The sequence below is a fragment of the Poecilia reticulata genome, chromosome 2 (genome assembly GCF_904066995.2).
Source record: "Poecilia reticulata chromosome 2, P_reticulata-male-v2, whole genome shotgun sequence".
In the NCBI taxonomy this organism is placed as follows: Eukaryota; Metazoa; Chordata; class Actinopteri; order Cyprinodontiformes; family Poeciliidae; genus Poecilia; species Poecilia reticulata.
The window spans coordinates 2,153,226-2,225,314 of record NC_088831.1 but is presented as its reverse complement, the minus strand read 5'-3'; the positions used below and the strand labels follow the sequence as shown (position 1 = coordinate 2,225,314).

The window sequence follows — 72,089 nt, the reverse complement described above, 5'->3', positions numbered from 1 at the left end:
TACTTAGATCTTGATAGGCAACTTGTTACTTTAAATAGCCGCCTTAATCTCTTTTTTTTTAGGAGTTCCACAACTGTGTAGCTACACCCACTAATTCCATCACTTTCAAAACTTTAAATAATGTCCATGACCCATACATTAGACTCCAAAACTTTGTTCATTTCAGCACTGAAATCTGGATAGCTGTCATAATAGATTGACAGCTCAAATACACAGCTACATGTGTGAGCCACAGGTCTTCTGAGAAACCCTTGAATCTTTGTGAAATCGATAAGAATTTTCTTATCCAGGAACAGGTCTGAGCCTGTGCAGAACCGTAGAAACAAGGACAGATGCTGCAAATCTGCATTCCTGATATACGTGCTAACGTACTTTTGAATATCCTTCTGATCGATATTCATTTCCTGAGGAAAGACAATGGACTTCAAAATTTTTCTTGCATTTGGTTGCAAGTTTTCATACAATGAAGAAAGGTCCTGGAAGCTGTTCCCGGTAATACTGAGTGTTTTGGCCCACTGTTCAATAACGTAAGCAGGCTCTTGGACAAGTGTTTTGTGTGCAAGCTCCTGAAGGATTTCATTTACATTGCTGGCAGTGGGCATTCGTCTGCAACTGTAGTTATCAAGAATCTCTATCAATTCTTCTTTGTCAACACTGCTGAAGTCTGACTGCCATGACTGAAACACAAAACGCTCAGATTCAGGCATGCACTTAAGGAAATTCTCAACCACCTCACTTTTTACCTGTCCAAAAGCTGCTTGCTCTAGTATGACAGGTGCAATCTTCATAGGAAGATATTTCTCTCTTGTCCATCCAAAGACAATTATTCGGCCTACACTCTCCCACTGCTGCTGTCCATAATCATGTCTCAGAAAAGGCACTTTGTAAGTGTTTCCTGTAGTACACTGGTCATAGAATTCTTTCCAGAATTCAGAAAGACAGTCTCTAACGACTCCCCCGTCATCATAACCCATCTCAGGTGTTCCATCTGGCAGGACAAGTTGGATTTTGAAGTCCCTATCTAGAAGTCCATCATCACAGAAGTGTGCTATGAGCTCAGGAAGTACCTGACCTCTGTGAACTACCAGTATCTTCTTCACTGCGTTGACAGATGATGTGGATTGAGGGGATAGTGGCAAAGTGTTACCCAAAATCTGTGGCTCACTGTCAGAAAACGGTCCTAGAAACACTATGTTACTGCTATCCAAATCCGCCTCCCTGAGCTCTGCAGAATGAAGTGAAAAGTTTATATTGTCATGATTTGTTATGTTTCCAACAAATAGGAAGTCAGAAGTTACTGTGGATATTGCAGATTGGCTGGTTGTTGCAACATTTACAGCAGATGAAGATGAAGGCTGACTCAGAGAACTGTCTTGATCCTGAAAAAATGGTGAAGACAAAATTTCATCTTGACTGACTGACTGGTTAGCCTTCTTTTTACGTGTGGTCAGGTAAAACCTGAGAATAGTCAGTTTTGTAACATGAAACATTTGTCCAACAGAGATTTTGTCATCAATTGGCACTTCCTGATAATTTTTCAGATCTATTTCAAAATCTGTTATGGACCCTTCTCTATTTCTCCCATTTGGAAAGAAAAGGCCAAGAGCCATCTGGATTAGCTCACATTTTTTAGCATCCTTTGATACATCCACCTTCCTTGTTCCACCACCTCTTCTTGCTCTTACTTGTTTAAAAGCCTGTTGTTCTTCATCATAAAGCAGCCAGCCTATTTCTATTTTTCTCTTTGACTTTACAATTGTTTCAGATTGCTCTTCTTTTTCCATACCACAGCCATCTTCATGAGCAGTTCTTCTTTTTCCCAGCTTTGATTTCAAGCGCTCAAACAGTTTTGATTTGTGACTGTTTGGGGGGCCATTTTCCTTTCTTTTACAGTATCCCAATAGGACTATGCGGTCTCCATATGATGGCAAATAATTCTTTAACTCTTCATCTGTCATGAGCTGGATGATGTTGGTATCAATCTAAATAAGGACAATAAAAAATTATTTCTTTAAAACTACAAAAATGGAACTAGAATTGTATGCACATTATTTTAATTAAATTAGATGACACTGTTAGACGCATGCTTTAAAAAAAACTGTAGTTTTTGAAATGCTGACTTTTTTCAGCTAGTACCTTCTCTCTCTGCATGGTCTCGATAGTTTCCTAAGGAATATTCCTTTGTTTCAGGAAATCAATCAGGTCATCCATTCTGTGATCTTACAAAGGAAGAGAAGATACACAAGACCATCATCAGATGTTTCAAATAAAATGTAAAGCAAGTCATACTACAAATTATAATTTTATCTGGAAAACTAATAATAATATAGTCGTTCATAATGCCATCCATCAATGCATTTTCTAACACCCTTATCCCTAGTAGGGTATGGAGGGGTCTGGTGTCTATCTACATAAAACGAGAGGTGGGTTCACCCTGAACAGGTCGCCAGTCTGTCGCAGGGCAGAAGAAAAGGAAATACACTGAAAATTAAGCCATCTGAGGAGAATAGAGGTCTTTCAATAGAAAACGGGAGAAACACGCTATAGCAGAGAAGTCACTTACCTGTTGTGTGATCAGAAAAGGCTAGTGAAAATCCAGCTGTTCCACTCTGTCCAGCCTTTTGTCTTTCTGAAACAATACACACTGTACAAAAGCAAGCACATGACATAAAATGCCATGACATATTTAGTTTAACTTTTAAAAAATACATACGCTAAGAGGTATCGTTTCGGTGTCGCAGTAGTTTGGGAGCGAGATCCAGCATCTACGAACTACTCACCAGTTTTTACACCACAACTTTGTAGTAAACTGAACATGTGTCATTACAGCAAATAAAAGTACCACACATCCTCGGCCGGAAAGCTAGGACTGACGAAGACACAGAAAACGTTAGCTTCAAATATATTCATCTTCTTAAGCTATATTCAAGATTAGCTAACGTCGTCAGTATGCCAAATTGATTACTTTATACTAGTTTATGCTAGTTTATATTACAGATTTAAATGAACAAAACCACATTTCTTACCGTTGTAAAGAGCTATATTTAGCTGGATGCTTGCTGGCGCCAGGCGCGACCGATGATAAAGTCAAACGGTACAGGTGGACTGAACTAATTCGAAAGGGGGGTTCAACCTCCACAGTCCCTAAACCTCCTGAGCCGATATAGACTATCTCGTTATTTTGAGATACTATCTCATGAGATAGTATCTCATTATAATGAGATAGTATCTCGTTATTTTGAGATACTATCTCAATATAATGAGATAATTCTTATTTTTTTTAACAGAATGGCGGAAATGGGCTTCCATACAGCTCTGACTTATTTCTTAATCCAAAGAATGCACAAAGTGTGTACTGGTGGAACAATGTCTTATCCTTGGTCAATTGAATGCAGTTCAGTTTGTCTGTCAATGTCTTTATTAAAAAGAAATAAGTAAAATAAAATTTCAGTACTTGTCAAAGTGATCTTTTAATGCGGTATTCAGGTATGATTTTGTTTAATGACATGATATTTATACAAAAATCATAAAGGCATGATTTTATAAACAAAACAGCATCTAATTTAGTCGATTCTTCAGGACATGTTCTATATCCATCAGCTGATGACAAGTCAGTAATGAAGCATATTAAAATGTTGGACAAACAAGAAGTGGTTTCAAGGAATTGTCAGGAGAAATAAGTTGTTCAGCTTTTAGGTACTCTTTAAGGACATATGAAAATTATAATTGCCTACATAGACCTAGCGTGATTAAGCATGTCTATGTTCAACAGTTGACAATTGAAAAAAGAAGCCAACTAAGGTTTGGTAGAACAACTTGCTGTTGGTGTCATTTAGTTGAAATGCTTCAGATTTGGACATGACTTCTTTTTTAAAACAGAGGGTTCCAACTTAGTGAAATAATCTTAATGAAAAGTACAACAATAACTTGGTATTTGGATGCATTTACAAACCAAAAGAACCTCTATTTCAACTACAATAATTAGATGGACACAACTTAACTTAGATTCTCTTTAGGCATTTTCTCTGCAAGCTTAAGAAATGATTTAATAAACCACAGAGGCCTGAGACACCATCAGGCAAATCAATCTTTTCCCACCAGAGCAGATTTAGTCGGGCTACAGAGCTCAATTCTAGAGAAAATGCATCTTTAAAACAGTACTTCCATAAAGCATTTGAAGATGAAGCCATCTCTACTACTCAATTTGATATTAGTGATGGAGTTCAGGTTAACCCTAACCCCAATCTAACCCTAGATTGTTTTACACAGTTTAACATAGTGCTTTTCTCCTAGAGAAACACGATGTCAATCGAACATAATTAGGGGCATGCCATCGCAATGCATAGGGAGAGCAGTGATTGACTTGCTTTGCCTCCATGCATTGCATGACAGGCACCTATTTTTCTACACCCAATAGAATGTCTGTTTATTATTATCAGTGAGAATGCATTCCATGCATTCTCACTTATTGAGATCCTGCTCAGATTTTTCGATCGTTAACTACTTCTACTAACTTCAACTAATTGTGCTAATTCATATATCAAAATGATCTGCTTCTTCTGGAGATTTGTGCTATGTCTTTTGCTGAAATGACATCCCAGAAGTCATTGAGGCCATCAAAGGTCAACATGGAGAGCAGGTAAGTTTTTCTGAGCTTGACTGGAATGCAAAGTGTGACATTTTTAGGAGCAACCCTGTCACCGTCATGCGTAGGCCTGTCACGATAACAAATTTTACTGGATTATTAATTGTCTAAAGAAATTATTGCGATAAACGATAATATTATTTCAAGACCTTTTGACACTGATTTAATGGAAATGACTAATAATACATGCGATTTCCTGATATTCATTTTCAAAATAACACGTAACACTTGAACTGATAAACTAAATAAACAAAACAACCAAAAACAAAAATAAAATGGATTCTCAGTCTCCATTAACAAAAAACGTACTTGAATAAAAACTAAACAACATAAAGCCAAAGTGGAAATACATTCTGCATTCAACCAAAAGAGTGCAGATTATGAAGTCTGTATTGCCCTTCAGTAATCTCTAGATTTAAATGGAGAAAACTGGCACATCCGTCTGCCTAATGCAGTAGTTCACACTACACCATTTGTTGCCCCTATTTTCCCCTTATGACAAACTTAGATCGTTGGCCGATCTAACCGATCATCCTGCGGTGGGTTACGGTAGATTGTCGTGGCCGCTCCGATCTAAGTCAGGGGTTTTCCCCGACTGGGAGCTTAATGCTGAATGTGACAGGTAGCCAATCAGAACGCGCGGATTCTCCTGCTTTCTGAGGGGAAATTACGGAGGGGAATCCCAAACAGCTGACACGGCGCAACCCGAAGTCCAGCGGACATCGGAGATGATATGTGGAAACAACATTAATGTTTATTTAACGTTTCGTGCAAAGAATATAGAAATGACAAGGGGATTACATTCCATCTTGAAACTGCCCAAGAGTTTAAAACCACCGTACAAGGGACTTGGAAATTCATTGGATGAAGTGCGGGCAGTTCTTTCCAATGTGGAAATCTTAATCATTGACAAAATCTCCATGGTTTCCAAAGACCTACTTGCATATGTTCACTGGAGATTTCAACAAATCAAGGGAAACACAAGGTTTATGGGGAGGGTCTCGATTCTGGCCGTGGGAGACTTCTTCCAGTTGAGGATGGCGTGCTTGATATCTGGAATAAGAATTTCCAGATGATCAGCCTAACAGAAATCATGCGGCAGAAAGACGACAGGGCATTTGCAGAGCTCCTGAACCGGATTAGAGTTAAAGGTAAAGGGGATTTGCTCAGTGAGGATGATGGGGCTCTTTTGATCCAAGCTGTTACTGACCCCAAAGAGTGTTGTTAACACGCATTGTTGTGTTTTTGTCCACGTTGACGCGTGGCCACGCGAGAGAACCCGGGATCAAAAGGAAGTATCAGAGCCAGAGTTTTGCTAAATTTACCAGTAATATAAAAATTCTTCCTTAACAGTGTCCAATGGATATCCTACACATTTTTGCTACAAACAAACAGGTGGACACCCATCACGCAGCAGTCGTGGCCTCTTTAGGTGCAGTAACAGTTGACGTTCCGGCAGAGGACTACAAAAGGGTTACAAAGACGGGAAACATGATTAACTTGGGCTGTTGCATAGCGGGTAACAAACAAGACTTGTCTAACAGCATACAGGCTGGTTTTGGTTTTAGGGTAATGATTATAAGAAATTTGGATGTAGAGGATGGTCTTTTAAATGGAACATTTGGTACAATTGCTGATATTGTTACCAGTACCAAATATGGAGCTACTAGTGTAAAGTTAATTGGACTCAATTAACTTTACTAGTTAATTACTAGTGTAATTAACTTTACTAGCTGGACACACAGCTGTGGGACACACAGCTGGACACACAAAAAAGATTCAAGGTAAACCAGACGGCATTGTTTACATTTAAAGATTTTAGGAACAGACTAGCGTAAGGGGAGTGGTACGACGGCAATTTCCAATAAAGTTGGCCTTTGGATGTACAGCACACAAAGTGCAAGGGATGACTATGAAGTCTGTGGTAATTTCCTTGAAGCGGATTTTTGAACCCGGAATGGCATATGTGGCCCTCAGTCGCACAACTTCTCTTGAGGGACTTAAAATCATTGATTTCGATGAAGGCAAGATCTACGCTGATGAAAACATCAGAGCAGCTATGGAATCGATGAGACCAGCATCGTTCTTGCACACTACACCACTCTTGGATTTTTAGTCGGGTTATCAATTGTCCACCACAATGTCGAAGGTCTTGTCTGTCACTCTGAGGACATGAAACAACATCTTCAACTTATGTTGGCAGATATCTTATGCCTAACCAAGACTCATTTATTTGGATCTTATGTTCCAGCTTCTTGCCAAATGGAGAGTTATTGTTTCTTTTCACGGAACAGACATGTCTCCTACTCAGAGTCGACATTGCTACCAAAAAGGGTGGGGGAGTAGCGACTTACTGCCGGAGTCTTCTCCAACCGCAGGAACGGGGATTTTTTAATGAGGTTACAGATCTTGAATTCAACGTTGTCAAAGTGGACTCCCCCATCACAGCCCTCATCGCGACCGTTTACAGGCCACCAAGTTATGATCTTGGAACATTCTTAAGAAATCTTCAAAACCTCTTGGATAGCTTGAATTCAATGGATATTAAGCCCACTGTTATATTAGGAGACTTCAATGAAGACCTTATTCCTCCTGGGAAAAAAAGCCATCAATGAGTTGTTCAGTGATTCAACTTATCACTGATCCAACCACAGGAAAAACGCACTCTTCTTTATCACATTTACATCTCCCATGCAGAATGCTGTGTCCAGTCGGGTGTCTTGCAGACTTACTACAGTTACCACAATCTTATATATTGTGTGTTGACTTTAGTATAAGCTGCATCTACAGTGGCTTGCAAAAGTAGTCATGTCCCTTGAAGTTTTTCATATTTCGTCTTTGGATTTTGGATTTAAAATTTTGTTTTATTTATGGGCTTTTGTTAGGGTGGGTCATTTTTGGCCCACACTAACAGCTCAATGTCACCGTTGTAACTTTTTGCCCCGGCCCCCAGCCTGGCCTCAAGCCCAGGTCTCTCGGGTGGAAGACTGGTGACTTACCTATTGAGCTATACAGTCAGCTCTATATATATATATATATATATATATATATATATATATATATATATATATATATATATATATATATATATATATATATATATATATATATATATATATATATATATTTTGTTTGTGTGGTTTTTTTATTAGAAATGTTGTCACAGTCATGAAGTCCATTAACATACCTTTATAAGTGACCATATTCACTGATATATATATTTAAAAATATTTTATTGATTTCAAACAGGAATTAAATAATATTGTTTCATATTATTGAACTAATATATTAATAAAATATTAATTCACATAATTTTATATGTTACATATATAATTGTATATTAATATTTAATATACCATTCAAACGGTTTTCAGATCATTCTTGCAGATTCTGAACGGGAAGCAGTTGTTCTGACTGCTTTTTTCAGAAAAAGTGACTGGTTTAAAGGACTTGCATGACAGATGCAGTGTTCTACCTTGGTAGAACACTCAATTATTACAGAGGAGGGCTGAGCTGGCATTTAGAACTACTTTCTGAATGGAGTAAGTCAAAGAAAGACAACATGTGAGTGATGCGCCACATGCTACTGATAGTCTTCAGGCTAATATTAGCATTTTGGCTAATTTTAGCTTATGCATAAATTTTAACATGATGAATGGTAAAGTACAGCTTAGTCAACATGCTTCTGACTCTCCACAGGTTATTGAATACATTGCAGCTTTCTTTAGCATTAATGCAAATTTTTAGCATAACGCTGGGTCTAAGCCGACAGGCACACTTTGGCATGACCCTTTAAAATTTCTGCAGGAATTTTCTAGTTTAGATTACTGTGCTAACGTAGTTCAAATTACAGTAGACTCAAACTGATTCAATATTAATTTACTAAACTGTAATGTTGAAGGACATTAATCTGGGTTTCCTGGGCATACACAACATAAGCTGCAAACTTTAACTTAAATAATTAACCTTAGACAGGTAAGCATGCTATTCAAAGTACTTCTCCATAAAACTTTTTTTATGTGTAAATCCTGATTACATTGAATAAAACACATAACAAATAGCTTCACACAGTTCTGCAAGTGTATAGGAAACGAATCTGTTTCACAGTTTAATCTTGCGTCATGCCTTAAAGACAACACACAGGGCAAACTTGACCAGCCTACAATGACGACCAGCTTGTCCGGCAAAAAGTCCTTATAAATCCCATTATGACTATTTCTGTATCAAACGAACAGTTTCACTACATTTTGAAGTAACATTTCTGAGTGTATCGTTGACCTTGATCTTGTATGGCAACAGACAAATACGGTTGTCATCTTATTGAAAACCTTATAACCTTAACCTTACCCCACCTCCCACAACGTGCTGATAGTGTTCCTTTCTTATCTTAATCAGTCTGCCGTAGGATGGCTGCGTTCCATTTCAGATTCCCGCCGATCAGCTGTACAAGAATTTCTAGAACTAACTATGCAGAGCTGGGATGCTTATAAAAATATTCTGTGTGGTTTATAATACATTATGGAAGATCAAGTCTGAAACATGACCTTAAATATATATATGGTCATGTTTCAGACTTGATCTTCCATAATATATTCCAGCTTATCTATGTATAGATATCTATCTATCTATCTATCTATCTATATCTATATATATGCAAATTTATATTCTTCAGAATTCTGTATGGCATTTGTGACATAGGTTTATTAAAATGTGTTCTAATGCAGTCAGTTTATCTGGACATTACAATGTAGTTTTATCATGCTCTTCATCAATAACTTCACTTAAAGTTGCTGTGTTTAAAAATAAATGTACTGCATTTGAAAGCAATTTTATTATAGCATTTTGCAAATACAGTCTTGATTGACAAAATCCATGACCCAAAGAAGATAATATTAAAATTATAGCTTTTTGAGATAAAAAAACAACTTCCAATTAGTTATATTGAAATAAAGTTGTGCTTATTTTGTTATGCATTTTTATAGACTTTACTTTGTACATCAACATTAAAAACACTCAAAAATGAAATGTGTACAATACCATGTTTAAAGTTTTTAAGACTTTAGGTAATATTTACTGAACAAAATCTACAAACAATTCTGTTCTAAATTTCAAGACTTAATACAGGCACAATACCTGACTGATGCAGTGACTCAATCAGCCTCACTTAGTCTTTTACAGAACTTGACAAAAATGTGTCAGTAAACAGTCCAACATAAGCTTACATAACTACTATATTACAACCATAACATTCATTTCAGTGAATGGCCGAAAACAATATTATACAGAAAACTTCGTAATATGGTCCAACTGCAGTAAAAAAAAAGAAGAAAAGAAATTAATACTTTGTAATACAAAAAAGAAAAAGTAACATCATGGAAGGACTTGGTCGCTGTCTGAATGAAGTAAGTGGCACTTTGGGGACAGCAACATGAGAGGATTTATTTGCAGGTTCCCAGGTATCATCCTAGATTTTTTCCACAGAAAAGAACAATAAAATCAGGATGTGGATTTTTTGTGCTGTAAGGTTCACAAATCTCTCTTTCTAAGATGTATACCTGACTTTAAAAGGAGGTAATGTAGCCAAAGTATTTTCTCTGCCTACATCCACCCAAATGCAAGCTAGTACTTACATCTTGTTTTGTCCCAAAGATACAATATTATCTGGACTTATTAAGTGTTAAATGATAAACTGACTGCAGTCATTTTTACCACTACAAGATGAAAATATCTTGTAATACTTCAGTTTCTTAGAAAAGTCTAAAAATCAAAACAGAAAAAAGTGACAGTTTCAGATTAAATGTCCATCTTATGTGAATTATAAAAGGCACAGTTTTAAATAAAAAATGTTAAATCACCTTTAAAAAGTCCAAATATCTAAATCATCATTCCTTTGCTGATAAACGGCCTAATTACAATATTTGGAGTTCTATCTCTATATTTCTGTTTCTGTGCACATGCTGACTTTTTTGTGTAAATTTGTTTAACCCAAAGATGTTGTTACTTATGTGGTATAAGTACTACTTATTCCTGTTGTAATGCCCGTTTTTGTCCTCATAAAAAATAAAGACGAATATAAAGAAAGAAAAGGAGTCTGGTAGGTCAGTAATTAAAGCCACAAAGTTTATAAGTAAACAACTGTGCTTATTTTTACAGACCACTGCGTCCTTTATTACTCCTCCCCCCTTTACTCATCTTCACACATGGCAATGTCTCTCAGTGTACCTTGGCATATTTGACTGGGGTAGGGATATACTGTCACAGGGTGGATTAGTTAAACTTTTAGACTTACCGCATTAGTTCTACGCGCAGGGATTGATTTTGTGTACTACATTTCCACCAACCTAAATAACAAGAAAAGGAAAAAAGCTATTTTAAAACAAATTAAGAAATGAAGTCAAAGCATGTACACTTGAAAACTGAAAACTAGTGTGGTGACTGTCATATTTTATAATCCTTCTAAACTTTACTCTTCTTTACATGGATTTACACATTTTCTCAAATTAGTTTAACATTGATTTTAACCACTTTACATTGGCCACATGAATGGAAACTAAGCCCAAAACAAGTTGTCTTTGCTTATAAAGGGTCTCTATAGGTTTTCTGTTTCTGTGAGAATTTTGACATTTTAGGGCTGGACTCCTTAAGTCGTGAGATCAGTTTTCTTATGGGTTCGATTCCCGGCCCGAAGTCTTTCTGCATGGAGTTTGCATGGTGGGTTTTTCCGGGTTCTCCGGCTTCCTCCCACAGTCCAAAAACATGACTATCATATTAATTGGTTTCTCTAAGTTCTCCCTGTGTGTGTGTGTGTGTGCATGGTTGTGTGCATGGTTGTGTGTCCTGTCTGTTTCTGTGTTTCCCTATGACAGACTGGCAATCTGTCCTGTGTGTACCCCAGCAACCCTCCCACACTAGGGAAAAGGATGTAAGAAAATGGATGAATGTAAAGAAAACAAAACATATGCTACCATGACTTAAGGAGATGGCATGGTCAGCAGGTGACATGAATGCAAACGACGGAGTGGGAGGAGAGGCCGCTGTAGAGGTGCTTCTAGGTCTTTTCTTTTTCTGAAAAGACTGAGAGGATGGGACAACAGGATAAACAGGAACAAGATACAGCACTGTATCTTCCTAGTTCTCTGGTATCATCATTGGATGTTCCTCAGTAAGCATCCCCGGTTGCTCCTGGTCTCTGTGTGTTCAATGATCAGGGTCTCAGCTCTTCTCTTCATCTGGCTTGCAACAGCAATAAATAACATAAACAGGAGGAAAGAAATTTGCCTGTACTGATGCAAGTTCATTTTTAATTCTAGTAAATGACCTAGCTGCAATCAGTGTATTCAGACAGGGTTCATAAAAAAAAACTTTATAGATCACAGCCTAAGGGCACTGATGGTTTTAGCAACCCTCCAATTTTACAAAGTGGCAACAACAAGCACGACTGTAAACGCTATTATGTGACTTTATCATGGCTAATTAAACGTATTAAGCAAAGATACTCTGTACAGGTACAATTAGCCTCATAGAGGCTAATTTAGCTAGCCTCCACCGTATATTTTCTGCCAAAAAAGAAATGTTACAAACGTGTCTTCAATCATTCACATCACAGTCCTACTGCCATTAAGTCCTAAAACTACCATGAGTAACTTTATAACATAACATTTTGAAGTTATTTTTGGTTTTAGAGTACAAAAACATTTTGACAGGTGCAAAGTTTTACTCACCGCAGTGTAAGTGTCGCATAGGATGATGTCAGCTTATTCTTCTTCTTGGGTTTTTGTGGGATACGTCCTTATTTTTATTATTTTAATCAAAAATATTAAACGTTTACAGAACAGTTTGCATGCAATGACAAAAGAAAATGCATCTTAATTTTTCTTAAATTTATTTGGTGTAAATCATTGATATCATACACAAAAATAGTTGGTAAATAAAAAAAAAAGCTTTTAAATCAAGCTAACAAAAACCCTCCAGTTTTATATTTTTCCGAGTTATTTTTAAATACCAAATTAAAGTCTTATGACTGATACGTCTGACATGTATTTGTAGTAAATAATATAATGTTCAAACTAGCACATACATTGTAAATAAAGGCTTTAAAAAAATAGAATAGACTCATCATCTTAATCGTTCCTAGATCGTCAGTTTCGGACGGTTAAGCATTCAATGAGAGAACCCTTCTTGTCACATATTGACGCGAAGGGGGTACCCTCGGCGTCAACATGTGACGATTCGGTACAAATGTGTTGATTCTGTTCATTACCTTCGTGGACAGAATTTCTAGGCGCAGTCGAGGTGTTGAGGGGATCCGTTTTGGTAGCCTTGGGATCGCATCTCTGCTTTTTGCGGATGATGTGGTCCTATTGGCTTCATCAGAACTTGATTTGCAGCTCTCGCTGGAGTAGTTCGCAGCCGAGTGGGAAGCGGCCGGGATGAGGCTCAGTGCCTCCAAATCTGAGGCCATGGTCTTGAGCCGGAAAAGGGTAGAGTGCCTTCTCCGGGTCAGGGGGGTTGTCCTGCCTCAAGCGGAGGAGTTTAAGTATCTGGGGATCTTGTTCACGAATGAGGGAAGAAGGGAGCGGGAGATCGACAGGCGGGTTGGGGCAGCGTCTGCTGTGAAGCTGGCACTGTACCGGTCCATCGTGGTGAAAAGAAAGCTGAGTCAAAAAGGGAAGCTCTCGATTTACCAGTCGATCTACGTTCCCACCCTCATCTATGGTCATGAGCTTTGGGTCATGACCGAAAGAACGAGATCACGGATACATGCGGCCGAAATGGGTTTCCTCCGCAGGGTGGCTGGGCTTTCCCTTAGAGATAGGGTGAGATGCTCGGTCATCCGGGAGGGACTCAGAGTAGAGCCGCTACTCCTCCATGTCGAGAGGAGCCAGTTGAGGTGGGTCGGGCATCTGCTCAGGATACCTCCTGGACGCCTCCCTGGTGAGGTGTTCCGGGCACGTCCCACCGGGAGGAGGCCTCGGGGAAGACCCAGAACACGCTGGAGGGACTATGTCTCTCGGCTGGCCTGGGAACGCCTTGGGCTTCCCCCGGAGGAGCTGGAAGAAGTGGCTGGGGAGAGGGAAGTCTGGGCCTCCCTTCTGAAGCTGCTGCCCCCACAACCCGACCCTGGATGGATGGATGGATGGATGTTTTGTTTATGGAATCAAAGAGGAATGAAAAAATACAGTTACTTTTCTCAAAATAACTTGTCATTATTTCTTAAAAAGTCAAATGGTACAAATGCAGTGGATGGAATGAGAAGTTAAAACACTCATCATCTAAACATTATTTTCTTTCTTATCTCAAAGACAAGGGAGCTAATTATGTCACTATAATTAATGTTAGTGAAACAAAGCATTTTTTAAAAACTCTGATTAACTTTGTGCTCACAAAAAACACCCACACTCACCTCGAGGTCCGGTTGTTGATTTTGATTGTGGCATAAACTTCATAATCTTGAGGTTTTAGTTCAGCATAATATTTAATCTAAGATTGTTTTATTAATATAACAGACAAAATAAAGTGATGTCTTGGCATAAGAGAAACAGGAGACACTTCAAGGCTTCTGAATATTTACTCCATTTCACTAAAGTTGGACAAAGACCCAGGAAACCACATTGGTCCTACAGTTTGCAGGACAAGATTTGCTTTATTTTCTCTTTAATGTAGTTCAGTAGGTAGTGGCAGATTGGGACTTTTTCCTTGTACAGTGTGACATCATTATCTATTGCTCGACTTGTCTCAAAATCTGCTCCAAGAGACGTTCCTGACTGCTATAAATCCATAGTCCTCACAGTCCCAATAATTATGCTCTCTCTAAAACCAATAAATTACATCCAGCAAACAGATTTTATATTATTACTAAGAACAGCAGGCAATCCTAAGCTCGAGACACTCAAAGATATTTTTTAATTCACTAAGTTGTCCAAGTGGATGTAAGACCAAATCCTTCTTTGTTTCATTTGGGTTTTACTTTGTGTTATTAAAATCTGTAGCCCAAAGGCAGAAGGGAAAGCCTGTAAGTGATATTTTCTTCTTCAAGCACTCCAGCAAACACTGTCAAAGTGCGAACTGCTGTGCTAACAGAGATTTGGAAAAACAACACCAGCAGTTGAAAAGAAAAAAGGAAGGAAAGGGATGGAAGGTGAGGGAATGAGCACACTTCCCAGAGGACAGGAAAACAAACAAATGGACTTAATCCTGTGGAAAGAGGAGAGGAGGAAGGGGGGAAAAATCATTGTTTGATTACTGTTTGTCTTAAACACTGATGGTAAAAGATCGTCCCTAAAGAGCATATACACCCAAACCCCTGGGTAAGTATGTGATAATGACCCATAGGCAGAGAAAGATCATGGTGGGGTGGTGTTGGGTAAACCAATACAAGTGACAGGAAGACCGAATGAGAGCAGGAGCTCTTGGCTTGTGGAAAGTGTCTTGGAGATTCTCAGGGTTAAGGACTCTTTGGAAGTGGCCACAAGGGAAATATAGTGGAGGACTGTCTGAGTGAATGAAGTGACAAGTCTTCTTTCTTCAAGAAATTTGCCAAATTGACTCTTTAGGACATCAATCCATTTATCTGATACGGACGTAATCTTTTTTTGTTGTATTTTAACATTCAGGTGTTCAAACGCTTTGTGCTTCAGACCTTGTCCTTCTCTCCAACAGAAAGGGGAGGGGGAAGATCTCTCAGCAAGCTGGCATCTTGCAGTCTCCCACTGCAAGATGCTCCTCCAGTTGGAGACTGTGCCTCCTCTTGACTTCATTTTTTATGCCTTTGTCAAAGAACAGACCCCTGCAGCATATAGGAGGAGAAAGATCAGTGAGAGAAAGACGAAGAGCATGGAGGGATAATAGACCGATTAAAGACGTTTTTCTGTTTCCTGCTGTGAATGAGAGAGTATTATATCACCTGCAAATAGACACGTCAAATTCAACACCTTCTTCACTCTAAAATACACCCACACCATGCCTTGTCTTTGACACAGTCCAAAGTATTACAACACATCTCAGCCTGCCCCACCAGTAAGTTGCCACACAGTTCACTCTTCTGGCATTGTCCTTGCCCCATCACCTGCTACTTTCTTCTCATCCGCCTCCCTTTCAACCAGTCACTCTGTCTTTTGCTTTAAACGCCACTACAACACATCTCAGCCTGCCCCACCAGTAAGTTGCCACACAGTTCACTCTTCTGGCATTGTCCTTGCCCCATCACCTGCTACTTTCTTCTCATCCGCCTCCCTTTCAACCAGTCACTCTGTCTTTTGCTTTAAACGCCACTGTCATCCGTCATCACTTTGTCTCTTCTCCCTTCTATTTGTCTCAGTTATTCGTCTCTCAGGGTGTTCATTCACATCTTTTGACAAGGGCATGAACCTAGGTCACTTTCTACTACACTGCTGTCAATTGATAGGCTGAGTTCAGGATTTTGGAATAAATAGTGCATTTTTTCACAATGTTTGATCTAAATTTCCCTAAAAGGATTTGTGACAAAGTTTTTTGTTAGGATTGTCTTTTTCCTATGTGATGTTCAAATACTGCTGAAGTGAGTTCTTGTCTGTCCTGGCCAGGATATAGATTTTATGTGCCATGTTGAGGGAGCCAACAAAGAAAATCCACTGTTTGAATTGGTCCTAATTTGAAATTCCTTTCTAACCTTGATTTTGTGAGTTTGGATTTAGATGGCTTTCTTCTACTAAAAAGAGTGATACCAGAAGATAACCTCTTCTGTTAGACCAACTTGTGATTGAGGTTAGAGTAAGCTAACTTTATCACTACCTTAAGAACCCTAAAAACAGATTAAATCAGTTAACATGCAGGACTTTTACTTAGAGTTCAAGGATTTTTTATTATCATAACACTTTTACTTGTTTGTGGTACGACATTTTGATTCAGGTCTAAAGTGTTGATCTGTTTGGATATATTGTTGTTGCGCAACACCCCCCACCCCCTCCTCTCTCTCTTACTCTCTCTCCCTGTCTCTCTCTACTTCCCCTTCTCAGAGGAGGGAGATGTGCTACCAGCTCTCCATCTAATGGGTGAATTGAATTTTCTAAATCTGCTGGGATTTTACCCTGTCCAGAACTGAAGTAAACTCTGTTTAAGCTGGCATCGAGAAAGACTAGCCTGGTTTCTGATGACCTCCATCCAGATGTCCCTCCCTTTTTCACCCTGTGAATTAGCCAGATTGAGAAGCCTGCAACCAACTAGTATCACAGAGCACACCTGTTAACTGTCGCTCTTTCTCTTCATTACAACTTGCACTTAGTACCAGGTTGGTTTTAGTGACTCAGGCGAGTCCCAAGGGTGTTGTTTTAGTTTTGGCTAAAAGCAACCTATAAAACATTTTCCACTTTTTCCTCCCAGAATCAAACTTCATAGCTATTTTACAACCATCAAATAACTTGAAGGTGACTCATTAATTGAATGTCCACAACATCTTTTAGATTTTCTTAATGCTAATTATTTTATTAGTAAGGCAATTTTGCAAGGGTCAATACAGCTTAAATCAGTAGCAGAAATAATCAAATAAGCAAAATCAATAATCTAGCCTATCTTTCCCTAATGCTGACACTGTGAACTAAAAAAGGGAAACTTTGAGAGAGACGGACGGAGTTTGGCATTTTGAACCCCAGAACTGGTCTGATGATGAAGAAGGTGTTGCAGCAGCAGGAGGCTCCCAGTACAGGAAGAGTACTGACTTAGAGCGGCAGGTCTCGGGCCTCAGGGTGACTTCCTCATGTGTGTAGCTGTCCTCAGCTTCTTGTCTTGCAGCTCTGTTGCTCCCTTCTCCTCGTCCCACAATCTTCCTGGTCCATGGAGATGTAGACGTGCTGGTCTCATGGAAGGAACACACCAGTTCTTCCTCTTTGCCTTTGTTCTTTGCCTTTGTCTTTATCTTTGTCTTTATCTTCATCTTTGCCTTGGTCTTTGTCTTTGGGGTCTGAACCCAGCTGATGAGAGAAGTGCAATTTGAAGCCACATGTTGCGGGGCTAACGGGTTGGTCCCCATGTGCAAAAAAGTCTTCAGCTCTGTGGCCTCGGCTCTTCTTCAGCTGCGGAGTTCTTTGTCCATCTCGGTCTTGGTTCGAAGTTGCCTGAAGGATCCAACCAAAGATTCCTCTTTTGCACCCACCTTATAAAGGGTTTATCCGCCCTTTTGGTGTGTTTGCATTGGCTACCTTTGTTGCTGTGCCTGTTTTATTGGCTGACTGCTTGGATAGATGATCTCATATCCATCACCGTCTTGGAGACATTATGTCCTGATGTCTGTGCTAATGTCCCAGGGTTGCTCAACAGTCCTCCTACGTCTGTTGCCTGTCCAACCTTTTCTTTGGAAAGTTAAAGTTTACCAATAAGGCCTTGGTCACCTCTGCTCTCCTATCAGTTCCTCTTTCCCCCTAACCTTTCACCTACCATTTACCTCCAACACAACATCAGTGACCTTTAATTACAGTTACACATTTTACACCATTTCAAGTTCAATGCCAAAATCACATTTATAACCTTTTAGTTTCTCTGATTTAGCATTCATTTATAATATTATAACCATTACTTATTAGTCTTATTATAATCATAATGCGAGTTATTACAGACATTTCTGAAAGGAAACCAAGAATAATCCATTATTCTAATTATTTGATACCAAGTTACAGTTACTTGTTTCACCTGTAAGTACTTCCACAAGTGTAAGAGGAAGTACACGTATTCTTATAATCAAACCAATATCAACCACTGGTTAAACCAATATTAATTATTGGCTTAATTATAAGTTATTACTATTAATTTAAGTATTTTACTCTGGGTTTTATCCAATTATTGAAATTGTTTAGATTTTATTCTTTAAACCTTTGATGCTTGAAATAAGGAGTACTCTGAACTATTTTTATACACATGCAGGCTGGAAGCTTTCTTCCTCTTTCTTCAGGAAACCTGCTCTTCCTGTTTCATGACTCTCTTTCTGCCTGACTTTGATTTTTTATGATTAAGTAGAAAAAAGCAGAATTAATGCAAAGTTTGCAGGACACAATAACAACAAACACAACCAGATTAATTTTATTACCGTCTGACTGTTGGGTCTTGATGTCACCTGTGTACTCAATTTTAAAGGTAACTTTACTCATTGTTATTATTAAACTAAAATCTCCAGCATGGGGAAGTGGGATGAGCTCGACTTTTCTCGACAATATACATTCATTTGGTGTGAATGATCCCCCAAAACAAACTAGAATTACAAAATGTATTTCATGATAAACTTTATCAGCAACAAAACTCATTCAAAGTGCAAAGACAGAGAGCGAAGAAGTTTAAGTAATTGCTGTCCTTCTCTCAAGAGCTCTTTCTCTGTTCCTCCTTCATGACACTTCTGCAGGGTCTCCCTCTTGTCAACGCTTCTCTCCTGAACCTCTCCTTCCCTCCCATCATCTACCTCACCCATCACCTTCTTAATCTCCTCCATCTCTGTCTCCTCTCATTTCCTCCATCACCCTTTGGCACTGGTAGTTCTCTGAAGATGCTCCACTAAAACACATGCTGGCAGCCATCACATTCATTTGCAAATAGGAACTATTTAAATGGAGACAAGTGCAAGTAGAAGAAAAAAAATAAGAAAACACAAATACATGCAGAAGAAAACTCACAATTCTCGACAAGCAGAGAGATGTGTGCAAATACAGTAATAAAGGATGATTAGGGGCAAAAAGTGGGTGGCAGCTAAGACATGACCTCCTGACTCAAGTAACCACTCAGAGTGCACCGTTCATCCGAACTGCTCCAACCTCTCCACAAGGACTTGATTGCTTCCTGGAGAAGCAGCGTGTATATGTATGCGTTTGTTTGTGTGGGGGCGGGGGGGGGGGGGTCGTGGGGGGTGAGCAAAGGTGAGGAAGAAAGTGAGAAAGATAAGGAGAGACAAGAGGCAGAGAGTGAAGCTGTCTTCTACCACCCTCCCCATCTCACCAGAGTGCTGTACTTAGCAAAAATCCTTGATGGAAGTGATTGTCCAATTCAGATTTACCCAAAGAGACCACTTGATGAAGAATGCTGAAACTGATTGGAAACTGTAACACAGTGTGTCATCTTTTAGCACTGTTTAAAGCAGATCAGGGACAAGGTGGGAAGAGATCGGCTGTGTGTTACATACAGTTCAATTGCTAATTCCTTGACTCAGATATTCAGAGAGAGTTCCCCTATGCTGTCTCAAAGCATTGGGGGTTGCTTTACGTAGAGGGTTATCATCAACAAGTGGAAAAAAAAGGAATTAAGAAGTGAACAAAAGCTCTGCAGCTCCAACTCAAGGTTTTAGAGAAACACTTAATTATGAAAAGATCCAGAAACTGTTGAAATCTTCAAGGTAACTTTTATACATGACATGCATTGCTGCATTCTTGAGTGAAAAAAAGTAAATTTCAGTCTGAGCATGAGAATGGAGAAACCTGGAGAGTACCTGGAAGAATATCAATTCATTTTTCCCTTGCTCTCAATACAAAAAAACTAAATTTTTAAAGTTCAGGTAAGATCATGGTGATATCCTAATTTAGGCTAGAAAATAATTTCTCCTTGCTTAACATGAAGGCATCTTGAGAGATCTTCACAAGTCATTTTTCCAAGTCCAACACCTTTTGTAATAACCTTCATTCATACAGATTTTGCTAATTCTACTGATACAGGATAACTGTTTTGATTTGGATTAAGTATGTGAGAGGCTTTAGTAGTATTCCTGAGATGACATAGCCAAGAGCGAACCAGAGACCCAGGAGTAAAAGGTTAATCAAAAAAGGAAAACACGAAGATTCCTAACAGAATACTTAGAAATATCATGCGAGTTGACTAGAAAATTCTCCGTTTTTAGGAACAAACTTGTCTGGAGCAAATATGAGGATTTCAGCTTTATTTTTAATTTAATTGTAGAAAGTTTTATACCATCCAATGTTGGAAAGAGTCTAAACCCATAAACAGCCATAACAACCAATATGACTGAATATCATCTGCATATTGGTGGTAGGATATTGACTATGATCAGCTCAGAATGTGCTGAGGAGGGAGCAGACCCCGACACAGGTCCTTGTGGCACCCATATCCTCATTCCTCTCCATTCTCATGCTCAGACTGAAGTTAAATTTTCTTCAAAACTGTTGTAAGCTGGATGTATTGTTACAACCATACTGATAAGTGTTGAGAAAAATAACCATTGAAACATAAATGGGCCGCAGAAAATAATCATGCATAAAGGAAGAGGCAGTCAGAAGGGAAGGATGTCAGGCAAGAAGTTTGGATTCGAAGGAGAAGCAAGGTGAGAAACCAGGCGACATGGGGGGAAGGATGGTAAGAGAAATAGAGGAGAGATGAGAGGAGTGATAACACAATGGACGCCTGAAGGACGCGTGTACTTCGATAACAGATGCCATCAGAGAAGATGCTATCGCTTCTCCTATCGCTCAGCACCATACACTGTTAATGGACAGCAAATGGAGTAAAAACCATATATGTGTGCAGTGTTTCCTACAGGCCTGCATATACACGGCTGCTTTAACTATAGCGCCACACACCAGCTTGAATGTCTTGACTCCGGAGCCTCTTCTGCCTCACCATTTCACTTTTAACACACACTACATCTGTCTTTTCCCTGCCGAACCCACTTTCAAGCCATTATGTGGCTATTATATCACAAATGACTCATTATGGAGAACAAGGGAGCGAGCGAGAGAGGAAGAGGGGGGAGAATTATCTAATTGAATGAAATCATTTCTCCAAGTTGGCAAACTGGTTCAAGTGTTATTAAGTTGTTCACGGGTACGCATTAGCTCTCTGCGTCTCTTGGAAAATGTCAGCGGTGGCGGATAACAAAAGAAAATTGTCACTGGCAAGATGTGTTTGGGGGCTCGTCAGAACCTTTTCACGGAAAACACACGCACGCGCGCACACACACACACATCCATCAGCCAATCACACAGACAGATGGGTCATCAGCTCTCTAATTGTCTGATTGGCTGAAATCAGCAGCCGAGGATGCACCAGACGGTTAGATGACATATTAGGATTCTTTGAAGGTAAACAGGGAATAGCTGTTTTCAATATATGATAAAATGTGTATGGTATAACTGTCAAAAAAAGTGGAAAAGAACCCTTAAAGTAAAACATAACATAGGAAAACACCTCATCTTTCTGTTTAATAGAAAGTCATACACACCAGGACTGTTGGTGTGTGTAGGTGTGTGCGTGCATGTGTGCTTATGTTGTCCATACAGAGAACAGGGCCAAAACACATTAGGGCACATCTGTCCACTCCATACCCACTCCTCACACCCCTCATTCCTATTCTGAAGAGCTCCCTCTCTTTGTCTCTCAATCCATCCACATTTTGTCTTCAATGAATTCATCTGTGTCGAGTGTCTTTGTATTCTATAGAGGACGGCTGCCACTTAAATTTCTAATGTTGGTTAACGGACTAACTGAAGACCAGGAGTATTTGTTTGGAAAATATAATCACTTATGTGCTTAAACTTTACATTTTTATTTCTCCTAATCCTATTCTGAGTTGAATAAGTTGTTGGATGCAAAAGAGGGTTGGGTTTTGGGGGGTGGAAAATATTTTTACCCTGAAAACTCCCCAAAACAAAGAAAAGATGCAAACAAAAATGTGGTTTCTAGCAAAATAAATTGTTTGGACACCTTTACTTGTCCTCTGATAACAAGTGTTTGTCCCATTCCTCACTTTTAAAGGATTTGTGTATAACCCATTTTGGTGACCTGAGATGCTCATCAGACATAGATATTGTTCAGAAGAAGGTCCTGTAGAAAGTGCACTTCCTGTGGCAACTCAAGAACAACCTACCACAGGAGCTGCTGGTCATCTGCTGTCTGTCTTGTTTCATCTGTTTTCTGTGCGGTTTGTCTCATCCTCAAAAAAATGACAGACCAACCTTCAACGAACAATCGGACAGAGCTGACCTTCAATCAATGCAGATTTGCCTACTAAATTTTTTTCATATTGCTTGTCTTAAAGTGTTTGGAAGAAAATGCAGCTTGGGAATTAAATTTTTACAAGTGTCTAAACTGAACTCTTCCAGTCATACTGACCACTCAAAGTGCTTTACACTACAGTCACCCACTCTGTGAGTACAAAGCGATACACAGATCAATAGAAAACTTTGAGTTAAGTGTTTTGTCCAGGGACACATCAACATATGACAATAGCTGGAATCGCACGTACAACCTTTGAATTATACGAGAACCACTTGTTGTTGCGCAACACCTCCCCCCCCCCCTTCTCTCTCTTTCTACTGCCCCTTCTCAGAGGAGGGAGATGTGCAGCCAGCCCTCCGTCTAACAGGTAAATTGAGTTTCCTAAATCTGATGGGATTTTACCCTGTCCAGAACTGAAGTAAACTCTGTTTAAACTGGCATCGAGAAAGTATAGCCTGGTTTCTAACGACCTCCCCCTCCAGATGTCCCACCCCTTTTCACCCTGTAAATTAACCAGATTGAGCAGCCTGCAATCAGCTAGCTTCACAGAGCACACCTGTTAATGGTCGCTCTTTCTCTTTATTCCAACTTGCACTGAACCAAGTTGGTTTTAGTGACTCGTGCGAGTCCCAAGGGTGTTGTTTTGGCTAAAAGCAACCTATAAAACATTTTCCACTTTTTCATCCCAGAATCAAACTTTATAGCTATTTTATGACCATCAAAGAACTTTAAGGTGACTCATAAATTGAATGTCCACAACATCTTTTAGATTTTCTTAATGCTAATTATTTTATTAGTAAGGCAGTTTTCCAATGGTCACTACAGCTTAAATCAGTAGCAGAAATAATCAAATAAGTAAAATCAATAATCTAGCCTATCCTTCCCTAATGCTGACACTGTGAACTTAAAAAGGGAAACTTTGAGAGAGACGGACGGAGTTTGGCATTTTGAACCCCAGAGCTGGCCTGATGATGAAGAAGGTGTTGTTGCAGCAGCAGAAGGCTCCCAGTACAGGAAGAGTACTGACTTAGAGCGGCAGGTCTCGGGTCTCAGGGTGACTTCCTCATGCGAGTAGCAGTCCTCAGCTTCTTGTCTTGCAGCTGTGTAGCTCCCTTCTCCTCGTCTCATGATCTTTCTGGTCCCACGGAAGGAACACACCAGTTCTTCCTCTTTGCCTTTGTTCTTTGTCTTTATCTTTGTCTTTATCTTCATCTTTGCCTTGGACTTTGTCTTTGGGGTCTGAACCCAGCTGATGAGAGAAGTGCAATTTGAAGCCGCATGTAACGGGTTGGTCCCCATGTGCAGAACAGTCTTTGGCTCTGTGGCCCCGGCTCTTCTTCAGCTGCAGAGTTCTTTGTCCATCTCCATCTTGGCTCAAAGCTGCCTGAATGATCCAACCAAAGATTCCTCTTTTGCACCCACCTTATAAAGGGTTTATCCACCCTTTTGGTGTATTTGCATTGGCTAGCTTTGCTGCTGTGCCTGTTTCATTGGCTGACTGCTTGGCCAGATGATCTCATATCCATCACCTTGGAGACCTCATGACCTGATCTCTGTTCCAATGATCCCCGAGTTGCTCAATAGTCCTCCTACGTCTGTTGCTTGCCCAACCTTTTCTTAGGAAAGTTAAAGTTTAGCAATAAGGCCTTGGTTACCTCTGCTCTCCCATCAGTTCCTCTTTCCCCCTAACCTTTCACCTACTATCTACCTTCAATACAACATCAGTGACCTTTAATTACAGTTACAACATTTTACACCATTTCAAGTTCAATGTCAAAATCACATTTATAACCTTTTAGTGTCTGATTTAACATTCATTTATAATGTTATAATAACCATAACTTATTAGTTATTCTTATTATAATCATAATGTGAGTTATTACAGACACTTCTGACAAGAAACCAAGAATAATACATTATTCTAATTATCTGATACCATGTTACAGTTACTTGTTTCACCTTTAAGTACTTCCACAAGTGTAAGAGTAAATTTAAATATTCTTATAATCAAACCAACATCAACCATTGGTTCAACCAATATTAATTATTGGCCCAATTATAAGTTATTATTATTAATGTATGTATTTTACTCTGGGTTTTATCCAATTACTCAACATGTTTAGATTTTATTCTTTAAACCTTTAATGTTTTAAAATAAGAAATGGTCTGAACTATTTTTATACTGATGCAAGCTGGAAACTTAAGCTTTATTCAGGAAACCTGCTCTTCCTGTTCCATGACTCTTTCTGCCTGACTATGATTTTTTATGATTAAATAGAAAAAAGTAGAATTAAAGCAAAGTTTGCAGGACACAATAACAATACACACAACCAGATTAATTTTATTACCGTCTGACTACTGTTGGGTCTTGATGTCACCTGTGTAATTAATTTTAAAGGTAACTTTATTTATTGTTACTATTAAACTAAAATCTCCAGCATGGGGAAGTGGGATGAGCTCGACTTTTCTCGACACACTGAACTAGAGTTGTCTACAGCGCAAAGTGAGGGAAAGCTGGCATAACTTACTGAACTCAATCCAGGAGTGGATTGACTTTAATTGAGGTTTCTGCAGTTTGGAGAACCAAGCATATTATTTCCTCTAAGTTTCGCAAACACTTCTGTGCAGAAACGCCTTCACATTCTGAAAAAGCTCAGCCTTGAATCTATTCATTTTTCTTTTACTCAAGATTTTAATCTCTTACAAAGGCCATTTACCGAGGAACGACTTTGTTACGCAGTTAATGACAATTGCAAAGATATACACTTGAGAGATTGTGCGTGCACGCAAGCACGTGTTTTTGTTTGCACATAATCTGTTGTTCTTCTTTTCTTTTCCCTCAGCTCGCCAAGTCCGATCCGACGCTTCAGCTGCCACATTTTGTCTTTGTTTCAAATATTTCACTTGTACGACTTAATTCGATGCATCTGCCCATTGTTTTATCTTCTTCTTACTTGCTCTCTGCGTAGTGTCATATTTAAAGAGCAGTGATATATAATTACCGTGCATATTTACCTCAAGTCCTGTCCCAGTGAATGTGACCCCCCTCCTCTGCTCTCACCTCTTTTGTGGCTCAAATGTTATTATTTGCATCCTGTTCGGCTTCTCAGCTGTCCACTTATTAGGTCCTCAGCTTTGAGAAAATTAATGATCCCATATGCAAATTAGAAAAAAAAATGCAAAAAAAGAAGAAGAAATAATCAAACCATACACTATGCAGAATTTATGTAAAGAGTATGAATAGGAGTCTTATTTTGTCACATATAAAGGTCCTGTATGAACATTATGCATCTCCACCAATGGAAGTATTCAAGGAAACTTCAAGTTCACTTGAAACTTACAATAGTCAGTGGTGAATAGCCCTTAAAAATGTAGTGCTAGACAAACAGAAAGGTGCTGACCTTGGTTCAGTCCTAAACACACAAAGCTGCGCCTTTATGCAAATTGTTGCTGTCTTGTAAAGGGTCACCAATAGCAGAAAAGAAACTAATTAACCTTTTTTTCATCATTCCTTCTCTTTCAATTAAAGGAAGACATCCAACTTTCAATAGTGCGCTCCATATTTTTTTTTTGTTTCTTTACAAATTCCTTAATTGCCCTTCGATCATGGAGGTCTTCTTTTATGGAACTCGTGCCTGATGTTATAAGAGAAGGAAAAATTATTCTCTTCAAAACAGTATGCCTTCAAAGTTAAAGATACCAAAGCCTTTTTTCCTCAAATTTTTATTTATTCACATCTGATTCTTTTCAAGTTTTGTACTGTATTTTATTCTTAAGGGAAAACATTCCCTCAGATGCATCTTTCAAGCATTGTAACCTTCTCTATTTAATTATTTCATACTACTCATATTTTCTCTCTTGACATTTCATAACTCCCAGCTCTTTGAAATGAAAAATCTCCCAAAAAAATGTCACTATGGTTGAAATTCCTGTTTGAAAATGCAGAAATTTATTTATTTGCTCCTGAATAGGTCGCTTTTGCATTTTTTTTTCACTCCAAAGCAAAACTAAGTTGGCCGTGAAGTTTGGGCCCTTTTTCCTTCTATACTTTAGGATCGGTTTCAGAAGAAATGAACTTGACTGTGGTTCAAATGAGGCTTTAGAAATGTTTCCCAAACGTTTCAGCTTCACTGGAAATAATTTGTGACCCCGACTATTCATCTATTCATTAGATATGGAAATATTTACTCACAAACCCCAAAAACTCGAACAAAATAACATCAATCTATCTGCCAATGTGGTTCATCTCCAGCTTTGTAACTCTGAGCATTAATGTTAGATGAAAAACATCTGTTCAAGTCTTTTGGCAAAGTCTACTTAGGATTTATGTCTGAACTTTGACTGGGCCATTCTAGCACATGAATATGGTATTTAGTGTTGGCTGGATTTTGAACAGGTTACCTCGCTCCACTCTTCCCACAAACAGCGACTAGCTTCCCCTGTCTCCGCTAAGCAAAAATCCCACAGCATATGCTGCCACCACTGTGCAGACAGAGCATTCAGGGTGACGCATTTTCTTTCTGAAACACATAAAGGCCAAAAACACACAATAGCACATTCCTGTTTGCTGTCTCTACAACAGTTGCTCTTCTTTCTTGCCCTTGGTGATGGCGGACACTTTTTTCCTCTGCTCCCTTCCTGTCCTGGCCTGCCCTGCTTGCTCTATTTTTGTGCTGTCTTTTTCTCTATTTTTGGAGCCTTTCTTTGCACATCCTCCAAATCTACAAACCATACATCTGGTCAACTGGTCTCTCAAATCAATTGATAAAATTTTCTCGACGAGAAGACTGATCACAGGAGAGACCTCTTGTCCTGCAGGTACACACCCAGAGGGATTCACCCTGGATTTATTCATAATAACAGGATTTCTGCTGTTTGGAGCTTGCGGATCCCTGGATTACTGACAAATTTGTGATAGACTTGGCTGAACTAGCCAGCACTCAGACTGTTAGTGTGGACAGAGATGCAAGTTGGATGTGAGTCTTGCTGTTACCCCCAGCCCAGTTGAGGACTCCAAAACTCACTAACGGAATGGAATTGGTCTTAGCTCTGTAACTTTAGAGCATACTTAGAAAGTCCGGAGAATACTTATACATACTTACACTTATTTAGCAACCCAGAACTGGGATTAGAACAAACTTAGAATCCAGAAAAACTACCTTAGCAACTACTTTTTAGACTCCTATTCTTCCAACACCGAAAAGTAACTAGACCAGAGGATTCTTACTTATGCTTTTCTACGAACCCTGAATAGGAGCATCTAGTTTATATATGTTGGATCAACATTATTAGATTATTTTCTTCTTTGCTTTCCTTTGGTTTGTTATTTTGTTTGTATTTCTTTTTAATTCATGTAAAGCACTTTGAATTACCTTGTTGCTGAAAATGTGCTATATAAATAAAATTACTATTACCATTACATCCAAAAGAAAAAAATGTGAATCCAGCGTGTGTTTATCTTCTGATCTAAAGCAACTTGACCAGGCTATGCAAGACCTAAAGAGTTAACGTCATGCATGGAACATAGGTTTTCAGCAATGTTCTTGCATTGGGCAACTTGGAATTGCTCTGTCATGTTTACTAGCATTGACGTTGTTACATGCTGTCCAGAAACATAGAGAAAGAATCCTATGCCCAGTCTTCACTGTATCTGCCTTCCTGTCTTACATTCAACGCAAATGTTATCAGGTTATCAAAAAAGATGATTTTTTAAATTATTTTGGAGGCAGTAGGCGAATGACTATTTAATGCAGCCTGCATTAAATAAATAGTAGAAACACGATGGGAAAGGAAAGGACAATATTAGAACAATTTTAAGGACAATTGTACGCCCACATAAAAAGATCAATTAAAGCATTAGGATCTCCTTAAGCTCTGTTCAAGGAAACCTGTTGGCCTTGATTGAATAAAAGAGGCCTGATAGAGACATGTGCACCATGATTCCCTTCCACTCCACCGCATGCCCTGCCTCTTACCATCAACCATTATGTAGACTGATCGCATATTAAGAAGACATGGCTCTCAGTTTTGAATAATTTGCCTAATGTTCTGTCTGATACAAACTTTCAGTGCCACAATGCTGGAGTTTGAGGATCTGCATGAAAAGGAGCTGCAAAGCCAAACCATTGAACATCAAGTAGGTAGAGTGTAGGTGCCGCTGTCTGGAAGCCGATTTGTAGACGCACTGCCCTCGTCCCTGCACCGCAGCAGACTCAGTAAGTATGGAAGAAAAAAATTCAGCCTCTTTACCTTGTGGATCTACATATTCCACCATCCAAATACATAAAGAATCACTCTGAGCCTACTGTATGCTGAAGAAAACTATGGCTTTGTCTGACTCTTTTGTGCATGCCTGTCACTTTCCAAGTGAAATGAGGTTATTATAATGAAATCTGGAAACCTAAGAACAAAATCAGGGCAGAAAGTGATTGAAAAAAAGAGAAACACTGCAGAGTGGTGGGTTACAAAAATGCAATATAGCAGAAGACCTAAAGAAAATTAAAAGCCCCTCAGATGAATACATACTCCAAGGAAACAGAAATACAGTGAGTGTTTAGAGGAGCGTGGCGGACAGCATACATCTCCATACTGATTATGCACCGTCTATTGTCCAGTGGCTTGCTAATTATTGCAATGCGTGCCTCTCCTCTTTTCAAGACTATTATGAAGCTTAGATAAGAAGTCTGACCTCCTTCTGTCCGAGACTTGTTGGTTCTTTCATTGAAAACGGGGCAGAGAGTAGAAAAAAAGACAGAGAGGGGAGAAATGGAAAAGAGGGTGGTCTGTCTTACGTAGCCTTGAAGAAACAGAGAAAGGACGGTTAAAGCATAAAGAGAGAGATGAAGCGAGGTTGAACCTTTTAGTAAAATTGCGTTTTATCATGAAGGAAAGAGAGGGCAGATGAAACCTTGGGTAAAAAAATATTTTATAAAAATCTGTCTAGTTGTGTGAGGATTTGGTTCCCTCTGTAATGTTGACATTATAGTTTTATTCACAGGGAAATCCATAGAAATTGTTTCACCAGAAGCGAGAAGACAAATATTTTATTTAATTTTTTTAACCTTTATTTCACAACAAATACAATTATTTTTTTTTATTTTGAGATGAAAATATTTTTATGCAAGAGAGTCCTGGCCAAGACTGGCAGCAGTTCAGAGATTACAGAACATTCACAGCAAGAACAGAAAAAGCTAACAATGTCACAAATAAAAAAAATACAACATTTCCCATTTATAAAACATTTACAGACAGTAAGAAAAGTTTTAAAAATATTTAGAGACAACACCTTCATTTTCATGTTTTTCTGTAACTGGTTCGAAGAAGACGGAACAAAAAAACTTAAAAGATTTCTGTCCAAATTCAGTTAGGATTTTAGAAAGTAAGTAAGTAAAAATAAATTCTCACAATGAAGAGAGTATCCACCGGAGAACTTTCTGTTAATATAGAGCAACAAATACGATAGAAGTCCTAATAAAGTCCTTATGAATAAAAATATGCCAACGACGGAGTGACAAAGGCTGTTCATCGAACCTGGTTTCATAATGTGCAGTGAGTGATGTGTAAAACCTGTTAGACATGTCATAAATACGAACAGCTTCTGATATATAGTATCCAGCTAACATGTGAGCTAGCATTAGCTTGTAGTGCAGCTAGTACTGACAGGAAGTTAGAAAAGTAATTGTTTAAACCTGCTTTTTTGCCATTGACTCAAAAGTCACTGGAGTGTTTTATGATCTATTTAGATGAATAAATATTGTAGCTTATTTTGTGATTTTCAGTAAGAACTATTAAATTATTTGTTGTATTATAGTAATGGGAATAATAAAATATGGTTTAATGAATAACAAAACACTGAAAAACTCAACAAAATAAAAATAATCTATAGGTATTTTATGAAGCAGAGACCTTCTGTCAGGGCTGCACAGTGGCACAGTCGGTAGAGCTGTTGCCTTGCAGCAAGTCTTTCCGCATGGAGTTTGCATGTTCTCCCTGTGCATGCGTGGGTTTTCTCCGGGTACTCCGGCTTCCTCCCACAGTCCAAAAACATGACTGTTAGGTTAATTGGTCTGTCTAAATTGTCCCTAGGTGTGAGTGTGTGTGTGTGTGCATGGTTGTTTGTCCTGTGTGTCTCTGTGTTGCCCTGTGACAGACTGGCGACCTGTCCAGGGTGTACCCCGCCTCGCGCCTGGAACGTTAGCTGGAGATAGGCACCAGCAACCCTCCCAATTCCACTAAGGGACAAGGCTGTTAGAAAATGGATGGATGGATGGATGGATGTATGGAGACCTTCTGTCTAGACTGGGAGAATGGATGTCTAGAGTAGATGCAGCGTTTTTGCAGCGTTATTGCATTTTTATGAGAAAAGCCTTAATAATAACAATATACATGAAACTATTGAAAGGTTTGTGTTTTCTTGCCTGAAATTCCAGCTATGTTGTTCTGATAAAATAAACTAATTCATTCCCAATGGAGGGGTACTATTGCTGGTTATGCTAACCACTGACATTTGGATAAACTGAACCTTTTGATTAATAAACCTGCTGTAAAACTATATTTTTTTAGGAAGATAATTATATATTTTAGAGAAACAAAAGACGAGGAATGCCAGTGATGCGTTTCTGTAGGATGTAAAAGGATCAAGGATTAAAAACAAAGGGCGACAATATGTCGACAAAAAAAGTTAGAAGAGAAAAAAACAGAAAAAAAGTAGAAGCTGGAAAAATAAAGTGAGCACAGAGGAGAAAGTGACAGAAGTAGGAGGAGAATCAAAGTTTTGTTAAAAAGATTGGATTAAACTGCAAGGCGCACACACTCGTTTTAACACCTCTTCAGATCAGGACACGGTCACTCCTTTCGAATAAATGAATAGTAATTGATTGGAGCAAGAGCAGCAGATAATGGCCAGTGTGGCTCCTTCACCACCCACTAATCTACTGAGGAGAGGATACGTAGGTGTGGGCTTTTTTGTGTCTTTAAGTATCAGTCTCCAGTCTGTTAGAGGAGTGAATGGAAGTTGTTTGACAGGCAGATATTAGGCCGTCATGGCCAACGTGAATAAAAGAGACTCGGATAGTAAGAACCCGTAAAACAGTCATTAATGTACGCACCTCTCTCTCCTCTGGAGGAGACAAAGACGGGAGCATGTTCACGGCGGCACACTTAGAGCATCAGATGCAGCCACGGGGGCCAGAGGTGAGCGCAGCATCTCTCCCAGCTCTGAGGGGAACGCAAATTATAGGACTGACAGCAGAAACTCATAAAAAGATGTTTGTTTTATTTATGTCTGCCTTTATGTTCAAAAGAGAGGGAGTTATATGAATGTGTAGACAGGAACAGGGAGGTTGCAATCATCAGCATTTAAGTCATATTTAAGGCTTTTAATGATTTATTTGAACCATTTTACTCCCAGGTGAAATGGTCATTATCAAAATTATACACGAAGACTCAAATGTACACAAAAACCTCCTTTGATATTTGACTCAATGCCCCTTTGCAAAGTGTGCATTGACTGCATGCTTTTTGTAGTCATTAACAGGCGAAACTCTAGCTGGATATTAGATGACTCTTCTCAGCAAAATCTGTTAATATCAGGTGCTTTCACATTAGCCATTTTTAAAACATCCATTTTCTTTGGGAAGTATGGTTCAAGTGGACTGAAGACCATTTAAGTAGCAGGAAGTGAACTACAGCGCAGGGCATTCTGGGTAAATACAACCAAGACAAACATGCATGTCTAGTACTAGCAAGAGAAATGGCTCCTGGTCTTTTACCAAAGAAACATTTACAATTTGTGAAGAGGAAAGTTGCGTTCAGTGTCTTCTTCAGAGGTTTTTGAGTGGTTCGTGTTGCAGCGAACCACTCATAAGGAGAGGGGTAAATGGGTTGCTCAAAGGGTCTGGATTGTTTGACACGGATCAGCTAGAAATGTAACAAACGTAGATTTGGACCTCATTCAAACAGAGTCTACCAGACTATCAGGTGTGAAAGTATTCTTGGTTTCCTGAGGTGGACTCAGCAGTTAACCATAGCCCAAATATTTTCTATAAAGCAGACACTGTTGCCTTGGAAAGCACATTTAGCAAGCTTACTGTTTCCTTCTTTATTCTTTCCAGAACATTTTCAAATGTGTAGTTGGGGCAATGAATTTACTGAAACATCCAGTAGTTTTCAGATCTCGGTGTTATACAGTTGGAGATTTGCAATATTTCAGCACCACTGAAGGCAAAATGGCAGTAACTGTAGATAAAAGTTTGCATAGTGTTGTTAATGTCTTCTGATCATAAAACCTTTCTCCGGTTCTCTCCGTTTGAGCAGATGCAAATTTCTAAGTTTGAGCAGATGCTACAATATGATTCAGATAAAACTGGACGATGCAGACAATCACACTGTTGTTCCGTTTTTTATAGGGTTGGGTGTTGGTGGTTGCTGGTTTGATATTGTACATCTTCATCAGCATTTGTGAAAACATGGACATTTCTGATGTAAATTAATTTTGTCAAAGAAAAAAACATTCTAACCTTGCAAATATTTTGCCATTAAAAAATTGTTGAAAACTGCAGCGCTTGAGATTGTGATAACTCTGTGATGAAAAAAAACAAAAAACAAAAATAATAAGCTACAACATGTTTTTCTGACCAGAGGACGTGACCAAAGTCTACAGTCGCTTTGTTGGTCCTGGACTCATTTAATTTCCATTGAGCTCATGGTGATATGACATATTTCTGTTAACCAATAGATAGTAACTTCACTTCAAAGTTTGAATGCTATGACTTGACTTGTCCAAACATACTGTACCTGTTGACATTGCAGCCAAACCTCAACCTGAGCCTCATTCAGCCGCAAAGTATTTCTGCTAAAGGAATTTGGTGTGTCATTGTGGATGATATTGAAACAGGAGGTCCACTCTAAAATTGACTCCATGCTGGATAGTGACATTAGTGATTCCAGTGGAGTTACGTTAAAACACGTTAAGATATTTCCTTTCAGTTTGAGGGTTTTGGTTGTAATTTTCTTCCAGAACTTTTCAAATAGTGACACATGCAAATCATTTGTACATGTGTACCGTTTTTTATCTGATGGATACTTTAGGAATCGATCCAGATGTAGTCATGGATACAATTCTCATCCTTAGGTCTTCACTAAGTTTCTTGGGCTTTCCTGATAGTCCAAGTTTTGACCAATCTATTTCATTGGAGAAAACAGTCTACACATTAGAGGGTTTGATCATGGTGTCAAACCACAAGTTTAAAAAAAACTATTAGAATTGATGAGAAGAAAACAAAATGGTATTTGTTGATGGGTTTTTTCTGCCTGTAAGTGGCCTTCCTTCCATGCTTGGAGTCACTGATCTGGTCATTGATCCAAGCAGCCTTTCTAAGCCTTTTCAAAAATAATAACCTAGCTCTTTATTTCATAGCTGTATGAAGGAAACCGAATCTGCATTTCATGGTAAATTTTGCTTCTCTTGGTTGTTAATCTTTAATATGACTTCAGGCAGTCACCTGTCACTACTCAGTTATAGCAGCGTCCTGCTGAATGATGCATGCTGGGAACAGTGACCAGCAACGTGCAGGGGACAACAGTTTTGTCTTTGCCTCCAGAGAGTTCAACGTTGTGAGAGATTCTGAATAAAACAGGGAGCTGATTCTTCATGTTAAGGACTTTATGTATTCATATGCATTTTAAAAAATATTTTTTTTTCCTTCAGCTTGAATGCAGAATGCATCATGAATTATGCATCATGGCACATACGTCAGTAGTATGAAGATTGTATTTAGTCTCATGCATTTAAGCCGTACACCGATCTCATCTCCGCCTTATGTAGTCAGTATAACATATTTATGAATGAGGAGGGAAGAAAAATATTACAGGAGTTTACGAATAAAGCAGCCAAGGCATCAGTCACTGACACTGAAGGATAACTGCCTGTCCAGCAGCTCTCCAGGTATGACTATGTATTGCTAAGGAGGTTGCCAGTGCCTTGAAAACAGACACTGTTGATCAAACATTTTTGTTCACTGCTCTTCTACCCGAGGTGTTGGCTTGACCTGTTCAAGCATTGCTACTGGTTGACTTTGTTTTAAAGCAATCTAAAATATTTATGGTCAATTTAAAAAAAAAATCAGTTAAAATTGCAACATAAAAGATAACTTGAATAAATACAAAGTAAATGCAGTTTTTAGATGAAGAAAAAACTCTGAGCTAATCATTGTGTGAAAAAGTAATTGCCTCTGTTAAATCTTGAATTAACTTTAACCATATTTTTGTTCCAGTTTTACAAAGACCAATCTTACTGGCCAAAATAATGTAGTCAAGAAATCCCTTATATAGAACCAGTCTAACAGGACGAAGCAGGCTAAAAGCAACACATCACATCCTGGTCGACAGTAGTTTAAAAAGAGATACAGTCCTGGAAAGGGTTACAAAGTCAATTCTAAGGCTTTAAAATGTCCACAAACCACAATGACAAATGTTATCCACTAATGGAGAAAAGTTGGAACAGTGGTAAACTTTGTCTGGAGTGGACGACTTCCGAAAACTCCAAAAGATTGCATCATTGTCTCACCAAAAATTTCACAATATCTAAAGCACGTTCATCGCCTCGGTTAAGGTACTGTAAGGTCACTGAGCAATCACAGCCTCCAAGGTCAAAACCACTGGTGAGCTGAACAAAAACAGATTGAACTTTTTGGAAGGTGTGTCCTGTGTAAAACCAACACAGCGATTCAAAAAACGGATGTCACGCTTACAGGGAAATAAACCTGCTGCTGGTGGTGTGAGGTTCTGTTGCTGCTCTAGGACCCAGTAGACGATTAACCAAAAACTGTGTTTTCCAGATTATAGAGTGCACCTCCCTACAACACCACAAAGTTAAAAAAATAAAATAAAATAAAAACTGGAAACATACATATATAAGTTGCACCGGGTGTTACAACCCCACCCTAAAGTAAATGGTGACACTGGGCTTAACATAAAAGTTAGTCAATACGAACATTTGATGTCAGTAACAAAACATAATTTATTTTACAATTCTGATAAAACAACAACTTCAGGAGACAGAAAAAAAACAGGGAAGCTTTATGCTTCAGGGTCTCCAAGGCCAAAATAAAAAAAAACACCCCCGTATAACTATAAAATAAAACAACCACTTTCTAAAGATCTAAAAGAAAATACAAAACCTAAACTCCCTTGCCAACCACAAAACAGGAGAAAACAGTTAACTAAAATGACAGAGAACCCCTACCAGCTTCCACTGTGAACAGAAACACTTCTTAGACAATTATTCACAAAAATGCATGCAAGATTAGTTCAGTCCCCACACACAGTCAGCTCTCAAACAGGATCACATCAGGTCAAGGGCCGGGACAAAAGAAAAGGGATCTGGCATCTCCAGCATGCAGCTCTTTAGAGGGTGGCTGACGAGCTCCAATACACTTCACCTGCGGCAGCCAGGTAGAACTGAAACGGAGAGACACAGACCACTCTCAGAAAGAGAGCCCCTAGAGGTCAGTGATCGTAACACCGGGCCACTGATATCTCAGCCGCTCGGTTTTCCACAAGGACGCAGCAGAGGGCTGTTGATCTGTCCTATTAAGGAAGCAGCCCTTGGTCTCCAACGTCGAACCATGGATTCGTTCATGCTGAGCTTACATGCAGCGGCTATCGATCTGTACTGCCAGATCGATAGCCTTCAACTTAAAAGCTGCACCATATTAACTTCTTCGTTATGAGTTTGAGAACATTTCTCCGTTGTGCCTGCTGCTAGCATGTGCTTGTTCTAAATGAAAATCAGCAATTTCTTATTTGACTTCCTGCTAAAGAGATGGTTGAAGAAAAATCCACAGAAAAGCTGGTGCTGCTTATAGCCCGGTGCACAAAAACAGTAGCAACTTATAGTCCAAAAAATATGGTAATTCTGCTTTCTGCAAAAAAACAAGACTGGAGTGATCTGGAAAGTTGATACGATAAGTCTGACAACACAATCGCTTCCAAGTTTTCAATATTTGCACTGACAGATTTAATTTAGAACTGTATTTAAAACAAAAACCTCATGTTAGCCTCACTATGAATCTTATCATAGGTGTGAAGGTTCCATCTGGGAAAAAGAAGGATAGCATCTGTGGCCTGCATTTGGAGATGTTGAGTTTGAACAGACTTCGTCTTCATTGCTGGGACATAGTCAAAGGATGGGAAACGCTCTGTCTTGTGGTATGGGGATCACTGTGTCACAGAAAATCCTACATGGGAAAAGCAGCAATGTCTCTATTTAACAGGATATTCTCTTGATGAAGAAGAATTGGTTGATATATAATCGCATATTGTCACCTTCCTAAAATAATGACCAAACTAAATTTTTACCAAAACCGTTTTTGTTTTTTTTGCCTAAAAACATATTTTGCATAAAAAGAAGTGATTTTTGTTTTTCTTTTTGTCAAAATTACTTTTGCAGTTTCCAGACTCTGATAAACTCTGGACATTTATGCAGAGAATACAAAAAGGCTTTTTTATTTCCGTTTTGGTGAATAATAATTTTGTTTAAGGCCAAAGATTTGTCATTTTCTTCGTTAAAACCTATAAACAAATAGAAATTAAACTGTAAATCTTTATGAGAAATAACTTGCATGTTGAGAAAATGATTGTTTTAAATATATTTTTAAAGTGTAGTGCTGTGACCGCCCATTCACCCTCTCACTCAAAACTCTTTATTAAGGCCTCCAAAACTGCATCCCACCCACTTACTGTATATCTGTCCATCATGGAATAAGGGCCTATCTGCAGTGGACCGCAGGGTACTTAAGGCTATCTGCAGTTAATTCAAGATACGTGGAATTGAAGAGAGATATGACATGAGTGGAGAGAAGAAGAGGAAAAACGGAAGCAAAGGGTAAAAGTCAAGAGAAAACAGCAGGAAAAAAAATGAGGCAGACAGATGGAGATTGAAAGAGAGAGAGAAAGACATCTTAGAAAAGCTTTCAGATAAATGTAGAAATGATAAATAGAACCACAGAAGGACAGAAATGTATATAGTGAGGGCAGGGATGTGTGTGACTCAAGTGTGTGTGCTTGTTTGTACCAATTTTGCGTGCGTGTGTGACTTTCAGGTGCAGTCCTTGGCACATGGATGCCCCTCTATTATCTGCCTGTCTTCGTCTGCTCAACCTACTGTGCCTCGGGCAATTCTCTACTTTAAAGACCTGTCCAAAGAATACACACACACGCACATAAGCTTTTCCTCTCTCCATGTTCCAGAGGGGCAGTGTGGTTTGGCATGGAAGTGGCTAGCTAACAGCTTGCAGGAGTAAGGTGACATTTCTCTGTATTCACAACCATGTGTGTGCGCGCGTGGCTTTGTATGTGTGTTTTGTGTGTATAGAACCAGCAGGTCCATCTCCGGAAGTTTCTATGTTTGGGTTGCTCTGTCCAAGTTTGGAGGTTCATCTTGGATTTTTCACTTTGGGTGTGCTTGAAGCAACAGAAGAAGAGGATTTTTTCCAAAGGTGGTGGCAACAGTGACATCATAAAAGCTAGCTAGACTGGCGCCAAATGTCATATAAGCCAAAAAACTCTTATTGTGGAGGTAGAAAAAAAAACTACAAAAATAAACTCATTACAGTAATTATTTCCACACATTTTTGTAACAATAAACATGCATCATAAAACGTTTAAAATTGATTAAAATTGAATTTTTAATCAATGGTTTCTAGCTGCAAACAAGTCCTGCAACTTTTCTATCTTGTTTCTGTGCGGCAGTGTTAACACTAGCTTGTACAGAAGCTTGAAAATTGAATCGGAGCTTTTAATTTAACTTTTATTTGAATCTTATATTGACGCTTTAAATACCTTTGTGTCCAAGGAGTTTATAGCTTAAGCGCAGAAAAAAATATTCCTACTTTTCTATTTGCTGCAGTACTAGTATAAAGTAGCGTTGTCAAGGATCACTAAGGTGAACAAAAAACAGCCTCAGCCACTGGTTCCAGATTCTTCTTATGACTTTTATTTGTTACTTTTGACTCTGACAACCCTCCTGAGCTTCCAAGAACTCACTGTTTTTATAGTCAATTGGCAACACATCTGCCACAATTAAACAGATCAAAAAAACAAAATCTAATCAAAGAAACAAGAATAAAAGGTAACACATAATTTGAAGGGGTGTGAATAAGACTGTCATGACGCTGTCATAAACATGACATAACACCTGTCATGAACATCAAGTAAGTCTTCATGAAAATTTATGACTGTTGTCATAAAGTGTCATTCGGTAAATCATGACACTTTTAATACAAAGTTGACATTATTCAAAATTGTCTTCATTATGACAACTTGTCATTAACCTAGAAAAAATTGTCTTCATTATGACAACTTGTCATTTACCAAGAAATCATGATCTGACATAAATTTGTCATAATGATTTAATTATTACACTAGCAAAAGCTTTAACAAAACAATAATTAATATTTAAACTCCCTGAAATAAAGCAACACAAGTAGGACAAGCAATAAAGATTTAATTAAGCTTCATTACACTGTCAAACTTTTACCTCAAGTAAAGTGAAACAAGTAGCAACAGTTATAAAGATGTACTTTAGTGTTATTACAGTGTCAAATGCTATGCTAACAGCAGTGGTGGAGAAAGTACTCAAAAAATTTACTTAAGTAAAAGTACAAATACACAGACAAAAATGTACTCAAGTAAAAGTAAAACTACCACATTAACATTTGTACTTAAGTAAAAGTAAAAAAGTCCTGGATTTTAAAGATACTTAAGTATTAAAAGTAAAAGTACTTGCTGAATGCTTTTACCTAATCGCTAATACATTATCATTAAGTGAACCGATCATATTTAATTTTAATAAATTAGAAATGCGCCATTTTGATGAACAATGCCACAGATAAAGCATGTTTTTATTGTGTTTACTCTGTAACATAGTTTAGACTTATATATGTGATTCTATGCATCATAATTTCAGGGATGGAAACATCTTATCTCCTGTCTTAACATAGCATGAACTTCACTTTTTTGCCACTAGTGGCATTTATTTTTAAAGAAATCCAACAGAAAGGGGATGGAAAGAAGGTGGGTGGGGGAGGACATGCAACCGAGGAGCCACGTAGCAGAGTTGTAGTTAAGACCAGCACCCCGCGCAACGTGACACAAAAAAATTAAGTTTTACCTATCAAAATTGCTTCTCAAATTGATATGAAAGATCCACATTCCCATAAAACACCTAGATATTAAATACTTAGAGCTGAAGTAAATTTAATCAGTAAAGATCCGTCCAGAAGAATCGTATCGTTTCTGAATGTCATATCACTGTATTGCAGACTTTGGTCACAGCGTTGTCCCATATGCGACACCTCATCAACACCTCCACACAATAATTCAGCGAATGAGTGACAACATTTTTTTCATCGCAGTTGCAATATGTGTGTCTCAGTCAGTACAGCTAGCTTTGCTAGCATCACGTCCATGGAGCTTACCTTTCTTTAAGCTTTTCTTCGAAGTGACGCTAAAAGGTGGACGAAGTCCCCGCCGTCTGTGAAAGCTGCTGATTTTACATGTCGCCATATCTATGATTTATGCAACGCTATTATATAACTGACGATTAGACAGACATCTTCTGCCGCTCAGAGGAAACCACTGCGCATGTCTTGAAGCTCTGCGTGCGAGTAAAGGGGGAGGCGATGGGTGACAACAGACACGTAAGTCACATTATTGCTCGGATTTTATGGCGCCACTTTAAGTCCCTGAACTTCACATTTTAACAGAAAAAAGAGCAATGCGACTTGGATGTAACGAGTAACCCGACAGTTTTATAGAAATGTAGTGAAGCAGAAAGTACAGATACTTACTGTAAAATGTAGTGGAGTAAAAGTAGAAAGTATCCATTATTAAATTTACTTAAGTAAAGTACAGATACACGAAAAATGTACTTAAGTACAGTAACGAAGTAGCTGGCTAACAGAGTCATTGATATTAAGTCTTACCTCAAGTGAAATGAAACACACTGGACTACTTATAACTACCATCATAGCTGTAGAACAAACCCTTTGTAGATTTGAATAAAACAAAAGATAACTTGTTCTAAGATAACAGAGGGTTTAATGTTTGGTCAGTATATTGTTACTCTGAAATACTGATTGAAAAACTAAAACAGAATTACTTTTTATTTAACTTAAGAAAATGGGTTCTTTCAACAGTAACATTTTTTGCTGTGATTATGTCAGCCATCTCCTTCGTAATAGCCTTCCTGTAATGCTCTGAAAACAGGAGATCTTCTTCTTGTTTTCATTACCCAGAAGCAGCTCTTTGAAATGCTTACAGGTGTTCTTGCAATAGTTAATCATGGTGAAAGCCTTTTCATGAATTCAAACTTGGTGAATCTCTTCTGGACATTCTCATAGTCAGTGATAACACAATTCATTGTGGTCACTTAAAAAAAGAACAAAAACAAAAAACAATGTCATCATATTCCAGCATTTATTTAAATACCATTCCAAAAATGTCCCTTGATGCACACTGTCAGAATGGTAGACTAGTTAGTCTAATTAACATGAATGGTTGTTATAAAGTGCAATACAATTATTTCTTAATACAAGTAGCATAATAAATGAAGTTGAACAAAATTATTCTGATCAAATATTTGTCTGGCAGACGTTCAGACAGACTGCCACTGTTGTTATTCAGAATGCATCATTTAATGTATAGTTTTAGGCACATGAGTGTATCTTTTTACATAATGAGCATTCTAAATGATTTCTATCCAGATACTCTGACTTATGGTTGTTTGCAAGAAGCTTTTTAATAAATAAATGGATTTATCACCAGTTTTTAGTTGTCTAAAATGTAACTTATTAACTCAACTTTTGAATGTTAATTCCTGCTCCCCCTTCCACACTTACCTGGTTCTTCCCACCCCACTTCACATGGTGAAAATATTAATACAAAAACGACTTACCTAATTTTCTTGGGGAATATTTAATCTGCTTCTTTCTCTTTGGTCAAACAGGAACTTCTTTCTCTGGTGGCTGGTCCTTATTATTATCCTCCACACTCGTAACATGTCTTCATTAGCCAATTTGTCCCCCCCACCATGTGTCCTTAGGCTAACATGGGTCTTTATGTGGCTAAAGTTTCCAAAGCAAAGAACACAAGCACTGTCTCACATCAGCCAAGTTGCTAAATAATGCACATAAAGGATAACTTTGACTAAAATAATAGCTTATATAGATTATAAGGCGCACTGTCGGCTTCTGAGGAAATTGAAAGTTTTTAGGTGCGCCTTATATTGCGGAAAATATGGTAATATTAAGGGCTAACGTTACAGTAATGGAGTTTACTAACTTTAGCTAACATTAATTTACAGCAAGGTCGGATTGGCTTGAATTATTCATAGCTAATATTACAAAGAAAGAGAACATAGTCAATGTTATTTTCTCAAAGAAAATGTAAAGTTAATAAGACACATACCTCAAATGTGTCAAACTTCGGCTTTTTTTTAAACAGGCCGTTATAACTTGTGTTAGGTTGGCCCCACAACATGGAAGATTTCTTCTTCACCAACACACAGCATGCATGTTCATGCACTGCTGCCTCTCACTGCTGGAGATGGTGTATTGCACTACTTAACCCTTGTGTTTAGAAATGGGGTCCGACCGACCCCACACACGTAAAACTTGTATCATTTGCCCAGTCCTCTACGTTTGCCTCAGTCCTCGCATGCACAAGGGTTAAAGCAGCCTTAAATAATGTTTCAAATGCTAAGTTCATAAGTGCTTTGTAGACATCCTGCTGTAAAACTTTAGGATAAATTAAATTAAGAAAATTAAGACTAAACAACATGGCAGCAATATTACTACATAAAGCAAATTTTTAAACTTTAATCGGTAATACTTTTGTAACAAATTTATGTCAGATCATAATTTCTTGGTTAATGACAAGTTTTCATAACGAAGACAATTTTGTCTAGCTTAATGACAAGTTGTCATTGTGGTGTGTTATGGTCCTCTGGGCGTTCCGTACCAGAGGCGGGTTATGTACATGTATGGTGTCCCATAAAGGTCACTTCAGATAAATAAGGGATGCCTGTCGGCTAAAGATAAGCTGTTGTCAGTCCTCAATTAATGGTCTATAAATTACTACATGGTGTCCGAATTGGTGACTCTTCAACGTTATGCTGCATTCCCAATGCACTCGCTACTAACATCAAGATAACTGAGCAGAGGAGATTCTCATTGAGTCGTATTTGCAATGTCCAATACTGAGACGGAACGTGCTAACTCCGCTGCAGCAAGCAACCCTGCTGCAGCTAGCAATGTTGGAGAGGGATTTTGCCTAAGCCTGCCAGAAAAGTTTGACTGCAGAGATGTCCAAAACTGGCCCAAATAGATCCGACAGTTTGAGAGATACAGGAACGTATCGGGACTGGAAAAAAAGGAAGAGGCTTTTCAAGTGAATACGTTGATATATTCAATGGGAGTTGAATCTGAGGATATCCTTAATGCGTCAGAGCTAAGGTCTGCAGAAAAGTTGAACTACAAAAAAGTAAAAGAGTGTTTTGACAAACATTTTATTGGAGAACACAATATAATTTTTGAAAAGGCGAAGTTTAACATGCGTAAACAGGAACCGGAAAAAACGGCCGAGAGCTTTATCACCGCGGTTCACAAACAGACGGATCATTGCAAATTCGGGGCTCTCAGAGATGAACTGATCCGTGATCGCATTGTTGTCGGCATAAGAGATGCCACGTTCTCTGAGAAGTTACAGATGGATGCAAAACTGACCCTGACTTCAGCTGTAACACGGGTCAGACCGAGTGAAACTGTGAAACAACAACAAGGTTGGCTGTGCGGTGCAAGTGGCCCTGTATCCATTAAGGAGCCCAGTGAAGAGATGCATGTGCTTTCACTTGCACGCAAGACAGAGGGCAGTGCACAACAGAGACCGAAACTGAACAGGTATGCAACATCGTCTGCCAGTTATAAATGTGGGAGGGCTCCATCACACAATTGGAAAGACTGCCCTGGCAAAGAGGCTGAAAGCAGGAAATGTCACAAACGAGGACACTTTCTACTGTCTGCAAGTCTAAGCAGCCTGTACAAAAGATGACAGAGGAAGAGGGACTCTATCAGGACAGTCTGTTCTTAGGGAGGTGAAGTCAGACAGCAATGGCTGGTACTCAGACATCAAACTAAATGGGGCAGTAGTTTCCTTTAAAACAGGGGCAGCAGTGACCGCCATTCCCTCTAGACTGTATAGCTACAGAAGAGACGGCCCTCTATTGCACACCCACAATAGCTGGGTGTGCAATAGAGGGCTGTATGGCCCAAATAGTACCAGACTATCCATTGGTAGGTCAGATTCAAGGCAGCCTTGAAAGCAAGGATAGAAAGTCCACTCAGTCAGTGTTTGTCATTGATAGCTTGGCTAGGCCACTGCTGGGTTTACCGGCACTTACAGAACTACGTCTTGTGGAGCGAATGGAGAAAATCGATACACTAGAGGAGAAGGGGGACCCGGCGAGAAAATTCAAAAAGAAATTTCCAAAGGTGTTTACAGGATTAGGGAGACTGGAAGGTGACTATCGTATCCGGCTGAGAGACGATGCTGACCCCTATGCCCTTACAACCCCTTGCCGTGTGCCAATACCCTTAACTGAAAAAGTCATGGAGGAACTAAAAAGAATGGAGGAAATGGGGGTCATCTCCAGGATAGAGAAGCCTACTGAGTGGTGTGCGGGGGATAGTGATAGTCCCAAAACCCAATGGCAAACTTAGACTTTGTGTCGACTTTACCAAGCTCAATGAAAGTGTGTGCAGAGAATGACATATCTTGCCCTCCGTGAACCAGTCATTAGCACAGCTGAATGGTGCAAAATATTTCACAAAATTGGATGCACGGAGTGGCTTTTGGCAGATTCCATTAGCACAAGAAAGTAGGGAACTAACAACATTCATTACTCCCTTTGGCCGCTTCTGCTTCAATGTGCTACCATTTGGGATAAATTCTGGCCCAGAACATTTTCAAAGACGCATGTCCCAGCTCTTGGACGGGCTTGACTGTGTTATTGTCAGGGTTCCCGTGTGTGTGTGTGTGTGTGTGAGTGTGAGTGATGCATCTTTCCAGCGAAGATCTTGGTGAGGAACCTGGGCAGCCTACACAGGTGGACCTCATCAGCCCCATCAGTGGTGGGGATAAAGGAGCAGCAGAACCTTCACTCAGTGCTGGATGATTAACGTGCACCGGTAGTCTCTCAGCCCTCTCCTGTAGTCCATAGTACTTGTTTTTGATCTGTCTCTTCGATATTTTTCCAGTGGTTTAAAGTCCTTGTGTTTCCGTTTCTAGATCAGTTTCTGGATTCACCTACGGGATCTGTTCCATTGTTGTCTCCTCTCGTGTGGATCACCTGCAAGTCTGCCTGCCCGCTGCTCCCTCCGCACCACTCAATCGCTCCTGGAAGGATCAAGGAGAACTACTTTTCTGTTATTGCAAGGAAATAAAACTCCTTACCTTTATTTCGGACTTGTTGATTTGCATGTGGGTCAGAAGGTTAAAGCCCATCATGGCAGAATCATCCAGCCAACTTGACCCAGCAGAATCAACTCCCGACCCACAACAAGATCATGCTGTACTGGTCCGTCATGACACTATGCTGCACTCGTTATACGATCAACAAACTATTACCAACCAGCGTTTAGATCAATTTGCTGGAATGTTGAAAGATCTTCACCAAAAGCTAGTTTCTGCTGGCCCATCCCCTGCTTTGGGGCCACCTCCTGCTGCAGATCCACTCCCTTCTCAAGCCAGCGCCTCCGCCAGCCCTGCACAGACACCTCCAGTGTCCGTGCGTCTCAGAGAGGTCTCCCCACCCACGCCTGAGCCCTATTCAGGTGAGATAGGTAAATGTGGGGGATTTTTATTACAATGTTCTTTAGTTTTTTCTTTTTCGCCCCAAAGTTTTCAGACAGATGCTGCAAAGATCTCGTATGTAATTGGCTTGTTAAGGGGAAGAGCGCTAAGATGGGCGGAGGCTAAGTTTGGACAGCAAGTCTTTTTTCAGGGGACTTATGATTCGTTTGTGTCCGCATTTAAACAAACATTTGGGTATACAGAATCACGTTCTGACATTACCCGCAAGCTGTGGAATTTAAAGCAGGGTCGTCAAGCAGTAGCGGATTTTGCTATTGACTTTAGAACCCTGGCAGCCTCGTCTGGTTGGAACACGGAGGCATTGAAGGGAGCCTTTCTACAAGCTCTGAACGAGAACATAAAGGATGAAGTAGCTTACCGAGATGACCCAGCCTCATTAGAGGATCTAATCTCAATGGCTATTAAGATCGACAATAGGGTCAGAGACAGAACCCGATCCAAGAGAGAACTGAATATTTGCCCAAACAGAGTGGAATTTAACGTTACCCCCACTAATCAAGATCAAACCCCTGAGGAACCTATGCAAATAGGAAGAACCAGACTAACTCCCGAAGAACGGCAGCGACGCATGAGGACAGGCGCCTGCCTCTACTGTGGTCAAACAGGGCATTACATTGCTGACTGTAAGAACCTGCCAAAAGACAGAGCCCATCATTAGCCACGGGAGAAGTGATGGGCAACTCAAGGAAGGCTTCCCGTTTAACTCTACCATGTTCCCTGATAACTAGTAATCGGTCCTTTCAGACATCTGTTTTAATAGATTCTGGTTGTGAACAAAACCTTATTGACGGTAACCTGGTTAATCAACTCCAGGTACCCACCGTTCCTCTTCAAGTCCCAGTCTTGGTTTCTGCACTGAATGGTAAAGCCCTACCTGTCATTACCCATCGCACAGTACCCATTGAGCTTTTAGTTTCAGGAAATCATCGTGAGACAATAACCTTTTTTGTATTCCCTTCACCTCAGTCCCCAGTGGTTTTAGGTTATCCATGGCTTCTCAGTCATAATCCACACCTTAATTGGAGGAGTGGCCAGGTAGAGTCTTGGAGCACATACTGTTTATCATCGTGTCTTCACTCTGCTCTCCCTTTAGTTGTTTCTCATCCTGCAGATGAACCCTCTCCTGCTGACCTGACCAGTGTTCCGTCTGAATACCATGACCTTCGCATGGTTTTCAGTAAGTCTAAAGCTCTCTCTCTCCCTCCTCACCGTCCATACGATTGTACCATTGACCTACTTCCAGGAGCACCACTACCCACCAGCCGTTTGTACAGCATATCCAAACCAGAGAGGGAGAGCATGGAGAGATACATCAGTGAGTCCCTTGCTGCTGGCATCATTCGTTCATCAACCTCACCTGTGGGAGCCGGGTTTTTCTTCGTTGGTAAGAAGGACGGAACAGTCAGACCATGTATTGACTACAGGGCGTTAAACCAAATCACCGCAAAGAATAAATATCCACTGCCATTACTTGCCTCTGCTTTTGAACTCGTTCAGGGAGCCACCATTTTTACCAAACTCGACCTCCGTAATGCTTACCACTTGATCAGAATGAGGGAGGGAGACGAGTGGAAAACAGCGTTCAGGACACCACTTGGCCATTTTGAGTATTTAGTTATGCCCTTTGGCCTCATGAACGCACCAGCAGTGTTCCAATCATTAGTCAATGATGTCCTCAGGGACTACCTTAATCAGTTTGTCTTTGTTTATCTTGACGACATTCTCATTTTTTCAAGATCTTTAGAGGAACACAAGAGACATGTCCGCCTGGTTCTTCAGCGTCTTTTGGAGAATCGGCTGTTCGTCAAGGCGGAGAAATGCGAGTTTCATGCCTCATCAGTGACATTTCTGGGTTATGTTTTGGGGAGCGGGCAGGTGAAGACGGACCCAGCAAAGGTTCAAGCGGTCTTGCACTGGCCGACTCCCACATCCCGCAAGCAGCTTCAACGTTTTCTGGGGTTTGCTAATTTCTACCGTCGGTTCATTAAAAACTATAGCCAAACTGTTCTTCCCCTTACCCGTCTCACTTCCACCAAGGTTAATTTCAATTGGTCACCAGAAGCTGAGCGAAGTTTCTTAGATTTGAAGAGGAGGTTTGCCAATGTACCCATCCTCATTCAACCAGACCCATTGAAACAGTTTGTTGTAGAGGTGGATGCCTCTGATTCTGGGGTAGGGGCAGTCCTGTCACAGATTTCTTCTATTGATGACAAACTGCACCCCTGTGCATTTTTCTCCCGTCGTCTCTCGCCAGCGGAGAAAAACTATGATGTGGGTGATAGAGAACTCCTGGCAATAAAGATGGCTTTTGATGAATGGCGTCACTGGTTAGAGGGGGCGGAGCATCCCATTGTTGTCTGGACAGATCACAAGAATCTAGCCTACCTTCAACAGGCCAAGAGATTAAATCCCAGACAGTCTCGCTGGTCCCTCTTTTTCTCCAGGTTCAACTTTACTATCTCTTATAGACCTGGATCCAAAAACACCAAGCCAGATGCACTTTCGAGACAGTTCTCCCCTGATCATGACATGCCTGAAACCACTGTTATTTCACCATCATGTGTTGTTGGAACTCTTTCTTGGCAGATTAGAGACCAGGTACTGGCTGCTCAACAGACTGAACCCGGTCCCATAAATAGACCACCCAACCGTTTGTACGTTCCTTCATCTGTCAGAGCTCGTCTCATTCATTGGGCCCATACTGCAAAATTTTCTTGCCATCCTGGCATTAACAGAACAATCTCTCTGATCAGACGAAACTTTTGGTGGCCGTCGTTGTATAGAGATGTCAAGGACTATGTGCTTGCCTGTCCCATCTGCGCTCGCAATAAGACCCGCAATCAACCCCCCAGTGGGTTGCTTCAACCTCTTCCAGTTCCCAAACGTCCCTGGTCGCACATAGCTTTGGACTTTGTTACTGGGCTACCACCTTCAAAGGGTTTCACCACCATTCTAACAATCATTGACCGCTTCTCTAAGGCTTGCCATCTGGTTCCCTTACGTAAACTTCCTACTGCCATGCAAACTGCCCATCTTCTAACTAAACATGTGTTTCGTCTGCATGGTATCCCCTCTGAGATTCTGTCAGACAGGGGTCCACAGTTTGTTTCAAGAGTTTGGAAGGAGTTTGGCACCGCTCTAGGAGCTAAGGTTGCCCTCACTTCTGGGTTTCATCCCCAGACTAATGGTCAGACTGAGCGTCTGAATCAGGAGCTTGAAGCTACCCTTCGTTGTCTCTGTTCGTCGCACCCTTCATCCTGGAGTGTGCACTTGCCTTGGGTGGAGTATGCCCACAACAGCCACACCTCAACAGCCACGGGCCTATCACCTTTTGAGTCCTCTCTTGGTTATCAGCCCCCTCTGTTTCCTTCAGATGAGCTACAAGCATCCGTCACTTCTGTTCGCCATCACATCCGCCGTTGTAGACACATCTGGACACAGACCAATGCGGCTCTCAACCGGACAGCCGAGGACAACCGCAGATGGGCAGACCGTAAGAGAACCCCGGCACCGTCATATTCTCCTGGACAAGAGGTTTGGCTCTCCACTCGTGACATCAATCTCAAATCATCCAATCGTAAGCTTTCCCCTCGCTTTATTGGTCCCTTTGAAATAACCTCTGTTCTCAGTCCTTCAGCCGTACGCCTCAGGCTTCCTGATGGGTTAAAGATCCACCCTGTGTTTCACGTTTCTCTTATTAAACCGACCTGTTCCAGCCCTTTCTGCCCTCCTTCCAGACCCCCACCACCCGCCCGGGAGGTTGATGGTCACCCTGCATATGACGTCACGAGGATTCTGGCTATTCGTCGCCGGGGAAGGGGGTTCCAGTATCTTGTGGATTGGCAGGGTTATGGACCTGAGGAACGGTCATGGGTCCCACGTTCCTTCATTCTGGACCCTGATCTTATTAGGGATTTTGAAGATTCGCATCGGTCATCTTCATCCGGACCGCCTGGAGGCGGTCTTTAAAAGGGGGGTAGTGTCAGGGTTCCCGTGTGTGTGTGTGTGTGTGTGAGTGTGAGTGATGCATCTTTCCAGCGAAGATCTTGGTGAGGAACCTGGGCAGCCTACACAGGTGGACCTCATCAGCCCCATCAGTGGTGGGGATAAAGGAGCAGCAGAACCTTCACTCAGTGCTGGATGATTAACGTGCACCGGTAGTCTCTCAGCCCTCTCCTGTAGTCCATAGTACTTGTTTTTGATCTGTCTCTTCGATATTTTTCCAGTGGTTTAAAGTCCTTGTGTTTCCGTTTCTAGATCAGTTTCTGGATTCACCTACGGGATCTGTTCCATTGTTGTCTCCTCTCGTGTGGATCACCTGCAAGTCTGCCTGCCCGCTGCTCCCTCCGCACCACTCAATCGCTCCTGGAAGGATCAAGGAGAACTACTTTTCTGTTATTGCAAGGAAATAAAACTCCTTACCTTTATTTCGGACTTGTTGATTTGCATGTGGGTCAGAAGGTTAAAGCCCATCATGGCAGTTATATGCCATGCAGATAATGTCCTTGTATCGGGAAAGAATGAAGCAGAGCATGATGAACGGCTCACACCTGCCCTGACGTGACTCCAAGAGGCAGGACTAACACTAAATGAGAAATTCACCTTTGCAGTTTTTTTGTTTTTTTTTAACATATATTTATTGATTTTAACAGGAGAATAAGAAACATACATACATTTACTTACATATACTTAAAATGTAGACCTAGACCAGACAAAAAAACAGGACATATACACAGGGGAATAGATAAATTAAAAAGGGTTTGCAGCAGACTCTCAATAGACCAATAAACGTAAACCTCAGTTTGACTCACCATATGACCTTATAACCAATCCCCTTTCCAGCCATCGAGTTGGATATTATTTTGGCACAGCCAAGTGTAAAAGACAGACCAGACCACCCAAAATTTATCAAGCTTGTTCTTGGTAAAATAACTGATTTTCTCAAGTGCAAAGTAGAACGTCATTTGTGTAGTCCATTGTGAAATTCCACATAATGTCCCTTTCTTCCAAGAGAGTGCAATACAGCGTTTAGCTTCCAAAAAGGAGACATTAAGTAAAGATCTCAAATTGTTTGGGATAACAAAGTTTTCAGCATAAATATTCAAGATGCACATTTTAGGATTCAAAGGAACCTTTTTACCAATCATCTGACCAATCACAATCAATACATCCTTCCAAAAAGCCAACACTCGAGGACACGCCCACATACAATGAAATAAAGAACCTTTTTGGGAAGTACATTTAATGCAAGTGTCAGGAATATTAGGGTTAAAATGATGCAATTTAACTGGAATGATGTATTCCCTTGTCAGCCATTTGTATTGTAATAATTTGGAATTTGTGTTAACAGATTGTGTATGAATCGAAGTGCAGGCTTCTGACCACTCCTCACTCGACAAGCTCTTTCCCAAGTCCACTTCCCATGCTTTTAGAATGTTGGCCGAAGATTCTTTACATTTATCAACAAACAAGGAATAAAGAAGAGACACCTGTCCTCTGTCATATCGGTGACTTACAATAATGTCTTCTAATCAAGACAAAGAGGGTAGATCAAGATTATTTTGTTGCTTAGATAAAATGAAACTCTGAACTTGAAGATATTTATAGAAATGTTTTGTAGGAATGTCATATTTGTTTTTAAGGTCTTCGAATGACATAAATACGCTCCCTGTAAAAAGATCAGATAACTTAGCTATCCCCTTAGCAGACCACAGTTTAAAACCTGGGTCTGTTCTACCTGGACCAAAGTCCCTGTTCCCAAAAATGGGTGAGAACTGGGATAGTTGTTGCTTTTCTCCCAAATAATCAAGTATTTTTTGCCAGACAAGCATTGTATTTTTCAGAAAAGGGTTTTTTGTTTGTTTAACCCTTTAACTACCGCACCTAGAAAAAAACCTGTGAAAATTTTTTTCTTAGCATTTCTTTTACCCCAGGGTGATCTATAAACACAATCAATTTTTTTTTTCAACAGACCCTGTGGTTTTGGAAATATTGATCTCTACCAAACGGTTGAGATGTCCTTTATGGTTAAAGTTCATCTCTACCAAACGGTTGAGATGTCACCTAATGGTTTAAGTACATGACATAATAAAAATACCAAGTACAATAGATAAATTAAAATAAAATGTTAATTTATAAAGAAATAAGCAATAAAAAATGTCTGGGGCATTGGATAGTTTATTTCTGTCACAATGACAAAACATTGGTTTTAATTTCAACTAAAGAAAACATTGCGTTGAACAAGGAAATATAGAATTTTTAATTTTCCCATCTTGACTGTCTGATTATTAAAGTGCAACAGCACAAAATTCTCACATTCAATCCACTTCTGATTATAGGTAACAGTGCAAAAAAAATCATTTTTACATTCAAAAAAGAAAAGAAAATACTGCAGAATAGAAACATTTATTACTTTTATATCTCAGCACACCTTTTCGGTTTTTGTGCAACAGCATGTATTTTGGGACACAACTGTCATGTATCTGGAGGATTGATTGAACTAGTGTTACTTGTTTTCATAAAAACTTTGAAAAAACATGGCAAACACAGAAAAACATCAAACATTAAAACATTTCATATGTGTTTGCAAAACAGCCTTCATTTTGTGCATTAGATGCGCTTTACCTCTGGTGATACAACTTGAAGCATTCCTGGCTCGCATTCAAACACAGGAAGACATTGCATTTCTCACATTTCCACCTGGACACTCCCTTTGGACACAGGTTGCATCTCCCTCGTTTTTCACAGTGAAGAGGCCAGTGTCCCATGTTGTCGTAGCGCATATCTGTTTGTGGTTTTGGTCGTGATGGTCTTGAGATGTAGCCTGTCTGCTCTGGTGGTGGAGAGCTGGAAGATGGTCGGCCAACTTTGGATGCTGGCTTATTGAACTGGTTCAAACTGTGGCCAACTGCGAGGCGGAACTGTTTGAGAGACATGGGTTTCTCATTCAGGAGGCCACTGTCCCTTTTGTAGAGTAGCCAGGAATTTGCAATGCAGAGGTCCAGGATGTATCCAAACAGAGGAAGATACCATCTCCTTGACCTGGCTGGGGTCTTGTACAGGTGTACTAGCATGTCAGACAGATCGATTCCTCCCATATGCTCATTGTAGGCAGAGATGAGTGATGGACACGGGATGGTGATCTTTGTGCGGGACTCTTTGCTCCAGCGTTTCACTGTTGAAAACATCTTTAGGGGGTTCAAATTTTGAATTGAGAATTTGGAACTCATCAATATCTTCATGCTTCCAGATTCTTCTTGCGTTTTTTGGGGGGCCTGAGGTGTAATTTGGATTGGGGTTGTCATTTGGCTGCTCCAATCGAATAGTTTTTAGGGTGCTTTCCTTTCCTTTTCTTCTTTTTTTATGAGGTGGCTTTGTGAAAGACCTGCTTTTTGAGGGAGCCTCCTCTTCATCCAGGGATTCGAATGAGGAGTCTCCAGCATCATCTCCTTGTGTGGGCTCATAATCTGGATCTTCAACTTGGTCATCGCTCAGATCACCATCAGATTCTCGGGGATCATCTGGCACAAGGGCAAGACGAGTGCGTGGCCTCGCGCCATAGAAGGATTTAGCATCCGTCTAGTGGTGGTTGAAAAGTTAAAATTAGTTACTAGTTGTGAAAATTTTGATTTTCCCACATTTATTCTAAAATGTTACCATATTTGCTAATATCAACTCAGAAAGTCGCAAAAATTATTTTGTCAGATAATGTTATAATTATTCTTTGTGTATAAGACTTTAATAACACTTATTGTTTCATATTTATACCAATAGATGAAAATAACTTGATTTTATAGCAAAAAAAAAAAAAAGTTAACTACGTTAGCTTAATTAGCTACATTTACCATTAAGTGACATCTCAACCGTTTGGTCGAGCATATTTTCAAAAAATTATTTGACCTTTAATTTAGCTTTTTCGGTGATATCAAGTAACATAATTCTGTTTATTAATGTCTATAATACTATCATATGCCAGAAAACGATTCCTACCTTTCAACGTTTTACCACAACCAGTCGATATATGTGACAGAGTTTCAGGGTTCTGACTTCGTGGTTGGAGAGGAGAAGAAGAACTATTACTATTTAAAGAAACAGTGCCCTCTAGTGGATTTCTTTAGCATATCGTCCTTCAAGCAAGTGGCAGAGATGGCTCAATCAGGTTAAGCTAAGTTAGACACTCCTCATATTGAGATATAGATACCCAAAATGTGCTCAACCAAATGGTTGAGCGGGCAGTTAAGCTTTTTCCTGTCTGATGAATACAAGTATAAGTTTATAGGAATAGAGATTAGCTGGGACTCCATTGTAACCCACGCTGGGGGCTCTCTGGAAATATAATAAAACATAGCTGCCCTGATCTGGGCTGCCCAGAAATACCATAATAAATTTGGCAATTGTAAACCTCCTCTGTCATAAGGCAGATATAAAAGGGACAGTCTCACTCTAGGACTCTTACCGTTCCAGATGAAGTTGGAAAAAGTTTTATTTATCTCCTTAAAGAAGGAGAGGGGAGGGGAAAGTGGAACTGATTGAAAAACTTATATAAAAATTTTGGCAATATTGTCATTTTTATTATATTGACACGACCCATTAAGGAAATGGGTAGTTTGGACCATCTTTCTATTAATTGCATAACTGATTCTGTAAGGCGGTTATAATTAGTTGGAATAATATCGTTTATTGTAGGGGTAGCTTTAACACCAAGATAGGTGAATCCTTGTTTAGACGCTACATAAGGAGTAGAAACTGGAGGATTGAGACGTTCTTTTTCTGATAGGTACATTATTTCAGATTTAGCATCATTTACCTTATATCCTGAAAAAAACCCCAAAAGACTTAATTAAATCAGTTATTGTGGGCATGGTGTTACCCAACTTAGAGCAAAACAGGATTATGTCATCTGCATACAAGGCTATACGATGTTCCAAGCTCCCTATTCTTATGCCGGTTATATTATCGTGTCTGCGAATTGCCATGGCTAAAGGCTCGATGGCCACTGTGAACAACAGAGGAGAAAGGGGGCAACCCTGCCTTGTCCCACGTTTCAATTTAAAGAGAGATGAAATTAGACCATTAGTTAAGATTTCAGCTTGTGGGTTTGAGTAAATTAGCTTCACCCAACTAAGAAATTTCCCTCCTATACCAAAGCGTTCCATAACAGCAAACATTTATCGCCATTCTATCCTGTCAAAGGCCTTCTCTGCGTCCAGTGACAGGATAGCATTATCTGGAACCTCAGATTTCTCAAAAATTACATTAAACACCCTTCTAATGTTGTGAAAACCCTGTCTTCCTTGTACAAAACCATTTTGATCAGGGTGGACCGTCATGGGTAAAAGTAGCTCCAACTTCCTAGCTAACACTTTACACAAAATTTTATCATTATTAATAAGAGAAATTGGCCTATATGAGCCACATTGAGTTGCAGGTTTACCTGGCTTCAGGAGTAGGGAGATGATTGCTGTATTAAGTGAGGGAGGGAAAGATCCTTTTTTAAAGGATTCTTGATACATGTCAAGCATTGGAGGTATTCGTTTGGATTGAAACATTTTATATATTTCAATTGGAATTCCATTAGGCCCTGGGCTCTTACCACCTTTCATTCCGGATATAGCCTCAGACAGCAACAGTACATTGAGCTCAAAATCAAGTGATTTTAAGGATTCATTATCTAGGGGAGTAAATTCTAATGAATCCAAGAAATCGGTTTGTGCCTGGGGAGCCAAGTCTGAGTAGTCTGAGCTATACAATTTGTGGTAAAAATTTGAAAACGTGTTGTTTATTTCTTTTAGGTCAGATGTAAACACCCCTTCAGCTGTTTGAATTGAGTTTATTGCTTTATCTGTTTGTTCCTGTTTGATATGCCAAGCCAACAGCTTACTAGCCTTTTCACCTTGTTCAAAATATGATTGTTTCAGTCTCATTAAACTTTTAATTGCTTTATTTGTAGAGAGCATGTTGTATTTAGCTCTTAACCTAAGAAGTTCAGTGTTTAGTTGGGTTGAAGGATTATGAAATAGTTGACTTTCTGTGTTTTTAATAGATTTTTCAAGTTGTTCCAATTCTTGTTTGTTAGTTTTATGCTTGAAGCTGGTAAAACTGATCATTTGGCCTCCCATGCCTTAAAGGCCTCCCATCTCACAGTAGCCGAGGTTTGGTGAGTGTTCAATTCAAAATACATATCTATTTTTGTTCCAATAAATTGTATGAAATCTGGGTCCCTAAGCCAAATTGATTGTAGACGCCACCTTGATGAAAAGGAAAGATTAGGAACCTTAAGGCAGAATGACACTGGAGCATGATCAGATATTAATATACTATCATGCCAACTATTAGTAATGTGTGGAATTAGATCAGCTGCGACTAAATAATAATCAATTCTTGAAAATGTTTGGCAAGTACTAGAATAGCATGAGAAAGAAAACTGATTAGGATGCATATTTCTCCATAAATCAACCAAATTGAGATCTTTCATTAAAGTTAAGTAATTCTTTCCTTGTTTGGGCATGAGAGATGTCTTTGCCTGTAGATCTATCTAGCGCTGGTATGAGCGTACAGTTAAAATCGCCTCCTATGATGTACCCTCCAGGAAGCGACGCTACAGATAGACCCAGGTGTCTAAAAAAAGCATGGTTATCATTATTTGCCCCGTAAAGATTAACCAAATTTTGTTTCACAGACAGAATCACACATTGTACAATTAGATATCTGCCATATCGATCCTCAGTTACATTGATGAGCTGGAATGGCACCGAGCTGTGGATTAGTGTAATTACGCCCCTCGAGTGTGAGCTAAAGGAAGTAGAAAAAACCCGACCATGCCATCTTCTCCTCACTCTACTAACATCATCAGGGGTCAAATGAGTCTCCTGGACGAAAACTATCTTAGCTTTTAATTGTTGAATCCTTTTCATCACCTGTCTCAGTTTGACAAGTTTATTCAGACCTCTTACATTCCAAGAGGTGAACTGAAGGTCAGAGGCCATCAGAAAAAGGGAAAAATTACTTCAGCCATGGTATGTGCATTTAAGAGTGAGCTGCAGAGGGAAAACATGACGAATAAAGACAAAAAAGTATAAACACAACAAACAACATTTAGACAATAGGGTGTAAATCCCCAAACGAAGTACACCCACCCAACCCACTGAGAACACTTCCCAAAGAGCCGTCCAGGCTTGGCCATGAAGCCCTGTTGGTCCACCCCAGCACTGGAGAGGAACAGCATATAGAAAACCTCATCACGCCACAGCCCCCAGAAAAACAATGATGGAATTAACAACCAATAAACTATAATAAAAATAAACACACACTTGCATGTATTAACCTTGGTTACCCTAACTATATTGTAAATTGACCATGTGTATTAAGCACAAAATAGAGATGCATTAATAACCATTGTAAACCATCAACCCAAAGAACTGAAAATATATAATTTTGGAAATGCGCTTAGAGCTATGTGACCATATTTGCATACATAGTGAGAGATGATTAGACGGTGTCACATAAATGTTCACCTTTATTGGACATCTACCTGGTTCGTAACCAGATTTTGCTCCAGCTGGAGCTGCAGGACAAAGGACTCCGCTTCTGCTTCCTTGTCAAAACCGTGACGTTTCTTCTTGTAGGTCACCAAAAGTGTGGCCGGGTGAACAACACCGTAGCGCAGCTCCGGTAACTCCAAAGAAATAGAATATAGATGCTTTTTCACTTGGTCAAATATCTTGTGCTTTTTCAGAAGTTCTGCAGAGACGTCCGGGAAGAACATGACTCTGTTATTCTTCAAGCGTATTTCTCCTCTCGCCCTGGCAGCCTTCATGATCCGGACTTTGTCAGCGTAGTTCAGTAGCTTCATGACCACCGCTCTGGACCGTGTCCCCGCAGCGTCAACCCGCCTGACTCTGTGTGCTCTCTCTATGATCAGCGGGATCAGGAACGTTTCTGCACCAAGCACTTCAGGCAGCCATTTTTTCAAAAATGCACACGTCAGAACCTTCAGTCCCCTCAGGGAGACCGATAAGACGAAGGTTGGAACGGCGACTACGATTTTCCAGGTCGTCTATCTTTAGTTGCAGAGATTCAATAGCAGTTTTCATAGCAGCGTTATCGGCTTGCAAGGAAACCACGGTATCCTCGCAAGCACTAATTCTGTCCTCCACTTGTGTAACACGCGCGGTAACAATTCTTATATCCGATTGCACCCCCTGGATAGCAGTTAGCAGGCTATCAAATCTCTCCACAAAGTCATCTTTCATCGAGTTAATAGCCGCCACGAGGTCGTTAGTGCTACCTGCTTCCATGGCTGCCAGACCATCACCATCTGTGACTGTGGATTCGTTGTTAACGGGAGGCATATCCGAAGCACCACTGCCAACTGTGGGAGAAGCTGCCGCGTCGCTGTAGGCCATGCTATCGCTAGCTAGCCTGCTACTCCTGGACTGTTGCGCTGGGCTCAACATAGACGTTATTAAAGCCTTTTTGGAGGTTGGTTTTGCGTTCTTTGGTGCCATCTGGTCAGCGATATCAAGTACAGTTGACTGAAGAAACGAGAAGCAAGGTAGTACAGGTTGTTAATTTGGTTTTTTAGAAGAAAATTGGAGAGGGCTCCACCGCACGTCCATTCAGCACCACGACATGACCGGAAGTCTTACCTTTGCACAGTTGGAAGTTCTTTTTGTAGGACATAAAGTCAGTGCAGCAGGCATTGAACCAGACCCTGAGAAAATCAGAGCGATTACAGACATGCCTGTCCCACAGAACGCAGCAGACATTAGGCGGTTTTTGGGGATGGTGACGTATGTTGCAAACTTCCTCCCTCACATTGCAGATTATACCAAACCACTCAGAGATCTGCTGGTAAAAGACAATGATTGGACCTGGAGTCATATGCAGAAGACAGCGTTGGACAAGCTCAAGAATGAGCTGGCATCACCAACAGTCTTGGCTCAATACAGGCCACAAGACAAGACAAAGGTGTCAGCGGACGCCTTGTCTTTTGGTCTTGGGGCAGTCTTAATGCACAGAGAGGAAAATATGCAGTGGTGTCCAGTTGCCTAAATTTGACATAAACCTTTTAAAACAACGGAAACAATTTTGGTATTTTGATTATTGAAATTTAAAAGTGTTGTGGTACCGTTGTTCTATCACACCTGTTTCATACCGGACCACTTCAGCTCCGGTGTTAACGCTATAAAATGAACGCTCTCTATCAAGGTATCACCTATGGAGGGATTTCTTTACTTAAATGGGTTCATTTTTTTGGGTTCAAAGTGAGGGTATTGTGATTTTAGTAATTACATGTTTACAAGAGAGATTTTCTGTTGTCCTTCTGTGGAAGCGTGCAGCATCCAGATGGAAATAAAACACTTTTTAATATAAGTTGCTGCTTAACATGATCACAGAACTGGCAAAACATATGTACAAAAATACCAGACAAAGTGAATCTCAGCAACGACATCAGCCGGTGAAGCTACCAGTAGCAGGAGCAAAGCTGCGCCAGAAGCTAAAAGAAGCTATAAACACTGAAGAGAAGAAGAGCTGCCATCGATACTGTTGCAGCCAAGCATGATTTAATGTTACACAATACAGTTTTACCAAGTTGCTTAAAGCCTAAACTGGCATTGTTGTGCATATAAGGTGTAAAGTTTACTTTCAACCAAATGCCCCCCAAAGGAATCCCAGCGCCCCCATTTTGTAAAAATTTCCTCCAGTGCCCCAGGCCGTCCTCTGAACGCCCCCTGGGGGGCAGTACCACCCACGTTGAGAACCGCTACTCTAGCTCTTTCTCCTCTTTTGCCACAGACTATGACTTCAGAGATGTCACCAGTAGTTCATACTTCGCTCAGAGTAACGGGGAGGCAGAGAGGGCGGTGAAAACTGTGAAAAGCCTCTTGAAGAAGAACATTGACCCATACAAGGCCCTGTTGGCATACCGGATCATGCCGCTGATCCGGTATGCCAACAGAACTGAAGGTGAGTTAATACACCTTCAGTGTATTAACTCACCTTCAGTGTATTAACTCACCTTAGAACTGAAGGTGAGTTAATACACCTTCAGTTCTGTATTAACTCCGTCTGGTGAAGACCAGCTGAGTTCCTGATGGGCAGAAGGCTGCGCTCACCCTTGCCACTCTAACCCACACAACTTAAACCACAGTGGCCTGCTTTTAGCTCTGGTCAGGCCAGAGCTAAAAGCAGGTCAAGCTCATCTGGATTACAAACACCCAGGAGACGGCTACGGTGCTGAGAGAAGCAGACACTCCTCGTTCATTTGTCGTGGAGACCGATTCAGAGGTGGTGAGGAGAAACAAGGCACATCTCAGACCCTTACCAGACATTCATAGCCCTACAGGGAATGTGGGGGACACAATACAGACAGCAGCACCAGACATTCAAAGCCCTATAGAGAATGTGGGGGACACAAAACAGACAGCAGCACCAGACATTCAAAGCCCTACAGAGAATGTGGGGGACACAGAACAGACAGTAACACCAGAAGTGAGGGTGGGGGAGAATGTGAAAAGGGTTCATCCAAAGAGAGAGGTGAAGGCACCAGCATGGCTCAAAGATTATGTCCAATAATGCAGAACATTTAAAACTTGTTTCAAATGTTATTATTATGTATGTTATTTTCAGTATTTTCAGTGATCTGTAAGTGTCAGACAGACTGTATGCTGTTAGTTAGGTAGTCCACGTTTTGTTAAAAATTTTATCACTACTTTGGGGAGGGGGGGATGTGTTGTGTTATGGTCCTCTGGGCGTTCCGTACCAGAGGCAGGTTATGTACATGTATGGTGTCCGGTAAAAGTCACTTCAGATAAATAAAGGATGCCTGCCAGCTATAGATAAGCTGTTGTCAGAGTCCTCAATTAATGGTCTACAAATTACTACAGTCGTAACGAAGACAATATTGTCTAGGCTAAAGACAAGTTGTCATAGCGAAGACATTTTGAATAATGTCAACTTTGTATTAAAAGTGTCATGATTTACCGAATGACACTTTATGACAACAGTCATAAATATTCATGAACTTATTGATGTCTTCATGACAGGTGTTATGTCATGTTTATGTCAGCGTCATTTCAGTCTTATTCACCCCCGTTCAAATAAAGTGTTACCGATTAAATTATTAATCTAATTTGCAAACTCATCTACATAACCATGTAATACAAGATAACTCAAAAAGTTACTTTAAAGAAAAACAAACACAGCAATACTCAAAAGAAAACCCTCTAATTGGTAGAACAAAACAAGGAAATCAATGACATCATCCAGCCATTTAAGCAGGAAATACTGGGCCGGTCCTTCCCATACTCCTGCCCTGCAGCAGATCTACAAGGGACAAACAATGGTGAGTAAAAAGGAAAACAAATACCATAAATATACCTTGAAACAAAATAAACAAATTCAACCAATAATCCAGAAGTAGTAGCTTTAACCTAAACATATAAATAGATGGAAACTGCAACATAATGCTAGCACAAAAAACCCAGGGATAGTTAAGTGAAGCAAAGTTGCAAGGTAATGTTTCAGTGATTCTTGAGAATAGGGACAAAACAGGTCCAATAGATAAAGCACAAAATTTGAATAAAATATAATTTTTTCAAATATCTGACTAAACTAACCTGGGTATTGTGAGCACAACAATGTATATTTTCCTTGTGTTTGCAGAATATTTTTTTATTTTAAACATTGTAGTAGGTGACTGGTGTCTTTAAAATCCATTGTCCAGGAGCAGAACTCAATACATTATAATAGTTTAAAACAATTAAATAAATACTAAAATTATATATTATGACAATTAAGTATAAGCAGTCATATAAATAATGATAAAAGTATCAATAAATTGAAATAAAAATCATTTTTATATATTTTCCAACTCCATTGAAATTTGTCCCTAGTTTTTGTCAACACCGTCAGACATAAAAAAAGTAAAAAAATTAGGCATTATTGGGGGGCCCCAGAACTTCTGAGGACCCCATGACCACTTCCTTTCTCTTCCTTTGCTAAGAGGGCTAGTTAGCTCTGGTTAGCTTATATTATCCTTTAGTTTTTTCTTTTTTTTATTCCTAAGTTGTTTGTCACAACCATGATGTGTCAAAACCATAACTGACAATTTACAAAACTTTTATGAAATTTCGAGAAATAAATGCTTAATTTTAGTATACTATAAAGATTTCATGGACCTGGTAAACTATAATATGGCCTCCTTCTGAGTAACATCATATAAATTTAGGTAATTTGGCATTTCGTCAACTCCGTCAGAGTTTTTGTGACTCTTTCAGTGAAATTATTGACAAATCTCACTTAAATGGGCAATTAATTCATTTTAATGTATTTTACATAAATTGCATTACTTCACATGTATAAAGTATTTCTTTTTACTCACTAGTTTGTCAAGACCTTCAGTTCTGTATTAACTCCGTCATGCACTGCCAACTCTGTCAGATGGACTTGTTGTTGTTTTTTGTTTTCAATAATATTTTGTTTCTTGAGAAGCATTTGTCTGTAAAAATGAGTAAAAACATCACTATTAGGGTCATTAAAAAAGTATTTTATACTTATTTTTGTCAGATGGTGAGGAAGTTCTGGGTCAGGTCAATTAAAAATCCATCCATCCATCCATTTTCTTCCGCTTATCCGGGGTCGGGTCGCGGGGGCAGCAGCTTCAGAAGGGAGGCCCAGACTTCCCTCTCCCCAGCCTTTTCTTCCAGCTCCTCCGGAGGAATCCCAAGGCGTTCCCAGGCCAGCCGAGAGACATAGTCCCTCCAGCGTGTCCTGGGTCTTCCCTGAGGCCTCCTCCCGGTGGGACGTGCCTGGAACACCTCACCAGGCAGGCGTCCAGGAGGCATCCTGACCAGATGCCCGAGCCACCTCAACTGAATCCTCTCGACGTGGAGGAGCAGCGGCTCTACTCTGAGTCCCTCCCGGATGACCGAGCTTCTCACCCTATCTCTAAGGGAGAACCCAGCCACCCTGCGGAGGAAACCCATTTCAGCCGCTTGTATCCGTGATCTCTTTCTTTCGGTCATGACCCAAAGCTCATGACCATAGATGAGGGTGGGAACGTAGATCGACCTGTAAATCGAGAGCTTCGCTTTTTGACTCGGCTCTCTCTTCACCACGACAAACCGGTACAACGCCTGCTTCACGGCAGACGCTGCCCCAATCCGCCTGTCGACCTCCCGCTCCCTTCTTCCCTCATTCGTGAACAAGATCCCAGATACTTAAATTCCTCCACTTGAGGCAGGACGACCCCCCTGACCCGGAGAAGGCACTCTACCCTTTTCCGGCTCAAGACCATGGCCTCGGATTTGTAGGCACTAAGCCTCATCCCGGCCGCTTCACACTCGGCCGCGAACCGCTCCAGTGAGAGCTGCAGATCACGTTCTGATGAAGCCAACAGGACCACATCATCCGCAAAAAGCAGAGATGCGATCCCAAGGCTACCAAAACGGATCCCCTCAACACCTCGGCTGCGCCTAGAAATTCTGTCCATAAAAGTAATGAAGAGAATCAGTGACAAAGGGCAGCCTTGGCGGAGTCCAACTCTCACTGGAAACGAGCCCGACTTACTGCCGGCAATGCGGACCAGACTCTGACACTGGTCATACAGGGACCTGACAGCCCGTATCAAAGGGCCCGGTACCCCATACTCCCGGAGTACCCCCCACAGGGCCCCCGAGGGACACGGTCGAACGCCTTCTCCAAGTCCACAAAACGCATGTAGACTGGTTGGGTGAACTCCCATGCACCCTCCAGGAATCTGCTGAGGGTGTAGAGCTGGTCCAGTGTTCCACGACCAGGATGAAAACCACACTGCTCTTCCTGAATCCGAGGTTCGACTATCCGACGGACCCTCCTCTCCAGGACCTCTCAATAGAGCTTACCAGGAAGGCTTAAGAGTGTGACCCCCCTGTAATTGGAGCACACCCTCCGGTCCCCCTTTTTAAACAGGGGAACCACCACCCCAATCTGCCAATCCAGGGGAACTGCCCCCGATGTCCATGCGATATTGCAGAGTCGCGTGAGCCAACGCAACCCTGCAACATCCAGAGCCTTAAGGAACTCCGGGCGAATCTCATCCACCCCGGGAGCCCTGCCACCGAGGAGCTTTTTGACCACCTTGGCGACCTCGTCCCCAGAGATTGGAGAGCCCAAACCAGAGTCCCCATGCTCAGCTTCCTCAACACAAGGCATGTTGGTGGGATTGAGGAGGTCTTCGAAGTATTCAGCCCACCGGCCCACAACGTCCTGAGTTGAGGTCAGCAGCACACCATCCCCACTATAAACAGTGTTGGTGCTGCACTGCTTCCCCCTCCTGAGATGCCAGATGGTGGACCAGAATCGCCTCGAAGCCGTACGGAAGTCTTTCTCCATGGCCTCTCCAAACTCCTCCCACACCCGAGTTTTTGCCTCAGCGACAACCCAAGCCGCATGCCGTTTCGCCCGCCGGTACCCATCAGCTGCTTCTGGAGTCCCACAGGCCAAAAAGGCCCGATAGGACTCCTTCTTCAGCTTGACAGCATCCCTCACAGAAGGTGTCGACCAACGAGTTCGAGGGTTGCCGCCGAGACAGGCACCAACAACCTTGCGGCCGCAGCTCCGATAGGCCGCCTCGGCAATGGAGGTACGGAACATGGTCCACTCAGACTCAATGTCCCCCACCTCCCCCGGAACGTGCTCGAAGTTCTGCCGGAGATGAGAGTTGAAGCTCCGTCTCACAGGGGACTCCGCCAGACGTTCCCAGCAGACTCTCACTACACGTTTGGGCCTGCCAGGTCTGACCGGCTTCCTCCCCCACCACCGGAGACAACTCATCACCAGGTAGCGGTCAGTGGACAGCTCCGCACCTCTCTTCACCCGAGTGTCCAAGACATATGGCCGCAAATCCGATGAGACGATGACAAAGTCAATCATCAAACTGCGGCCTAGGGCGTCCTGGTGCCAAGTGCACATATGGACGCCCTTATGCCTGAACAAGGTGTTCGTGATGGACAATCCGTGACGAGCACAGAAGTCCAACAACAGAACACCACTTGGGTTCAGATCGGGGGGGCCGTTCCTCCCAACCACGCCTCTCCAGGTCTCACTGTCATTGCCCACGTGAGCGTTGAAGTCCCCCAGTAGAACAAGGGAGTCCCCAGGAGGGGCACTCTCCAGTACCCCCTCTAAGAACTCCAAGGATGGGTAATCTGAACTGCCGTTCGGCCCCTAAGCACAGACAACAGTCAGAACCCGTCCCCCCACCCGTAGGCGGAGGGAGGCTACCCTCTCGTTCACCGGGGTGAACCCCAACATACAGGCGCCCAAATGGGGGGCAACAAGTATGCCCACTCCAGCCCGGCGCCTCTCACCGTGGGCAACTCCAGAGTGGAAGTACGTCCAGCCCCTCTCAAGGAGACTGGTTCCAGAACCAGAGCCATGTGTCGAGGTGAGGCCGACTATTTCTAGCCGGGACCTCTCACCCTCGCACACTAGCTCCGGTTCCTTCCCCACCAGAGAGGTGACGTTCCACGTCCCAAGAGCCAGCTTCTGCAGCCGAGGATCAGACCGCCAGGGTCCCCTCCCTCGGCTGCCGCCCATAGCACAATGCACCCGACCCCTTTGGCCCCTCGGACAGGTGGTGAGCCCATCGATTAAAAATTTAATTTTTAAAAAATATGTTGCAACTGGGAGCCTGCACCTTCGCATCTTTACATTTCCAAAACATTATTTGTCATATTTGCATACATAAGGTTGAGAAATAATTTTTAAAAAATTGGGAAAATTAAAACCCATTTTGTCCCTATTCTCAAGAATCACGTTTAAATTTAAGCATTATAACCAACTATAGAAAATAAGTGAATCAGAAATAAGAATAAGGGACAAGTGGTGAACACAAACTGAACCACTTTGTCTCATACAGTGCTAATGCTGCCTTGTAGCTTAACCACTACTCCATAACAAGACATTTACAGTGGACTGCTTTATCAACAAGGGTCCGGGACCACATCCATAATGGCGTATCCCCTCTAAAACCACAACCAACTGAAACACCAAAATATACGTTAGTCTGCAGTAGAGTAGAATAGAATATACTTTTTTGAGAGGGTGTACCCTGCCTCTCGCCTGAAACGTTTGCTGGATATAGTTACCAGCACTCCTCCCGACCCCCACTAGGGACAACGGTGTAGGGGGGTGGGTGGATGGATGGATGGTCACCAAGGGGAAATTCTTTATTAGTTGACAAGCTACTCTAATACACACAGTGGAAGCCATCTTGGCAGCACAGCAGAAGCTACTGTCCAGTGTTCCTTATCTCTGCTCACGGAGGTTCAGCCAATCAGAGATTGTTAAATACTGAATCTTCAGGAACAAGCAACAAAATGGTTCAGATCAACTAGCACAACAGCTCCCAAATCTTTTAGATGGACTGAAAGGTTCTGATCAATCCCTGCTCATCAGACAAACAAACAACAGAACAAAGTACTTATTGATTCTCATTCTAGTTTGTTAAATCTGCAGAGGACAAAAATGAATCTATGAACTAACGGTTAAATTTCAGTCCCACCCTTTTTTCTTTTTTTACCTCTTGAGTTGTTTCGGTCTTACTGAACCCGTACAGCAGGGGTCCCCAAACTTTTTCCTGTGAGGGCCACATAACTTTTCCCTTCTCTGGTAGGGGGCCGGAGTCAGTTTGTAACAGACAAATTGTGACGATTGCAGGAGTGCCTAAATGTAAAAATTAATTGTTTTCCAGAAAGCACAATCAGATAACCTTCACTGTGTTCTTCACAGAAAAAATCCAGGAAATAACACTATTTATGATGTATTTTCCGGACTATAAGCCGCAACCCCAAAGTTTCTTTAAAAAAAAAAAAAAAACAAAAAACAGTAAACATATAAGCCGCACCGGGCTATAAGCCGCAGATATCTCTGCCGCTCTAGGTTTTCCACAACGATGCAGCAGCACGCAGCAGATGGGGGCAGACACCCAAAATCTGAGTCATAACAGGTCAATTGAATATCACATTTATTACGGTTGAAAAAGAAAAAGTTGCCAAGTTTAGATTTAACTGAACTGATTGCGGTAGTTTCCGAACGGTAACTGTAACAGTTAAAGTGCTGATCCTTCGTGTCTGCTACTAGCATGTGCTAAATGAAAATGGGCGCTTTCTTCTTCTTTAAATTTCAATGGGAGCTTGCATCCATTATGGTTGCACTACTGCCATCTATTGGATCCTAATATGCATACCTCAAATTCTCATAATGTTCCCAGTATTATTTAAAAACACGAAAAATCTTTTTCCCCTCAATGCTATTTAACTGATCAACAACATTCTCAAATTTCAATTCCCCATTAAAACCTAATTCCGTTTTAATGGGCGCTTTCTTCTCTTATTTCCAATTTTGACTTCCAATGACTCACTTCCTGCTAAAGACCCCCCTGGTGGTGGAAGAAAATTCCACATATAAGCCGCACCGGGCTATAAGCCGCATTGTTGTGACTTATTTACACTTATATGTTGTTCAGTATGATAAGTGACTGATTTACAATTATATGTTAAGTTATTAATTGAATTGAACATGATTGTATATAATTACAAGGATGAAGTGAAATATATTTAAGTGCAAGACATGATTTATTTGAATAGAAGAAGTCTTTTATTTTGAAGAATGCTTAAATTATTCAAAAAGTATTTTTGACTGTTTTATCTTGTTTCAATAAAAGTTTTCTATTTGGAGTCAAAGAAAGAGCTTTCACATCATCATTATTATACATATTACACTGTGCATAATGGTACATTTTGCATATAAATGGGGTAAATGTCATGACCAATGGTTATATTATATGTAGAAAGTGTCATTAGATGGTAATAAGCTATTTAATTTTAACAAACCCCCAGGATTGATGTAAAAAACACATTTGGCACAGTTTGGTGACATTTTGGATAAATGTGCCAAAATGGCCTCTCCGCCTAAGAAATTTCTCACTAATACCATTCTAAAATAAATATGATTCATCTGATTGAGTCCAAATTTGGTATACTTTTACACAACATTTACATTTAAAAGTCTGTACTACTTTTTTGTGTTACAAATACTATTTTGGTAGTGTTTTCAATGTTTATTTCAAAGAAAATTTTGGCGAGGTTCAAAAAAATGCAAAATATTTTGTATTTTGTTCCTAATATTTCAGGCAGGGTCAAAGCTACAATGGTGCTGACACCAGAAAACCATTCTATGACATCTTACCTTTACAGAGGTACCAAAAGTTTCTTATTAAATCTAATAGCTGTGAGGCTATAAGTGATTTACTTTTGTGTGTTTTTGTCAGGCGGAAATTTATTTATACCCCTTAGTGTGTAAGAGGTTAAGTATCTGGTTCTATTTTGTCACTATCTTGCTTTGTTGATATTTTGGTTGTTTTGGTAACGAACAGCTGTTGCCGTTATCAGCTGTCGCCGTTTTCTCTCTTGAATAAAAAACTGAACAGAAAGGTTCAGTAAAAGACATACGAGCCTCCGTTTTGTTTGAAGAAGCTTCACTCCGTAACACGCATGGTTCAAAGCTTAGGAAAAAAGTAGCGACTTATAGTCTGGAAAATACGGTATATCAAAAAAAAATTAAATGCTCTCTGGTATTTTTCAGGGGGCCGGACCAAATGTGGAGGCGGGCCGAATCCGGCCCACGGGCCATAGTTTGGGGACCACTGCCGTACAGCCTGAATGCACAAAATGTAGTGGCTTCATATGTATTTGTAGTATTATTGCTTACAACTTCTGAACAATAAAACTAATTTTCACTGCAAACACTATTGAAACTGGCACTAGTTTGAGCAAAATTTAAAAAAAGTAAATCCCACCACATGTGTTGAAACGCATCTGCAGAGCTGAAACCAAACATTGACAGAACGCCACTCCTTCTCCTCATCTTAAGACAGTTTTGTTGCCTCCAGAGGGAACAGGCTGGGCGCGCTGCCAGACCCCGGTCCACTTAGCTGCTAATAGCTCACATAATCACTGCACACTCAACCGCTCACACACCACAGACACACACAGACCATTACGCTCCATACGGCAGACACAGACATGGTAATTATTATATCAAATAAAAACAGCTAATCAGGTAAATGTAGGCTAAATGTGTTTTAGCAGCACTACAAGATTCTACGTGCAGGAGCGTGTACGTGTGTGTTTGCAACATAGAGGAAACTCATCTAATGCGTTTCCGCATATTTATATGCGTCTAACAAGACGCATATAAATATTACATCAGTGGGAAAAAAAAGATTTGTTGTTTGCTTATCATATTTTACTTGAATCTTCACATATTTTTTCACTCTTCATATTTACTGTTTAACAAATAAAAGCATTCAAACTTTACCATGACATGTTGTTTTACTGCTTTGATAACTCATTGATTCATTTGATTTGAAAGCACCGGTTCTGTTTCTCATTTAGTAAAATGAATAGCTCTGGTTTCACCTGGTTTTTCTGTGCATCAAAACTCCATCTTTATCAATGATAAGAGACTGGAGGGCTGCCAGAGGCTGAACAGGCTTTGTGTTTACTAATTAACCTGTCCAAGGCACCAGCAACCCTACAAAACGCTTTCTGTCACGCTAATGTCCGAAAAAGGCAAAACAAAGGATAAAAAGTCCAAAATTAAACTTTAAAACAGCTGTAAGAATAAACATGGTATTTTTGCTGTTTTTAGTTTTGGCGTGCATCTGAAGGTGAGAGCATCTTATCCGCTCCGTCTTCAAGGTGTACTGTTCATTGGTCGATAAGAACACAGAGAACTGTGCACTTTTCATTCATTGAACTGAAATTACCTTCCTCCGATCATCCTTGCTCTCTCTTTGTTTTCTGTCCTTCAATCCATCTCCATTTCACTGTAGAGTAAAATAATGCAAAAAGTATATTTATATTTATGTTGAAATGCTGACTTTATTATAAAATCTGTCAGGATATACTACAATCAGTTTTGCTTAAGTATTTAAAACATCCTACTAATATCTCTATGACTGAAATTAAATATTTAACTTATCAGAAAACATAAATATCTGAACTATAGCTACAAAAAGATACAGGTTATAGGCTACTAGCTTCTTTTTACAGGTATTTTACAATTTATCATAACACAGAAAGACATGCTAGCATTAGCGCTATAGCACATTAGTCACAAATATTTTGTACAACCATAGAAAGTAACACATCTTGTCTGAAATAACGATGTTTTAAAGAACAAACTACAAACAGCTTAAACAAGCACACCAATTTAAACTAACACAAAGGATTAAATTAATTTTACCTGGATGCCTTCCTGTCATTGTTTTATGTTTCGACAGGGGCAGATCTACTGGGGTGGCATTGGGGTGGCAGTTGCCACCCCAAATGAGAGCCTTGCCACCCCTGTTGCCACCCCAGCTGGCGACTATGAATTCAATAAATAGTAATGGGAAATCGGACATTAAGCGCACAAATCTCTTTTTTCCAACAACATTGAATGCAACACAATGTAACCTGACACCTACTGCTGAGTAGCGGGAAGTGCGAGAGAAGGACAGAGCATGAGGCAGCAGCATTGATGGACATATTACTGGACTGGACGTTACGTGACTTATCGTGCGCCACACATGCGCCATTGCTGTCCATTGAGTCAACATTATGGGTGGTCAGGAAATTACCACAGTCACGCAAAGAATCTGAAAAATGGACGCAATATTTAGCGGTTAATTCAACCCTATGAATTAGATAACAAGGGTTTCAGATTTAACAGGTGAGGAAAAAGTTTCAACTTAAAGAAAACGTTGAACAAGTGAGCAGTGGATCAGTTATGCTACCCTAACAGTTGCTAGCTTTCTACTGACTTTGATAACCTTAACATGTGCTGCGCAGTTCAGTGTGTTTTGGTTCCATTAGCAATTAAACAGGTCAACCCGCACACCAAGTCATCAGTAGAGCAGGTGTTTAAATCAGCTAATCAACCACCGCTGTGCTCAGGTGAAAACTTATTAATAATGACAATATAGACATCAAGCCTGACAGCATAATGCAACAGACTAAATGTTCTGTTTTGGTGTTTTTGCTACTTTTTTGTGTGTGAAATGTTGGTTTTTTGGTGTTGATCGGTAACCTTTGCTCTGTCTGCTCTTTGAGCTGTTGTCTGTCGGTTGCCATGGCAATGGGTCCGCGTAAAGCCGACACACAGAGCGAGAAAAGGCAGAATAGAAGTGGTGTTTGGTTCTTCACCTGTTTATCAGCTTTATTGTACCTTTATTATGGCGCACTGCAGCTGCTGCAATTCATAAAAGTTAAACAAGCGACAAAAACTGAACTAATCATCGAACTACGGCTTCTACAGCATATTTAAAATAAAACGATTGACCAATATAAGAGAAATTTGCCCTGTCATGTCCTTTACCTCCATCGCCTTGGTGGAGTCGACATTCAGATAACTCCTCTCCAAAATGACCACAAGACAAGAGGGCGTACGTTGACTCTTTAATGAAGCCAGTTGGAGTAGGGTAAAACAACAGTGCTTTCAATAACCGACTGAATTGAAGCTGCAGCGCCACTGAGAGAAAACCATGCCCAGCACTCTCCTGCCCTTTCCCCTGCCTATGACATCATCAAAAGGCAGGCTCCCAAAAATCAGCACCCAATTCCGCCACTAGATGGCAACAACTGAACGCCTCTGAAGTACAAACCTGCGAAATGTCAAACAAATTGACACAACAACACACTCCCCGTCTGAAACTACAAGTGTTTCACCATTAACAACATTCTCAAACATTACTCTGCAGAAGAAATAAGCAAAACTACTTCACTTGCAGGTCGTAAGAACAACTTTACGCCATCTGCTTTTGCCACTCTAACCTGAACCTTCCGAACAAGTCCATCTTTACTGGGGTACACCTCAGCAATGATGCCCATAGGCCAGACATTGCGTTTCACTGCATTGTCTCTCAGGAGTACAACATCTCCTGGTTTTAAGCTTCTGTGTACAGATGTCCACTTTTTGCGAGGTTGTAGAGTAGATAAATACTGCTTGCGCCATCTGTCCCAGAATGTGTCTGACAGACTTTGGACTCTGCGCCACTGTTGTCGGGACAAGTCTTTGTCGTCAAAGTCTCCTACAGGTGCCGGACAAAGACCCACTTTCTGCGTTAACAATGTTGCCGGTGTAAGAATGAATGGATCCATAGGGTCATTGGAGACAGGAATCAATGGTCTGTTGTTCACAATGGCGGTGACCTCTGCCATGAAGGTTACGAGCACCTCGTGCGTGAGTTTGGAAGACCCCATCTGAAGAAACATTGAGTCCAAAATGCGGCGTGACACCAATCATCCGTTCCCACACTCCACCCATATGGGAAGAGTGTGGGCTGTTGAAGGTCCAAGTACAGTCATGATCTGAAAGAAATCTCTTCACAGATTCCCCATCAATGTTTGATGGTATTCCTAGGACCTTTGAGGCTCCAATGAAATTAGTTCCTCTATCAGAGCGGATGTACTTCACTGGTCCGCGAATTGCCAGGAACCTTCTCAATCCATTTATGAAACTGGAGGTGTCC

The 72,089-nt window shown here is 40.4% G+C and overlaps 1 protein-coding gene and 1 long non-coding RNA gene across 2 annotated transcripts; both read left to right on the top strand.

The window, feature by feature from the left end:
* The first annotated feature begins 44,664 nt into the window (after positions 1-44,664).
* Positions 44,665-49,498, top strand: LOC103477545 (uncharacterized). Its single transcript, XM_081613971.1, has 4 exons — positions 44,665-44,844; positions 44,945-45,947; positions 48,903-49,063; positions 49,267-49,498. The coding sequence occupies exons 1-4, from the start codon at positions 44,828-44,830 to the stop codon at positions 49,496-49,498; spliced, it is 1,413 nt and encodes a 470-aa protein (XP_081470097.1). The 5' UTR covers positions 44,665-44,827.
* Positions 49,499-49,550: 52 nt separating this feature from the next.
* On the top strand, positions 49,551-49,956 carry LOC145554579 (uncharacterized). The gene is made up of 2 exons (XR_014090567.1): positions 49,551-49,686; positions 49,787-49,956. It is a non-coding gene; the product is annotated as an uncharacterized LOC145554579 (long non-coding RNA).
* Positions 49,957-72,089: the final 22,133 nt, after the last annotated feature.

Excerpts from the sequence above, each read along its gene's own strand:
- LOC103477545 (XM_081613971.1), top strand. Across the intron at positions 45,948-48,902 it reads CTATTAAGATCGACAATAGG|ATGAGCTACAAGCATCCGTC; the intron begins GTCAGAGACAGA and ends TGTTTCCTTCAG. Across the intron at positions 49,064-49,266 it reads CATATTCTCCTGGACAAGAG|ACCCCCACCACCCGCCCGGG; the intron begins GTTTGGCTCTCC and ends CCCTCCTTCCAG.